This window comes from Lissotriton helveticus, chromosome 2_1 (assembly GCF_964261635.1).
Source record: "Lissotriton helveticus chromosome 2_1, aLisHel1.1, whole genome shotgun sequence".
NCBI lineage: Eukaryota > Metazoa > Chordata > Amphibia > Caudata > Salamandridae > Lissotriton > Lissotriton helveticus.
Window position 1 is genome coordinate 1,429,517,676 of NC_136059.1, and position 72,089 is coordinate 1,429,589,764.

Below are 72,089 nucleotides of genomic sequence, written 5' to 3' on the forward strand. Positions count from 1 at the left end.
GAGGTTCAAGCGGAGGTATCATCCGAGGAAGCCACTCCTACTGATGATGATGATCCATTGTCTTCCAGATCCCCAGCAAGAAAAAGGTCAAGGAGGGCTACTAAAAGTTCTTCTTCAAGCCCTCTTCCATCTGATGATCTTGATGTTGATTGGAACCCACCAATGCAGTCTGAGAGTGAGCCACGCCATGAGCCGACAAAGGTAGCTAAGCCTAAAAGGAAGGTTCCCGCAAGGCTTTCACTTATGGGTCATGACGACGAACAAGAAGTGGTGTATTCTGCTGCTGATGAACAGTCTGATGACGACCCAGTCATCACAGTCGGCACTCCAGCCCCAGCAGGCTTGCAGCAGACAGACATTTTGACCCTATCGCGAATTGCTGCTGAGCGGGATGTGGGCGGCGTGGCACTGGTACCACCACCATCACAGTTAACTACTACACCAACACGACCTACAGCTTCCATATTTTCTCTTCAGAAGGGCCGGCAGGGACCTCCATCCAGCTCGACCTCCATTACCTCAAGTAGTGGTGCTGTAAGTGCACAACTGAGTCAAATTCAGCCACGCCCATCCTCCACTTTATCTGCCATTGAAAGTAGCACCTCCACCACCAGCAGACATCTCCAGTCCCCAGTTTGGGACTTCTTTAGTGTTAGCAAAAAGGAGGAAAACATGGTCGTTTGTTCGATTTGTAAAACTGTAATTAGTCGGGGTAAGCTTGGTACCAACTATTGTACCACAGGCCAGAGAGGTCATCTCCAAAAACACCACACTATCACTTGTGAGGCGCACCTAAGGAAGATACAGGAAGCCAAAAGTAGAACAAAACCAAATGTATCCATTCAATTCAATTCAAAAAGTCTTTATTTCGATTACTCATCATAAAAGACAGAAAATTAGATACAATAGTGTACAAGAGTCAAAACTCATCCTAAAACTGTCAGTTAAAAAAAAAGAAAAAAGAAAAAGGAAGAAAAACCATGATTAAGAATATAAATAGCAAAGATACTTTAAAACCACAGTAAGAAAGGATTAAATCTGATATAATCACAAGACTTTTTATATAAGAACTAGAAAGGCAGCGCCAATAAAAATGCTCAGTCAGCCAATTAATACAATAATTCATTTAGCTCAAGGAACCCACTCTATTTTCCCGAATAGCCCAAGCCCAGCTCAAGAATTTAGACACCCCAATAACAGTAGTCTCATTACAATCTGTTTTTAATAGCCTTTTAGCGGCCATTGCGAGACAGGTACCCAAGGAACTACATATAGGTTTGAGCCACGTACTTCTGGGGAGCTGGTAGGCTGGGCAGACATAAAGAAGGTGGTTAATGTCTTCAGTATGCTCGGGAGAAAACGGGCACGCAGTACATGCCCCGAGGGACCATTTACTAGTAAATTTCCTTGTAGGAAGAGTCTTGACTCGGAACTGGTGGTAAAGCTTGCGATCTCTGGGTTTAGTTATTAGATCCCAATAGCTTTCCATCGAAGATTCATCTTTAAAATCTCAGTAAGCTTTGGTTAAAGATGAACCAGTCAGAGACGAGAACCGCTCAGTTTTAATGAGGTTCCAATATGCAGCTTTAAAGGCAGATTTGGTTGGAAATTACGCAGTTTCAGGGCGGTCCCATAAATCTCTCATCCCCATCCTGCTAAGCAGGGATTTGATACTGCTTAGCCATACAATTTTGTTTGCCTTGTCCAACCCCCTAACTTCGATCAAACCCCTGGCAAATAAGCAAAGTTCAGGAGTAATCCATAGCCTCCTCCAAAACGCCAACATCCTAAACCGGGCAATATCCTCAATTGGCTGGCAACCCAAGTCTAGCAAAAGGGGGATCCGAGGGGTTGATTTGGGGAGGCCTACAATCGATCTCAGGAATTTATTCTGGGCCTGTGCTAACTGGAACAAATTACACGTGCCCCATACAAAATGGCGGGAATAATTTTAGTGGTGTACATCTTGACAACAGGAACAATGAGTTTAGTAATTGATAAACTGTGTTCCTTTAGCAGGACCCCGGCTAGTTGGGAGTGCTTCAGCACCAATAATTTCAGCTGGGGAGACCAGCACAATCTCTCGGCAAAAGTGACTCCCAGGTAGGTGAAGACATTGGTTTGCTCCAGGAGTTTCCCGCTCATGAAAACTCTCGAAGATACTGGCCTAGCCCCATGAAGGACCATAAACTTTGTCTTCTCAATGTTTACTACCAATTCATGGTCGCGGCAGAACTCCTCAAAACTAGACAGTGCTAGTTGGAGTCCCTGTCTCGTCTTGGATAAAATCAGCATATCGTCCGCGAACATGAGGAGGAGGACTCTTTGGCCTGCTAGCATGGGTGCATCCGTTGGCTGGTTGTCGAAGTACCGCCCCACCCCGTTAATAAAAATGGAAAACAATGTAGGGGCCAGGACACAGCCTTGCCTGATACCCTAACGCCACTATAAATTTGTCGGTGACCTCCCCTGGCTTTCCCCAGCGGACTTTTGCATAGTTGGACCTATGGAGCCTGACCACCAGAGCAACCAGTTCTTTGGGCATTCCCAGTTTCAACAAAACATCCCAAAGTTTAGATCGTGGGACTAAATCAAACGCAGATTTTAAATCTACGAATGCAGCGAAGATCATGCCCTTACCTAACAGTACCTCCTTCCAGTAGAGCATAACAAATCTAAAGGCTTGATCCAATGTCCCCATATGGGGACGGAACCCAGCTTGTAACGGGGAGAGGATACACTCCTCGTCCTTCCAAAGCTGAATCCTACCCAAGATTACTCTTGCTACAACTTTCTGGAGGGCGTCAATAAGGCTTATGGGCCTCCAATTGGCCGGAGCAGAGCGATCACCCTTCTTATAAATAGGGATAATTTCTGCCCCGCACCAGGAAGGTGGGATCGGCGCTCCCCTAGCTATCCCATTGATAAGGTTCGTAATATAGGGGATCCATAAATCAGAGTCCTGCTTGAATAGATCCGCCGGTATACAATCGGGCCCCGGGGCCTTGCCACAAGGAATGGCCTTCAGAACTACCTCAACCTCTTTAGTATTAAAAAGCAGAGGTGAGTCTGGGAGTATGGGTGCGGGGCCGGGAGCCTTAATGTTGTTACTGTTCTTAAATTGGGCTTCAAAGAAAGCAACCCAACGATGGGGCTCTACATTGTTGATGGGAATTGTTGAGAGTTGCACATTTAACCAGTTCCCAGAACCGGGTAATGTTTCTACCTTTACATGCTGTCAGAAGATCCTGCCAGCGCCTCTCATCCCAGTCCCTTTTAGCCTTTTACAAGGAAGATTTATAAACTAGGCGGGATAGTTTAATATTGCTATGGTTCCTTGCCTTAATTGCTACCACCAACTCTTTATGGGCGGCTCTACACGTCGCATTGTACCATGAGTTGGGTTTCAGGGTGGAAATCTTTTTAATTGGCTTGATGTTTATAAAATAATTTTTTAAGGTTAAAAAAAGGTCATTATGGACCATTTTTATGTGAGCCTTACAGTCCTCCTGGTTTTTAAATCTATTAAGTTTCTTTAGTGACCCCGAAACAAGGGCCCTGATCTCATACACTTTCTTTTCGTCAAGAGCGACCTTGGCCCAACGTACAATCCTCATGTCATTGGCCACAATTACTTGATTAGGGCCAGACTCAGCTGCGGGTTCACATGGGGTACAAAAACTCATATCCTTCAATGTGAGGACCAAGGGGTTATGGTCACTCTGAGGGCGGCTTTGGATGACCATATCTTTGACTAAGTGCCACAACTCGACTTTCACTAGGATATAGTCAATTCTACTTTTTGATCGGCCATTATAAAAGGTCGCTTCCCCCCAGCGTCAGACCCTGTTCTACCGTTTGTTGCCCTAAAACCCCATTCCAAGCATAGTCCTTTTAATTGAAGGGCTGCTTCTGACCATTTTTTAATGTGAGGAAGATTCAGTTGGGGAATGCCCCAGGTTTCATCAACCTCAGCACTAAGACTGCTATCTTCACTATCCAGGGGCTCAAAGCAGGTGTTAAAATCTCCCTCAATAACAAAATTGGCGTTTGGGGGCCCTTTGGCCAAGAATGTCTCTAGAGTGGAAACAACCTGTGAAGATCTCCCTCCTGGAAGGCCTCTAGCGTATACGTTAACCAGGAGCAAGTCAAGACCTTTAACGGATTTGACTCTGATGGCTTGTATGTCCGGGCTGTCCAGTACTAGCTCCTCTACTGTAATACCCCCGTGCTGCCTAACCCAGCACGTAAGGCGCCCCAGTGGCCTCCCTCTGTGCCCTCTTAAGGCTGGTTTTGAGAAATTTAGGTAACCATCATGGAACACAGGATTAGTAGACCACGGTTCCTGGAAGGCCCAGATATCCACTCCCGTGACAAACAAACCCCATTCGTCAGAGGCCAGCCTTGTTTCTAAGCCTGCTATATTCCAGGAGGCAAGAACCAAGGTTGACCCCTGGTTATGGGGGTCAATCTGGCCACTGGTAGTTACTTCAGCCTCTAGATGTTCCTCGAGGGCCGGGACTACAAGACTTGAGGGGCGAAAAGGTACGTTCGCCAGTGATGAAATGGGACTAACGGATAACAATGTAGAAGCCTCACCTCCCAAGCCAACCCCCCGACCAAATATGCCTGCAGGTGTGAACCCAGTCAGTCATTAGCTTCAAGCGTGGAAAGGGCCTCATAACGATTACCAAGCTGGAACGTAAGATCAGGTCTTAGACAATCGTGCTGAGCGCCACCTGCTCCCCTTTGTCTAGAATAGTTGTTCTGTTTGGTGAAAGGAAATTCAGGCCAATTCCGTGGGAACAGATGTATCCCTGCGGTAGATCGAGGATAGAAATAACTCAGGTGGAGCGTTTTAATCATACCCTCCCTACAATGTTCCCTTCCATCACAGATAAACTGCACAGCTCTGGGGTCTCTAAAATTAACAATTATGCAGTCCCCTGCCTGATCCTTACGTCTACTACCCAGCCAGCGCACCCTCCTTACAAATAGTATTTCACCATTAACATGGGGAGGAAGTGGTCTAAAGTTACTAAGCCAGAAAAAAACGTTATTCTTCAGCTCTCTGTGGCTTTCCATCTTATCATGTGGAATCTCGGGTACCCCTGACAGAACCACAGTATAATAAGCTGATTCAGGGGGAGATCAATACTGGGGTGTTTCTTCATCCCCCTATCCTCTACACCTATAACCTCCCTCTCTTTAGCGGGGTCCTCTTCCACCACTGTGGATCTTTCCGCTACCTTCTTGTATTTTCCCCCCAGTACTTCACCTCTGTTGGCAGTTGGGAGGTTTAACTTGCTGGGCTCAGCATTACCCCGGCTAACAAATTGGGGGGTGGGCAGGGGGGGAATGGGTGGCTTAGGATTTGAACTAAATGCAGGGGTTTCACCTGGAAGTATCACTGGCCCTCCCTGAGCTGAATGATTGGGGGCTATCCCACAGTCCAAACTTTTTTATATAGCAACGGAGTTAGCCTCCACAATATTTTCTAATTTCCCCAAATTTTCGAGGACTAGTTTGATTCTTTCAAACAGGGGGAGCATCAATGACTTCATCAAGTGCTCAATCTGGCCAAATAAGTTTTCAGGGAGCTGTGCTGTTGGCGACAGATGCTGGGCCAGTTCGGGGGGCTGGGTCTCGCTAGAGTGAAGCATGCCAACTGAAGCGGGCTGGACGGATGTAGCAGCCGCCCTACTAGTGTTGGAGGTTTTAATGACTTTCGGACACCTGCCCCTTTGTACTCCCCGCTTCCTTTTTTCCCCGCTTGCTGGGGGCGGTGTTGATTTTTCTAGTACTAGCCTCATGTACTGGACTCATAGTTGGAGTAGCCACTGTGGAACAATGATCAGATAGGTCTATGGCCTCCACTGATCTACTGGAATCCATCCTATTTTCTATCAGGAGGGTATTGGAACGTGGCATTTGGGTGTAACTACATCCCTGATGGTGCAGAGAGAGGAACGCTTAAAAAAAGAGGGATCGGTCGACAATCTCTTCTCAGTATAAGCTATCTCGCGTTCCAACACATTTGCAGCTCTGATTATAAATTCGTCCATGGTCCTAGTTATAGACCCACCTGTGCAGCTCGTCGCACTTTTTTTCCCTTTCCCTACAGGCAACATTTTGGCAGTTATAACACAGTTATACCAGTCACAACGGACATGGGATGTAGGCAGAACAATATGTTACTCTTAGCGCTGGAAACTATGAACTATAGTCCATAACATACAATATACATCACCGGCCCCACCTAACAGTGTTCCAAGCCTTGGGGGGGGTGGGCCAGCCCGGCCTCCTCCGGCCTGTGACGGCCTTGGACGGTCCCGCCCTTGTCCCGGGCTTCGCCCGGCTCGTCCCTCGAGGCGGGACTTGCAGACCAATTAAGTACACCTGGGCAGGGCGTGTTGCGGGAGGGCGTCTCTCTGCCCCACTGGATTATGGGTGGTGAAGTCCTCCACCCGGTCGTGGCCCCCACAGCTGCTGGAGACAGGCTTTTGCTGCGAGTGTTTCCCGCGAAGCGGGAAACGCGAGAAGTAATAGCGCAATCCAAGGATGAGGAGCGTGGTTCTCCTTGCTCGTGGCCCCCACTGCTGCTGCTGCTGCTATTCACCAGAAATGAAAGTGCTCCGCGGTACAAGGAACGCAGGTAGTTTTAAAACCAGAACACCTGGGCAGGGCATGTTACGGGAGGGCGTCTCTCTGCTCCACTGGATTATGGATGGTGTAGTCCTCCACCCGGTCGTGGCCCCCACAGCTGCTGGAGACAGGCTTCTGCTGCGAGCGTTTCCCACAAAGCGGGAAACGCAAAAAGTAATAGCGCAATCCAAGGATGAGGAGCGTGGTTCTCCTCGCTCGTGGCCCCCACTGCTGGTGCTGCTGCTATTCACCAGAAATGAAAGTGCTCCATTCATATTGCATCTGATGATGATGACAAGGGGTTGATCGTGCAGGGGGCAAGTGAAGAAGCGACAGACATTTTTTCTGGTACACCCAGTACCCCTGGCAGCAGCACTTCAGTGGTAGCGCCCACACCCTCTACCCCAGCAACATGTATGAGACACACTAAGAGTCTGGGAGAGACACCAATGTGAAAAAGTACATCAATGAGCCTAACTGGGTTGAAGAAGTCTGCATCAGCATCAACATCACGTATGAAAACGGTCCAGACCACCATTAAAAGCATGTTTTGGTCGGATGTGCTTTTGAACGCAACCACCCAACGGCACGTCTTTATAATGCAACGCTCGCTAAAATGTTAGCGCTGGACCTTCTCCCTTTTTCTTTCGTGGAAGGGGTGGGGTTTCTAGAATTTGTGGCAACAGTCTGCCCTAAATGGAAGGTTCCTAGCCGGTCCTATTTTGCCAGAGTTGCGGTTCCAGCACTACATCAAGATGTGCTGGAGGTGATTGGGGCATCTTTTCAGAAGAGTGCTGTTCACACTATCCACCTGACAATAGACATGTGAAACCAGTTGCCAAGCCCTTGATTACATATGCATCACTGCACACTGGGTCTCCTTTGCAGGGGTTAGAGACAGGTTATTTGCAGGTGTTGACATGGACACAGTTTTTCAAGCTACTCGGAAACATGCAACAGTAGCCATGTTTGCCATGGAGAAATCTCGTACTGCACTAAACCTTTTGGTAGAGTTTCAAAGTAAGGTCTATTAATGGCTGCATCCAAGAAAGCGCATGATTGGTTATGTTTCCACGGATATGGCAGTAATATAGTTAGGGCCATGTCTGATGGTGGCTATTTCAGAGTGCCGTGTTTGGCGCACAGTATTAACATTGTTATTCATTATTTCTTGAAAAAAGAAAACACAGTCAGCAAGTTACTGACCACCTGCCGAAGAATCTGCACACATTTCAGCCATTCTTTTAAGGCCCAGAAGGAGCTGAGGAACATGCAACGTGACCGTAGACTGCCAGTCAGAGGACTCATCCAGGAGGTGGTAACACGTTGGAACTCAACCTTCTACCTGCTTGAGCGTCTGTCTGAGCAATGCTTGGTAATCAATGAGTATGTCTATGCCCTGGGTTCTACTATGAAAGACATGAGGCTAGAGTTGGAGGAATGGAAGCAGGTTAAAAGCCTGTCAGACATGCTTCGTCCTTTTGAGGTCTTCACACGTGAAGTCAGCAGGGAGGACTGTACTTTGGGCAAAGCTATCCCATTGTTGCGCATGGTAGGGAACCAACTGAAGGCGGTGTCTTCAATGTTCAAAGGTGAGACTGACAACTAAGACACATATCGGTTGGCTGTGAGCATATTAACCCGCCTAGTTGACAATGAAATGCTTACAAAAATACATACAGAACAACATTACATTTGTGCCACTATTCTGGATCCACGGTACAAAAAGGCAGCGGCCAGCAAAGCATTCATTCCTTTTAATGAAGCAGATGTTTCAAAGTACAAACATTGGCTAGCTCTGTCAGCCACTCGGTTCGAAAAAGAGCGGCAGGAAATTGAAGGAACCAGCAGAAGTACTACTGAATCAGCAGGTCCACTTCTGAATCTGTGGCCGAAGGCAGTCACTTTCCCTCACAGCCGTTACCGACACCAGCAACCGTATCATCATCCTCACCTGCACCAGGCCCAGCCATGATATTGTCGGAAGCGGATTGGCTAACTCATTAAGGGTTTGCTCTTTCAAGTGATGCAAAGGCCACAGATGGTACGCAAAGTAGAGAACCCCTGGAGAACATTGAGTGGATGGTGCAGGCCTATCTGGATGACCCAACAGAGGTCTTCGTTAATCAGAACCCATTGCTGTATTGCTGTATTGGTATGGGAAAAGGGGTCAATGGCCACTGATCACCAACCTGGCTCTAAATTATTTGTCTTGCCCACTCGCAAGCGTGTCTTCTGAACGTGTTTTCAGTGCTGCTGGTGCCATTGTAACTTCAAAAACGACCCGCCTCTTGCCCAAAAATGTGGAGAGGTTAACAATGATCAAGCTGAATCAGCACTTCATACCACCAGATTACAAAATACGTGAATGCACGCAGGAAGAAGAGGGCACCAACTTAGGTGACGGAAGCTCTTCTCTGTTAGCTGACCTACTCCCGTCTCAATTCACAAAGATTGAGGATGAGCTCTACTTCCCTGACACCAAGGCCTGAAAATGACTTCTTTTTTTTTCGTCCTTATTCACTTTTATTCCTGTGTGTCTTTCTTTGTTTTGCAACTTTTACCACAACAAAACTCTAATCACCTAATCACAAGAAATCCATCAGCAGCACTGTCTTCAGCTTATTTCCTTATTGATTTGAATGTGACGCTGTCTGCATTCCCGAGGTTCACAAGTTCACAACTCAGTCATGCTCCTCTATCCTCCTCCTTCAGACTCCCCCTATCTATTTCCCGCAAGGCAGATGGCTGAATTATGCAGAATCAAGAAACTTTGGCTTGGTAGACGAATATCCTCAATTGGGATTGAAATTACTGACTACATGCTGATTGCTGATAGTTACTTCTGAAATTGACAGGAGAGGCTTCCCTGTGGACCTTTAAGAACAAGATGCAGACAAAAAGTGGAACAGGTAATAAAAATGAGAAGATGGCAAGGCATGCAGTGGACAGCAATGGCTGTCTGGCTCTGATGAAAGCAATTACTGTTTGTTTGTTGTGCATGAAATGAATCATATGTCTTCTGTTTTATTTAATCTTTTACACACTAAATGTAACTCAAGTCTACTCTGCCTTTTTTACCTTGTTTAATTCAAATTGTACGTCAACTGCAGGGGCCAAAACGTTGTATTTTGCAATATGCAAAATGTCCTTGGACTCACTGTTTGCCAATATACCATGATGAGGATGAGTGTTGATGATCAAAATTAAATAATATATTTTTTTTTCTTTACTGTCACTCACTGGGATGGATGGGTCATCATCATCAGTTTCCGGAAGAACTATGGCCAATTCATAAGTGGCAAACAGGTAAACAAGTCAACAACAACTACTACAGCAGATCGACATGTCTGTCTAGTCGTGGTATGTAGTGGTCAAGCCAGTGTAGTGTTCTTATGCCGGAGTCCAGACAGCAGTTCATGTAAAATTGCGGCTATGTGGCTTGCTGCATACAATTAGATATGCTTTGTCTGTCTGTGTCAAAGAGGTATGCTGCATCAGGTTGCTTCACTTAGTGGTGCCTGCCTTGACCGTCTGCATGGCCCTGGCCTGCTGTGTGCTAATTACTATCCTTGAAAAAGAGACTCAGAGTACGCACTTTAGAAATGATGCTTGTATGTCATACTGTCTCCTCTGAAATTGAAAGTGTTATTTTTGCACTACACAGCATACCTTATATTTTTTTCTCCGTGGTGTTTTAATATCACTTCCTGTTTTTCCATCAACAATTACAGGGCGGCTTTTACCCTGTGCGATTGAAAAACGATTAACTCAGGCTTACCATTAGCGATCTGCAATTCCGCATCCTCCAGGCAGGCAGTGGACAGTGTGTCTGGTCACCAAGATTGATCGACCGAGCGTCAGATGGAATGGAGGAGTACCACGAATAAGAGGAACACTGGATGCATGCAACTTCCCAAATTCAACAGGACAACTACAACATTCAGTTACAGCATCCTCTTCACTTCTCCTTATCTTTTAAATAATGTTATAGTTGTGAACTTCTATGTGTGACTCTGTGCATTTGTTTGATCTCTGCTTCAAATTTATCCCTCAAGCCATTGTATACATTTTTCTTTGCTATTTTTAAAACTAATTTAATTACTAAGTGTTTATTCTCTCTGAGGGCAGATAGGCAAGTGAAATTGTGTAATTACTGCAGCCCTGTATTGTCACATTGTTTCTTCATAGTTAGTAAGTTGTAGAAAGTACTACTTAGTTTTCATTAACCTAACCATCCATTTAGCAAACAACTTCATGCATGCAGTAGTGCATGCACTTCCTTTATGTCCCTTAAAAGATTTATGGATATGTTCGTATCCAAAGAATTATTTAGCTTCATTTGTGTTTTGTCCATGCTGTGTTTTTTTTCCTCTCTCCATGAAAATTTCCCAAAAACCCCCATTCCCATCCAATTTTCAAACCCTAACCCTCTTCCCCCGGGCTTTGTGGTTTTCATTGAGGTGTGACTAAATGACAACAATAATGCCACACACTTGCTGGAGAGGATAAGTTCAAAGCAACAGAAAAATCAGAATTTCATGTGCGCCATCGTGGATTGATCATCAACAACATCCTCCTCCTACACGTGATGAATCGAATGCTTAATGGTTACGCTGCTGTGTCCTTAGCCTTCAATACTATTTCTTATAGTAGCCATACTCCACACAACTAGTACTTATATTTAGAATACTTTAGCACTGCTTAGGCTACAATTTATGGCACTGTTCTCTACCGTACTATCTATCATACTGTTCTAATGCTATGCTCAGGCCACTCAATGTTTCATTTCCTTTTTTTTCATATGCTGCTACTGCCAGTGTGTACCACTACTACCAGCACAACGATTACATTTCATCCGTCCAGGATTTCATACCCAACTTTAATCGCCATTTGCCATGCAGCCAGCCCTGTGCCTAGCCCTATTCTCAAACACGAATCACAGGTAAGATAAGCATTTTGGGGAGGTACAATAATGGGCTAGGACTCGGATGAGAGGAGAGACTGATAGTAGTACTTGTAAAGTACTAGTAGGGCAATTGAATTCACTAACTCTGTTAGTGGCACTTTTGTACATTTTTGGACGTTTAGATAATTCATGCTGGTAAGTTTGAGGAAACCCAACGTACAGTAACCCCCACCCACCACCACACAAAATAATATGAACGCGTATACTATGTTTAAGTATGTAAAATAAATAAATATATTTTCCTTAACAAAAATAAAGTATTCAAAAGACCCAACTCACCCTCCTTCCTAACCCCAACCAATGTCGAAATGTCCTTTAAAACTCCCTTTGAATCCCCAACGCCCAATTCCCACCCCCCCAACAGTCTTTAAAAAAGGGGCAAGGGACAGTCACTTCTTCCGGCGGTGTCCTGTGGACAGGTGGTCCCGCATGTCTTTGCGGAGATCCGGAGCTGGCGCTGGAGCTTCTCTAACATGCGCTCCAGGGAGTCCACACTCCTGCGGAGGCAGCGCTGACGTGCCATAAAGGCTCGGGGGGGGGCAGCTGGTGTTTTACTTGCTGCTGCGCGGTACCGGTGGGAGACTGTCGGGCCTCGGCTCCGTACAACTGGAGGCTGCTGGCTGGTGGTGCCGGGGGCACTGGAAGAGGATGCAGTTGTTGCCACCTCCTCCTCCTTCTCCCGAGCCCACAGCCGCCGATATTCAGCACAAATGGCCTCCAGCTTCCGGGCCCTGGCCCGGACAGCCTTCTCCTTTCTGGTGAGCTTTTGTGGAGCATCTATATGAAGAAAGAATGAAAAATACTGTAACCAATATTCTTTAACATTAACACAAAATAATTCAACAGAAAGTTGTCTCACAGTAACACTAGCAACTTGCAAGCACAGTATAACATTTTGGCATGTATCTTTCCGCCGTCTTTGTAGGCCTTTAACATTAGTGGGAGTTTCAGGAATTCTACGAGCAGCACTATGGACTCACTACATAGTCAGAGAGTCAGAGAGTACAGCAGTCTTCTTCTTTTTTTCTCTTGTTTCGAGAAAGAAATTACTTGTACGTGAACTTGTGGTAGCCAGCATAATGCCAGCTCGGTCAGCTTGCACCCAAGAAAAACAGACACAAGCCATGATGACGCAGACTCGCATTACTTTAAGTAGTACATGCAGGTGGGGATAGGGAAGCTCTTACTTTTCTATAGGGGTGGCACTGGCCATACTCAGTTACATCAAGGGATACTGCTCAATGTAATTTATATTTCGCACTGCCCCCCGGGCCTTGACTACTACAAAAGGAAAATAAAGATTATTCATTTCTGATCATATATCCTGCTGATCACATGATCTTTGCTTATATGATGGATGACTTTAGGTGCTTTGCTTTGATAGATTGAGTGAACAACAGCGATAGTCCACCCATGACACAGCTGAAAGAAAATTATTATTATAGGGAGTGAGTTTGGTACCCATAATTGCCGGAGGAAGGGACTTGACTTGATATAATGTCAACTATACAATACATACACAATATATGCTGTGCTTGCAAAGTAAACTACTGTGCTGTTAGTCAAGGGAGTATTTCTGAACAATCACAACTTCTAGTATTTGGATTTCCTCTGCTTTGCTACTATGGCATTGACATGCTGTTCAAAGTAACACTCTTCATCCACTGAGCGTCTGCTCTACATACACCTCTGCTATCTATGAGGAAGAAGATACCATCCAGGCTTCCAAAGTAAACGTCTATCATTCTTCTTACTGTCTCAACTGTCCCAACTTTACTTTTTCTCAACAACAAACTAACACCCTTTTCATTTTATTTGGTAAACCACCATCTTGACTTGTATTTGAGTTTCACCCAAATGATATATTGCAATGCACACCACTGTGATCCTGTCCCGCTTCCAACCCCGCCAGGACTACAAGCCCCTCACGACTCACCGGTATCCAGGGGGCCCCACAGCAGTCCTCGCTGCCGAAACCCCGTAACACACCACCATGACAGAGCGGTAACAGTGACTCGAAGTATCCCGCCCCTCTCTTCCATGCAGGAACCAATCCCCGGACGCCGCCAACAGGAAGCACTTGATTGCGACCCCGGAAGTCCCGCCCCTACAACAGTGAAAAGCAACCCCAGCGCCCAGGACCCGGTCGGAGTATCGTGGCAGGATTCTCAGGCAGACGGAGAGGACGACGGAGCAGAGAGAGCAGAAGAAGACGTATGGTCGGAAGATTGGTGGAGTCCCTGAGGAGGTGGCTGAAGAGCGGCCGTAGTCCATCGGAGGGCTACGGCGGACCGCGTGAGTACCTAGTACCCCTTTCTGAACACCCTAGGTGCTCAGTGTACATAGTGTAAAGTCTCTCCTATTTAGGCACGGAACACTGTAAAGATCCTCTCACTGTATATTTTGTAAAGCACGCTCACGACATTGTCCCTCTCCCCTCACTCACCCTTCGGACACCCTTCCTACTCCCTTCCTCCTCCTTCGCCCTCCTTCCTCCCCTTTTCCGCACCTATCTTCGTTTCTTGGTCCCACACGTATCCGGTGTTGGTGTCGGGAGATCTGCTGTCCCGCAGTGCTGGTCTAACGGTCCCTTCTTTCTCTTATTTCCCTCCGAGGTACCTCCCCGACATCTGATCCGACCCGAAGGCCAACAAGACGGGATCCGGGAAAAAGAAAGAAGGACCGGACGAAGACCCTCCACACGGAAGGACAAGACTCGACGCCCCGGGAGTCACACCACCTGTTGTTCTCGGACTTTCTTGTGTACTTTAATAAATCAGCATAGCCCACTATATACGGCCTCCTTGCCTGCTATTTCAGCCCGCGACAACCGCCCCTTCACAACCACACATGCATTTTCTGATTCACCCACACAGGCAGTCATCTTTTCTTTCTTCTCCGACCATCCTTGCTTCAAGCAGCCATGCATCTGATTCCTTCCTGTCAGCCACCTCTGCCTGCATTCAAAAACACGTATCATTCTTTACAGTCGTAAATGTTACGACTCGCTCGTCCTTCCTTTCACCCTTCTTTCCCTTTTCGTTCATCACATCCCTCAAGTTCATCTGATATGACTTGGCTTCACGATAAAAGTTTCCCAGCTGAGTTGAAGTCAAATAGAGGGGGGCCATTGCTTACTCGAGAACTACCGTCGCTAAAGCTATTGCTAAGTCAAGGGTGACTGTCTTCTCGGTGATTGGCAAAAATGTAGTTGTAAATTAGTATCTGTTCTTAACAGTACCGTGTACTTGTACTAATGTACTGTCTACTGTAAAGTACATCATACACTCATTTGCGAGCCTACTCTAAAATGTCAATAAGTAAAGAGTATAATAACTTAACACCGTCCGCCGCTGCTGAGCCATCCCCCACAGCTCCTCCTGGTGGCACTTGTGGCGCCGCCGCATCACCCCCTGGAGTGGATGCCTCCGCGCTGCTGGCCCTGGCACCGGTGGTGTTTGGTGCCGCATCCGATGTTGTGATGCCTAGAAAAAACATGTCATATTTTTAGATGCCATACACCACCCCCTATTTCATCTCGTAATGGAAGAAAATGTTAATACATAACCTATTTTTAATTATTGAGAATGAAAAAAAGTGACGGTTTTGGGGAGGGTGTTAACCTTTTATATGCTTAGCCGTTACATGCTACAATTTTTGGCACAACTGATGAATGCTTGCTTCCTAAGGTGCAACCATTTTTCTAATTACAGAGAGAAGATTCCATTGCCCTTCTGCCAACAAGAGCTTTTCAATTCACCACCTACTTCTCGCCATCACCACCTGTACTTGAAGTTCAAACAAGGTGAGGGCGCCCGCACAGTTATTCTAATAACTAGATGTGTTAAGTTGAAGTATATTGATTCTAGGGAAGGGTGTTTAACCTTTAACGTCATGTTTGCTCACTCGGAATACTGCGCTGTTAAAAATAAAGAAATAGATTTGTTATTTCTTATTTGAAAATAAAACTTTAAAACTAAAAAACACTGTGTGGTTTTTGTTCACGAGTGAGTGAGCGGAAGGGTTTGCATTACTGCACTTTGCAGGCATACTTCCGTGACTCTGATAGGTCGGGACTCGGCGGTAGTCTTCTTCTGTTTTTCCTGGTCGGATAATCATTGGTCAGACACACTAGATAGTCGGTCAGGGGATTGGGGTTTCAACTTCTGTTCGGACTGAGGTATGTGGAAAGTCGAACTGCACCTATCATCAACAATGTCCTATTTCTCTTGTTGATACTTCTGTATGTGCAGAATAGTCCCTGAAACACTAGCGGAATGGTATGTGTTCCTCTCAAATCAAAAAAGCCAACTACTAGCTTATTCTTGGTGGACACATTGAAATTTTGTTGTTGGAAATTGTCAAAGCACTTACATTGAGAAGACCGGAATAGACAGCAAGGGCAACCCAGAGGACTGCACTCAGTGCCTAGAGCTATTGCTGGATCAGAGTTTTGTTTAACACCGTTTGCCGACTGGGCAAGCTTAGCTACCTACACAGACCAAATCATAATAATAGTAAATAGTAATACACAAAGTGTGATAGTAGAGGCAGGATAAGAATGTAGAAACAGTCTACAAGAAGATCAAAGACTATTTTGTAAAAAATTAGAATTAGGAAACAGTTTGGAATGAATAGTGGCTGTAAAAGTTAAGGAAGTATAATTATTAATATTAACATTACAACAGAACAACTTACTGGGGCCAGCAGAAGAGAGCTCGGAGGACCATTCCTGCCCACCTTGTTCCGCCGGCGTGGCTGTTGTCCTCTTGCCCCTGGGAGTTGCTGATGATCATGAAATAAACACAAACATGGATGATTGTCTTTTTGAACTGTTCTTAACAGTACCGTGTACTTGTACTAGTGTACTGTCTACTGTAAAGTACATCATACACTCATTTGCGAGCATACTCTAAAATGTCAATAAGTAAGGAGTATAATAACTTACCACAGTCCGCCGCTGCTGAGCCATCCCCCACAGCTCCTCCTGGTAGCACTTGTGGCGCCGCCGCATCACCCCCTGGAGTGAATGCCTCCGCGCTGCTGGCCCTGGCACCGGTGGTGTTTGGTGCCGCATCCGATGTTGTGATGCCTAGAAAAAACATGTCATATTTTTAGATGCCATACACCTCCCCCAATTTTATCTCGTAATGGAAGAAAATGTTAATACATAACCTATTTTTAATTATTGAGAATGAAAAAAAGTGACGTTTTGGGGAGGGTGTTAACCTTTTATATGCTTAGCCGTTACATGCTACAATTTTTGGCACAACTGATGAATGCTTGCTTCCTAACGTGCACCATTTTTCTAATTACAGACAGAAGATTCCATTGCCCTTCTGCCAACAAGAGCTTTTCAATGCACCACCTACTTCTCGCCATCACCACCTGTACTTGAAGTTCAAACAAGGTGAGGGCGCCCGCACAGTTATTCTAATAACTAGGGACCAGATGTAGGTAAAAAATATTTACCGATCCTTAATTACCGAATTTTACCGATTCGGTAAATAAGAATCGGTAAATAAGAAGGGGGGGTATGTAGGAACATCCAGATGTTCCAATTACCGATTCGGTAAGAATCGGTAAATAAGAATCGGTAAATATTGAATCGGTAATTACCGATCGGTATTTACCGATCGGTATGGCCAATGCATTCCTATGGGGCAAAAGTCCCATAGGAAAGCATTGGAAATACCGATCGGTAAATACCGATCGGTAAATACCGATCGGTATTTCCCGCGTCGGCCAGCAACCAAAAGTGAAACTCAACACAACAGCCAATCAGGTGCAACCACCCTCCCCCTTCCTGGCAGGAAGTGTGCACACAGGCAGCTGCAACTAATTAGAAGGTTCTGGAAAGGCAGTTGGAGCAGAGAGACTGGGAGCAGCAGCAGCAGCAGGCAGAGCTTGTGAATTGAGAACACTTTAAAATGGAAAGCAGCAGGGAAAGTGAGCAGGCAGAAAGGAAAAGGAAACTTAAGTTCAGTAGTACTGAATTACAGGTGCTTGTTGAGGAGGTGGTCAAGGTACACCACAGACTTTTTGGAAAACTGTCCCTCACTGTGGCAGAATCCACAAAAAGGAAAATATGGCTGGACATCCTAGATAAAGTGAATGCTGTGGGAGTGACCACCAGAGTGACAGAAGACTTAAAGAAGAGGTTCTATGACCTAAGGAGCCTCACAAAGAAAAAATTGGCTGATCGCCACAAACAGTCACAGAAAACAGGTGGAGGAAAGAACACAGCACCCCCACTCACCGAGCTTGAGGAGCTGGTAGCCACAACCCTGGAGTCTGAAAGTGTCCATGGACTGGGAGAAGTGGACAGCTCGGCTAAATCTGCAAAAACAAAAGGTAAGATGCATGCACAGCAATCCCCCTCCCACCCCCATCCATCCCTCACCCCTCGCAGCTCAGTTACCCCAGTCCCATGGTGTGTGTGCAAAACTGTAGCAATGCATCATGGTACATGTAGTCAGTCTATGACAGAACATGTGACATAGCACTGTAACCAACAAGTAATTTAAATGTTTCCAGACAAAATGAAGGGCAGGCAGCATGTTCAAAGTGCAAATTGATATGTTTAATTGTAGTGGCTGTGACACATTAGCACCTAGCTGATATGTGCCCATATGTCCACAGGTCACACATCCAGAAGGCAGTCCGAGGAGGCAGAAGGCACGGCACCCCAGAGGGATGACAGTCAGGATCCAGGGCCCAGTGCATCCCAGGACACAGGGGTTCCGAGTGGGCAGCCACCCTCCCAAGCAACAGACATCAGTGAGGAAATGCATGGATCCCCAATTCCCTCACAGTCACCACTATTGGTGTCATCACCAGAAATGCCTGCATCCCTTGAATTGGTAACACCTGTTGCACACCCTAGCAGGAGGCATGTTGTTTCCCCACTGCTGCAAATGGAGATAGGTGCTGAGGAAATGGTGGGTGTAGAGTCACATGACTTGTCTGAGGCTGACATCACTGCCACACTGCAGCCCGGCACAGAGCCTGTACCACCTACCACTAGAAGGCGCACAGTCCAAGGAAGGGGTGCAGGTGCACGTGGGGAGGGGTCCAGTGTCTTCCAAGGCCTGGAGGGATCGATGGTCAGGATACAGAGGATGCAGGGCAAGGGCATCATGGCCTGTCAGAGACAAATGAGAAACATGAACATTAACATTCAGGACGTTGGCAAGGGCATACAAGAGCTTGTGGAGGTGAACAAGTGCATGGCAACAGGCATACAGCAACTGTGCACTAAACTTGACTCTGAAATTGCTGCAAGGCGCAGGGACAAGCAGCGAGCTCAGAGAGCAGAGAAATCCTTACACCGCCTGGCAACAGCCACATCCCTGCTATGCAGGCGTAGCATCAATAGCCAGGAAGTCCTGACTAATAATACCAACCAGTTAACAAGGGGCATAGCTGGAATGACTGGTGCGCTGGAGGCCCTACTCAATGCACAAAGTGCACGAAGTTCTGCTCTTGACGTGCCGGACAGTGAACCTAGCACCAGTAGGAGCAGCACAGCTAGCCCACATGGTGTTGAGCCAAGGAGGAGCAGCAGGCGACAGGGTGAGGCTACAGGCCAAACGCCCAGTGTACAGGCTGAGCCACAAACACCTGGCAGTGCAAAGCGTGGCCGAAAATGAACATTTTTTACTATGGCCTACTGCCTGTGGACATTTGTTTCTTTAGTTGTTAAAGTTACATTTGCACATTTGTGCCATTTAAACAAGCCTAGTGACAATATGCAACTATGGTGGGTGGGTTCAAGACCTGTCTGAGTGTGTTTGCTCACTGTGAGCATTGATGTCAAATGCTTACTGTTGCTCTTTTTTTCTTTACCATCTGTTTATGAAACCTAAATAAACAGAAGCTTGTGCTTTGACTATAGCTCAGTGTCTTCACTTACTCAGAAATAGTTGCGTATAATCTCCTCACGTCTATATCTGCCATCACTTGGTGTTGACACTCCTGCAGGATGTCTTTCAGGCACAGCATTGTCGTCGTCGTGATCCTCATAGTCACTTAACTCCACCTCAGTACCCTTCTTAACAGCCAGATTGTGCAACATGGCACAGGCAGCAATGATCTTACAGCATGTGATGGGGGTATACTGCCTTGCACCTCCACTCTTGTGCAGGCATCTAAACCTGCTCTTCCAAATTCCAAATGTTCTCTCAACAACATTGCGTGTGCGCTTGTGTGCCCGGTTGTACCTCCTTTGGCTGGGTGTTGAGGGGTTGAGGTAGGGGGTTAGTTTGAATGAGCGAAGGGCATATGCACTGTCTCCTGGAAAGAAAAGGGAATAATTTACTCACATGCATACATGTACTGCTAATTGCAATAGGTCTAATAGGTGTTGCACACTGTGTTTACCTAGGAGGTAGCCTTCACCAAATTCCCCTGCAGTCAGCCGTTCATAGATGCCACTGTTCTGAAATATGTATGAATCATGGGTACTTCCCGGGAATTTTGCTACAAGGTCTGTGATGTAGTGCTTAGCATTGCAAATCACCTGCACGTTGATGGTGTGGGTTGATTTCCTATTGCGGTAAATGTATTCGGTGGCAGCAGGGGGACAAATGGGGATGTGTGTGCCATCAATGCATCCAATGATATGGGGAAATCCTGCCATCTGGTAGAAGTCCGATTTGGTTTGAACCAGTTCTGCATGGGTGGATGGAAAAGAAATGTAATGGTCCATCCTGTGCAACATGGCGTCAAGGAATCTGTGAAAAAACCTTGAGAGGCTGCTCTGGGTCACCCCTCCCACCGCAGCAACCACGCTCTGGTAGCTCCCTGACGCCAGCAGGTGGATGCTGCAGAGCACCTGTACATGTGCTGGTATTGCATGTGACCTTGGGGTGGGGTGCTCCAACAGAGGTTTGAGGTCCCTGATGAGCTCCATGATGGTGTCTGGAGCCAACCTGTACCTTTGCACAATCTCTTCCTCTGTGAGCATGAACAGGGTCACCCTCTGCCTGTAGACCTGCTCCTGTCTCAGCCATTCCCTCTCTCCTTCCTCCTGTAGCCGTAGCCATCTTGCAATTACATAGAATGCCGCCATTTTGCAAACAGAATTGCATTTTGGGTCCTTTTTTATAGGCTGTACCTGGTTAACACCTGATTTGAATCCATGGTAAATACCGACTCTTAAATACCGATTTTGGCCCAAAATCGGTATTTCAGACCCTCCCTACATCTCAAACTTCAATTTTACCTATTCTTAATTACCGAATCGGTATTTTACCGATCGGTAATGTTACCGATCGGTAACTTTGCCGATCGGTAACTTTACCGATCGGTAAAGTTACCGATCGGTAACTTTACCGATCGGTAACTTTACCGAATCGGGAAATTTACCGATTCGGCCTATTTTCTGTCACCTACATGCCGATCTCCAAATACCGGTCGGTAACGGCCGAATTCGGCCGTTTCCGACCGGTATTTGGCTACCTACATCTGGCCCTAGATGTGTTAAGTTGAAGTATATTGATTCTAGGGAAGGGTGTTTAAACTTTAACGTTATCTTTGCTCACTCGGAATACTGCGCTATTAAAAATAAAGAAATAGATTTTTTATTTTTTATTTGAAAATAAAACTTTAAAACTAAAAAACACTGTGTGGTTTTTGTTCACGAGTGAGTGAGCGGAAGGGTTTGCACTACTGCACTTTGCAGGCATACTTCCGTGACTCTGATAGGTCGGGACTCGGCGGTAGTCTTCTTCTGTTTTTCCTGGTCGGATAATCATTGGTCAGACACACTAGATAGTCGGTCAGGGGATTGGGGTTTCAACTTCTGTTCGGACTGAGGTATGTGGAAAGTCGAACTGCACCTATCATCAACAATGTCCTATTTCTCTTGTTGATACTTCTGTATGTGCATAATAGTCCCTGAAACACTAGCGGTATGGCATGTGTTCCTCTCAAATCAAAAAAGCCAACTACTGGCTTATTCTTGGTGGACACATTGAAATTTTGTTGTTGGAAATTGTCAAAGAACTTACATTGAGAAGACCGGAATAGACAGCAAGGGCAACCCAGAGGACTGCACTCAGTGCCTAGAGCTATTGCTGGATCAGAGTTTTGTTTAACACCGTTTGCCGACTGGGCAAGCTTAGCTACCTACACAGACCAAATCATAATAATAGTAAATAGTAATACAAAGAGTGTGATAGTAGAGGCAGGATAAGAATGTAGAAACAGTCTACAAGAAGATCAAAGACTATTGTGTAAAAAAATTAGAATTAGGAAACAGTTTGGAATGAATAGTGGCTGTAAAAGTTAGGGAAGTATAATTATTAATATTAACATTACAACAGAACAACTTACTGGGGCCAGCAGAAGAGAGCTCGGAGGACCGATCCTGCCCACCTTGTTCCGCCGGCGTCGCTGTCGTCCTCTTGCCCCTGGGAGTTGCTGATGATCATGAAATAAACACAAATATGGATGATTGTTTTTTTTAACTATTTGATTTCTTTGACCACAATCTAAAATTTTCTCGGCGAAACAAATTACCAACAATTGCACTACATGTATTGACCTATCTCATCTGGTCAACTAGGAGGATAGTATTGTGTTGCTGCATTCACAGAACGTCTACTTGGAAAGTTATGTAAATCACTACCTAAACCAACAACAAAAAGGTTCTACTATGACTGCCAGCACTCAGCAGCACATGACGTGACAGACACAGTCCGTCATCATGATTGCAGACCACTAAAAAACATCCTACTACTAATAAAAAGTCATAATATACTCAACCAATCAATCACCACTATCTCTTCTTCTTAGTGGCAGCAGGAGTACAAAGGAAGGACTAGACTTGAGACTCTAGTCTCTCTAGCATTACGCAGTTCTGTAAAGTACTACACTCATACATAATCAGGCCAAATGAGCACAAAGTTGCAAACAAGTAAGCAGAGTAGCAACGCCACTGAGCAGGCGAGCACCTGCAATCACAGAAGCTATAAACATTAATTTACCTGCAATGTAATCGACTCGGCAGCATTCTTGCTCTTCGGGAAAAACATATATTAGCAATATAATAACACAGAGCAGTAGAAAACAAAGTAGTTATTAAATAGCTACTCACCAAGCCCAGGGATCTCCACGCCTAGCAGGTTGAGCAGGTCCTGTTCCCGGTCAAGGAGGTCCGCCCACCGGTGCATCGCCTGATGGTAGGTGCGCCGGACCCCCGACTCCCTAAACATGGCCTGGCACACCTTATCCCAGAGCTGGCGACGCTCCCGGAGGCCATACCCTGTACAGGGCCTGCCACCTGCTGCAACGGTATTCGGGAGGCGGTGCTGAACATAAAAGAGAAGTGCGGCCACCTCCACCGCGCTGAAAATATCCCGGGCCAATACATCCTACCCCCTTAACCGCCCGCAAGGGAGCCGGGTACGGGGTGCGGGACCCTTCCACTTGTTCTTCCCGGCTCCCTTTGCCATGGTCCTGGACAGGAATGGATATAAATAGGAAAGAGAATAGGGAAAAAGTAAAGAAAAGAAAAGAGTTAAAAAAAGTAGTTTTAAAGTAACCAAAAGTAGAAAAAACACAAAATATAGATGTAGAAAAAGAGAGGGATAGATAATGAGTTAAAAAGATTTAAAAAAGTTCAAACAAACAAAGGATTGCAAAGATTAAAGCAGGATAGAAAAAGCATGCCCAGAACCATAGCAATGAATGAAAAACAAGATGGCCGTGCCCATTGGGACCACCTGGGTAAGTTTGCGTGATATTTCCCCCGTGAGCACGCAAAAACGGACGCGATGATGTAATTGCGATCTGTACGGAGGAAATGGCCAACGCGAGCATGCAACTAGCGCCCGGAAACGGAAATACGCAATGCGAACACTGAAAACAAGATGGCTGCGCCCATGGGTAACTTCGCGGTCGGCGCGCTGAAAAAAGCCCAGCGAACATGCAAAGTGCCCAGCGAACATGCAAAAATAAACAAAAACGCAATTCGCACAAATTCGTGGATTTTGCGGACCGCAAATTCGCTTTCGCACAAATTCGCATACCGCGAATTCGCATAACAAATTGGCTGATGTTGCACAATTATAATAAAAAAAGATGCATGTGAGGTTGGACAAATGAGAATCACAGTCATCTCTGGATTTACATATAAAACATTTTATTTAAACAAAATAACAAAATAAAAGTAGGTACAGCCATTGCGTGTCATCCCTCGACAATCTGTGAATCCCAGCCTGCAAGACAAAAAAGCAATATAAGATTGTGCATCATTCGCCCATCAAAGGAGAGAGAGAGAGAGAGAGAGAGAGAGAGAGAGAGAAAGAGTAAGAGAGAGAGAGGAAGACAGAGAGAAAGAAATAAAGAGTGATAGAGAGAGGACAACAGAGAAAGAAAGAGTGAGAGAGGAAGAGGAAGAGAGAGAGAGAAAGAGAGAAAGAGTGAGAGGGAGAAAGAGTGAGAGAGAGAAAGAGTGAGCGAGGGAAGAGAGGGAGTAACAGTGTGAGAGAGAGAAAAGAAGAGATGGAGAGGGGAGAGTGAGTGCTGACACTGTGGAAAAAACCCTCACAGCTCACCTTTCTGCCACCGGTGTGTCTCCAACCACGTGCCGGATCATGGTGCAGCCCTCAAGCTCACACATCTGAAACATAGTATAGAATCAATATTGGCAGAGTACATACAACTGCACATTCCATAAATCACTGTCCCGCTTCTGCACACCCAGGCTGCTGCACCCCATCCACTACTGCCAACCAGAGGTGTCTGCCCACCCCAGCGCCCCCAGGCTGCTGCACCCCATCCACTTCCGCCACCCAGAGATGCCTGCCTGCCCCTGCTCACCCAGGGTGCTGCACACCATGCACTCCCACCGCCCAGAGGTGACTGCTTCCCACTGCGCAAACAAGCCTCTCTGCTCACCTTCTGCCACTGGCGTGTGTACAAGAGGGCCCACCATGTGCCAAAGCAACCTCCTCAGACAAGGCGTACACGCGATCCAGCAGAGCTCACAATTTAAATCGTGTCTTGATTGCCAGGATGGTGTATGGTGCCACGCCTCATCGCAGACTGCACACCCCCTCAGCTCTGGTGGCACTAACTCAGTGGAACTCAAGTCATCGCCACGTGGCGGAAGGCCCATGTCGGAGGGGTCGACAATATGTGAATCACAGACTGCAGGACAAAAGGCAAGATAAGATTTTGTGTCATGCACCCATCAAAGGAGAAAGAGAAAAAATATTGAGAGCAAGCAAGAGAAAGAGAAAGAACGAAAGAGTGAGAGAGGAAGACAGAGAGAAAAAGTGAGAGACAGAGAAAGAGAAAGAGAGGGAGACAGAGTGAGACAGGAGGAGGGAGAAACATGTGAGAGAGAAGAGAGAAAGAAAGAAAGAGTGAGAGAGAGAGGAAAAAGAGAGAGAAAGAGTGTGAGAGAGAGAAAGGAAGAGATGGAGAGGGAGAGTGAGAGTTGGTGCGGACACTGCAGACAAAACCCTCACAGTTCACCGTCCCACCCCCAGTGTGTATCCAACCACGTGCTGGGACATACTGCGGCCCTCAAGCTCACTCATCTGAAACATAGTATAGAATCATTGATGGCACAGTACAATTACAACTGCACATGCCTAAATTACTGTCCCACCCCTGCGCATCCAGCTGTTGCACCCCATCCACTCCCGCCGCCCAGAGGAGTCTGTCCACCCCAGAGGTAACTGCCCGCTGCTGCGCAAACATGCCTCTCTGCTCACCTTCTGCCACCGGCATGTGTCCAAGAGGGCCCACCATGTACCGAAGCAACCTCCTCAGCAGTTGCGTACACGTGGTCCAGATGAGCTCACAATTCAAATCGGGTCTTGATTGACAGGATGGTGTGTTGAGGCAACGCATCATTGCAGGCTGCACACCCACTCAGCTTTTGGTGGCACTAACTCAGTGGAACTCAAGTCATGGCCATGTGGCGGGAAGCCCGTGTCAGGCATAGTGCCTCAGCTGCCACCAACTCTGTAGTTCAAATCATGGGAGAGAATGGAAATGGCCTCCAGCACGTGTGACCGGCCCTTTTTATTAGCAGGGTCACATGTTCTGTGACGCCTGTGGTGCATGGGTGTGGTGTGGGTGTAAACTAGCCGGTCAACTAGACCTGTGATCAGTAGATCACTACAGGGAAGACTTGGGTCATGTAGCGCTGTCATTAATCCCTGTAAGCATAAGCGGAGTGGGCTGGCCTGGTGTATGCCAGTCCTGCGTGAGGCTGTGAACAATGACTCTGGAGCTCTGGGCGTGGTTCCGTCCTGGGCTGAATGAGGAATCAACTGATGGGGGTGTCTCTGTTGTAGTGTTGCCATCACGAGGGCCGTAAGCACCAATGTGTCACCCTGGGACCCAAGTCCCACAACATGGCCAAAATGGAATGTAGGGGTAATCACTGACCCTACATTCATCCATACTTCCCCACATGAAAGATCGTGGACATGATATATCTGTGTGGATATGAATGTTTATTGCAGATTCAGTGAGGTGTTGCAGCTGTAGCAATACAAGGCAGAGCAAAACCAAAATTTTTGTTTTTGGCACATGGAAGGCAGCCAATTAGAGCCAAGCTCGTGCTTGGGGGTTAGGCTCCGTCAACATATGTACTTATCCAATTACTCCACCAATCTCCAAGCACTTATAAATTCACTATACACACTCCTTGCAGTACTCTTATGATCCAGCCTCTACCTATGTACTCATACAATTACCGAGACAAAGTTACATAACCAAAGTTTTCCCCACTGCCAGAGGTTACATGGTTGTGTGCACTGTCCTCAGCACTATGAAAAATGGTAGGGTCCAGGGGCAGCATCATACGTACATAATGAACACATAGACACAGTTAGATAGCTAACGGAACTGGGTACGAGAACGTGAGCTCGGCCCCTTTTTATTACCAGGGTCACATGTCCAGTGACGTCTGTGCTGAATGCGTGTGGGGTGAGTGTAAGCCAGCCCTTAGGGAATGGTTAGTGCTGGCAACAAGTACAACGGTAATTATCAGATCACACACAAAGATTCAATCATAAATGGTCTATGACTTGTGCTGCACTAAGGTAGGGGCACCAGATGTGAAATAATACACAAAAGATTCTATCGTAAAGCGTCCATGACTTGTGGTGCATTGAGGCAGGGCGGCAGATCTGAAATCATACACAAAAGAATCTATCATAAAGGGTCCATGAGTGCTCAAGTATGTTATCTTGTTTTTGTCAGGCACTGTTTGATCTAGTCAGAAGATGCTCGTGCTCTCTGCTTTCTACGCACAATTTCCACATACAATATTTGCAATGAAAAAACATTTTACCCAAGCAGAAACAGAGCAGATTGACATGTTCCAGTTCAGAGAGCCATTTCTATGAATTAACACACTGAACCGGCTTCTGTAAATAGGTGAAGGCTAGTGAGCCACTACACATATTTGAAAAAGAACATAAGGGGCACATATACTTATATTTGCAATACAAATGGGTTTTGCTGAATTTCAGGCAGTTTAGTTTAACCATTTGTGTATCATGTCTCTTATTATGATGAGTGGGCACATATTATTTGCAAGCAGGTGAAACATAGAAATTCATGTAAAACTATTGTTCACTTTAATAAATCCTTTCACCAAAGGGGCTTATTCATTTTCATCTTTCACAGACAACCCTTTGAACCTTAGTTTAAAATAATTTCATCATGAAGCATATCAATATTCAACAATTATATTGTCCATTCCTTGTATTGTCAGAAATGTCTATCTGCATCAGTTCAGTACTTACTATTTGAATCAGTATTCAATCTTTTTCTTTTGATACCATCACTGGGCATTTTGTCAGATGTCCCAATAGTTGACAGCATATTGGCATGCAATTAATTAATAGACAACAGCCTACTAATATTAGAAATATTGTTATGAACACCATTCGTATTTTCAAACCCCATGCACTCAACCAACCCCATAGTGAACCTCCTATATCCCATGTGCCGAAACCCTTTGTGCTTATATACCTATATTATGCAGTCTTCTTCTTACTTCCCTTACAGTAACAGAGGAATCAGGGATATAGGTGCAACACAATGCCCCAAATATTGTGCAGACTCCTCCCTTCGCTGCCAACATCATGTCAAGAACCATTCTATTTTGCAGGGAAACTAATCTCACAGCCTGAAGTTCTACCGTAATATTTTCTAATATACTTGATGTTTCATTTATGTTGCTTCTAGTAATCTAGACAACCTACGTATATCCCTGGAGTTAATAGGTGGACCAATCTATGTTATCATCCCTTTTAGTATATCACCTACTATCTCTGATGCTGTATCTCTTTGGTCCACACTACTTCTGCCTCTTCTTGGTGCATGTCTTTGTATGTCCCTTCGTACATCCTTTATGTCTTTTATTGCTATAGCAGGTAGTACAAAACCAAGGTGACAACAACCACTCCAATTTGTTGGAAGCCATGTATTAGCTTTTTCTCCACAAATAAAATAAATGGAGTCACCTATATAAAGTGGAATGGTATTATTTTCAGCCGTCATTTTGAATAACCCTGGGAGAAGTACTATGCCACTCTCGCGTAGTTTGCGAAGTTTGTGCTACTTTGCACTACGTGAATTGCACGTAGCACAGTGCAAACACGTGCTTGCTCGTGGTCCTCAACTTCAAGTTGGTGACCACGACTGTGCAAAATGACATCCCGGCAAGACTTTTTCCTTGTTCGCGATCAGTAACATCAAGTTGCCGATCGCGAGCGTGGAAAATAAACCTCCCAGTGAGATCCTCAATGCGGGGAGGTCATGTTTCTCATTGCGAGTGGTCGCGTATGCTTGCGACCATTCACGATAAGAAACTACCAGTCTGCATTGAAAAAGCTGCAGCTCGAGTACAAATCTACTCAAGCGGAAGAAAACAACAGTTTTCCCTGTGCAAGATGCTGTTTGTACCGATTGCACAGTGCGAACAAGCATCCAGCACTGTGCAAGCAGTACTGTTGTATAGGCCTCAGCCAGACCCGCTAGTGCAAGGGGTTCGCCCTTCTGTGCACAAAGTCCTCAGACTCCAAAGGAAAAAGTTGGCACGGAAACTGGAAATACAAAACATAACGTTTATTACACCTCATGAGGTGGTGCTATAGTTCAACCAGTACCCTTTGGTACTGCGAGAAGTAGCACAAAGGGTTACTGACACATGGTTTATTTATACCCAAACAGGGGCTCAAAAGAAGGCGGTACAAAGCATAAGAGCACATTTTATGTCTATACAAGGTAATATCGAGAAGCACAATCGATCAGTGGGAGGAGCTAACAGTCTTGGGGTCTCGGCTAACACATTCCAATCTAAGGCTAACCATTAACAGATGTGGACCCTAACGGTTAGCAGCAAAACACAGAGATGCTATTAATAGCCTGTTGCCGGGCAGATTCAAAGGCCATGAGTAGAAAGGTAGGACAACGCACATGGTCGACACGAGGTAGCGTGTGGCAGACAAAATGGCTGCCGGGAATCCAAAATGGATGCCGCCAGATGTCAAGATAACAGCCAAAACTAAGATGTCTTTTGCTAACGCTCAACTTAATCGCTGTCAAATTACAACAGACGACCCTTTTAGCGTTAGCTAAAGACATACGCTCTTTTGGGGTAATCTGTGCATTCATCTTGTATATCTGTACACATTATATTCATCACTTCTTTATCGAATGTTTGTTGTGCTTTCATGGCATTTCTCTTAGAAGGTATACTGGCAGGTATGCACATAGAAGATATCATTGGGCCACAATGGATACACATACAACAGGTGAAAATCACTGCAATTGCAATACATAGAATAGTCAGTAATTTCCAACCTCAGGCAGAAACCAGAGCCCAAAACCATCCAGCAAAAGTCCAGGTGCCATTTTTTATATGAATATCGGCAGCGATCTTATGCAGTTTAAGAATTGATTCATATACAGAAGGCGAGTTGTCAGGGATGAAAACACAACAACTACTTCCGATGACTTTACATGCTCCTCCTCTATCTGCTAACATGACATCTAGAACCATCCGGTTCTGAAGAGTTACAATTCTAGCAACTTGCAACTCCTCCGTAATGTTTCCTAGGGCTACAGCAGTTTCATTAGTGACAGCCTCCACAACTCTAGTCAATCGTCATATTTTCCTACTATTTAATGCAGCACCCACAAAAGGAAACAAACCCAAATTAAAATCAACATATTGCTGCAAACTAGTGTCTGTCTGATCTATATCATCAATTCGTATTGTTTGTTTATAACGATTCATAGAAATGTTTCTGAACAGTTTAAAATCTCGGTGATATGAAGCAGGTGCTAGAAAAACAGGGGGCAATAAGAAAGAAACATAACATGTGCCAGACCACCCTACAGATAGTCTGTGATATCCATGACTTCCACATGCTAGATATGTGTTATGTGAAGCCAGGAAGGTACTCTCATTTATTCCATCCATATTTAATACAACAACACAATCACTAGTTCCAACTGGAATTCGTCCAGTACTTTGTACACAAAGGTCCGCTTTTGTCCGTGTTACAGTAATTACAGATTCATTGCTTGTGATAGAGTCTCTCGTGTGGGTGAAAACATAAGGCGTAGAAGCATTGTCCGGTCGATATTCTTCCCATTCCCATATAGTTCCATTTGCTTGGGGATACCCATGTTCATCTTGGTAACACTCTTTATTCAAAGGAAGAGAAGTCCACCTACTGCAGGTTTTCTGTTCGAAAAGAGAAGAGTGTACCAGGCTCGAACCATTATGCGAAAAAGGAAGTGGAATAAATGGTGTTCCACCTTTCTTCTGATGAGCTGGAAGCATACCACATATCCAGCAATTTGTAGTGTTTGTAGCATTGTGAATGTGGTGGAGCACCTGAACAAACGTATTATTCAAATAGGACTCTCAATGCTTATACTCATGATACGCAAGAGTGAAATGCTGATGCTCTTCCGGAATCGGAGTAGTAGGAACAACAACAAACGTACGAGCAGGAATCATCATTTTAACAGACCAAGTGATCACTGCTATAATTGTCAAAACAACAAAAACACCTAACACTCCTAAAATATTTTCCTTAGTAGTTATCATAGTCAAAAAGTCAAATCTTCAAACTAAAAGATAGAAAAACAAAAATAGTCAATGAGCACTTTACCCTGGGTAGACGTTGATTTCTTCACCACAGATCAAGACAGGTGTCACTACACTACGCAGGGCTGATCCCCCTCCCTTGTCATATTGGCTTTCCATTTCCACTACCCAGAGGGGTTGCTCAACCAGTCTCGCCAAGAAAAACTATAAAAAATCACTTTCTTGATCTCAAATTGTATCGCGCTGCTCCAGGGGTAGTCTGGTCCGGGAAGAACTCAGAAGATCCATCAGTTGATACAGCAGGGCTTTTCTCCGTAGTCAGGATGTCTCGATGATCGGTTAGCACAGCAGGTTCCACTAAGGTCGACAATACCTTCCGACAGTGGGTGCTATGCACCCAATTCTTCTTGTTGGTAACTCAAACTGCCGTTCTTGTGGCGAGGAGTACTTGTTCTGGTCCATGCCACCTCGGCTCCAGGCTGCTTGACCTCTCGAAACCTTTCACCATGACAAAATCACCAGGACGGAGCTCATGGCCCTCACCTTGGGATTTATCGGGGAGCGCTTCTCGAACCTGTTGATGAATGGAAACCAAGCTGTCAGTTAATTGTGCCAAATAGTCATTCATTAAAACACGAGGTACATCATACACAGAACTCGGTTTCGGAACTCTCCAAATATTCATTGGCCGTCCAAATACCAGACCCGTCCTAGAATGTGGTATTGATCTGATGGACAATAATGCCAATGTCAACGCATCTGGCCAAGTCAAATTCGTGGAAGCTTGGATTTTCGCGATTTCCAGCTTCACAGTAGCGTTGTACCTTTCCACCAATCCTGCTGATTGTGGATGGAACACAGCATGTAATTTCTGCTTGATTCCTAATCCCTTCAAGACATACTCGATAACTTCCCCGACAAAATGAGGTCCGTTATCATTCCATAAAAGTCTGCAAAGACCAAATCTCGGGAAGAACTCCTTCAGTAGCACCTTAGCAGTAGTAATAGCAGTATTATCTTTTGTGGGGTACGCCTCAATCCATTTACTGAAGGCACAAACCACCACTAGAACATACTTTAAATTATTACACCGTTCAAGCTGAATGTAGTCCATCTGCAGGACTTCAAAAGGTGCAGTTGGTGTTACAAAACCTCCAGACGGAACTCGCGTCCCTTTTCCAGGATTGTATTGCAAACAAATCAAACAGGACTGTACTACTCTCTTAGCTGTGCTAGCAATCTCTGGATGCTCCCAAACTTGCGTAAGCATTCTTGTTATCGCGGAATCTCCAACATGTGCTAGCCCATGTGCCATCTGAACCATAGGCTGTACAAAAGCTATAGGCAGCTTCCATCAATCCATCTGCTTGTTTCTCCAACAACCTTCGTCATCTAACCCTCCATCTTTAGACCACTGCTCACGTTCCTTGTCAGAAGCTGTCTTCTGTATCTCTCGCACTTCCTGCCTAGCATCGTGCCATCTTTCAGCTTGCGACTTCACTACATACATGGAAGTAGTGTTTCTCTGCATCCCAGTTTCACGTGCTACGTGGTCTACAAAGGCATTTCCCTGTCCAATCTTGTCTGTTACCTTCTTTTGTGCACTGCACTACACTATGGCTATTTTCTTCGAATATGTCAATGCAGTCAAGAGATTATGCACTAATTCTCCATGCATTATCTGTATTCCGTGAGATGTAAGAAAGCCTCTTTCCTTCCAGAGTAGGCCGAAATCATGCGCTACTCCAAAAGCATAGCGGTTATCTGTGTAAATGTTCACACACAAACCAGCACTGAGATCACATGCTCGCGTCAAAGCTATCAATTCAGCTGCTTGAGCCGATTATTGTGGTATGCGAGCTGTCTCCACTACTGTCTCAAGCGTGGTAATTGCATATGCGGCTGAAGTCGTACCATCTGGTAGCTTCAGGCAAGACCCATCCACCCACAATTCACCATCCACATCTGGAAGGGGCGTATCCTGTAAGTCAATGTGACCCTTTGTCTGTTCCTCAGTCAGAAAAATACAAATGTGCGTTTCTTTTGACTGAGGCTGAGTCACCGGATTTGGCAACAAAGTGGCTGGATTCAAAGTTGCACATCTCTTCAATGTAATGTGGGGGGCTAGCAATGTCAGTTCATAACCTGTGAGACGAGCGCTAGTTAAGTGCTGCGTCTTTGTCTGATTCAAAAGGGCATCAACAGCATGTGGTACTAGCACTAACAATTTGTGTGAAAAAAATATTCCCTCACTCTGTCGAATTGACACAGCTGTTGCTGCAACTGAGCGAAAGCACCCAGGTAATACTCTAGCAACGGGATCAAGAACTGCTGAGAAATATGCACATGGACGTTGCTTATCGCCGTGTAACTGAACCAACACTGACAATGCACATCCATCTTTCTCGTGTACGTAAAGTGTGAAGAGCTTCGTATAATCTTGTGTAACTAACACTGGTGTTGAACAAAGAGCTTGTCGTAACTGTCGAAAAGCACTTTCACATTCCTCTGCCCATGGAAGGGGTACTGGAGTATCTTTCATCAAAAGTGCTAACAAAGGCTTAACAATGTATGAAAATCCCAGAATCCACTGTCTACAAAAGGAAATAAGACCCAGGAATGCACGTACTCCTTTCTGTGTGGTGGGAACTGGCGTATCTAAAAGTGCTTGTATGCGATCTGATATCAATGAACGTCCCTCCTTAGACAAAAGGTGACCTAAGTAGGTTACCTTTGGTCTACAATATTGCAACTTTTTCCGAGACACTTTATGATGATGTGATTCAAGAAAAGAAATACATATTGAGTGAGAGCCACACCTTCGGGCAATACAAAAGAATCAAGTTCCCTCTTTAATGCTTGTCTGTAGATACTCGAACTCTCAGTATAGCCTTGAGGAACTCTACAAAATTGGTACAATCGATTATTCAAAGTGAAACCGAACAAATATCGGCTGTCAGGATGAATAGGGATCGAAAAGAAAGCGTTCTTCAAGTCTATCACAGAAAATGTAGTGGCAGTCTGAGGAACCAAAGTAAGGAGTGTCGTGATGTCGGAAACCACGGGATTTTGTGGTACGACAATCTTGTTCACCTCCCTCAAATCAATAATGAACCTGTAAACTCGTGTGTCAGTATCTCTTTTCAGAATCGGGAGAATCGGACTATTACAAACATTGTATGGAACTTCCTCAACAACCCCAACTCGGATCAAATCATGCACAATTCGTATGAGTGCTTCTTCTCCCTCCTGTGAAATCCTGTATTGTGGCAAACGAGGTAACACAGCTCCCTCCTTGACACTAATCTGAACCGGAGGAATGACCATCTGACCCACATCAGTGTCTGATGTAGCCCAGAGATATTCAGGAAGTGTGGCTAATGCGACATCTTCCTTAACAAGACAAATTCTGTCAAATTCGGAATAATTATCGATTAAAAAGTACTTCAGCATATCAAGACCCACAATGTTGTCTGGTGTATTAGGGGAAAGCAAGAACGGACATGGAGCACTGAATTTATCAACATAAAATGGAAGTGGTTGTGACAATGGGTTAAGGGAAGGTGTTCCATCGAAACCTATCGAAGTAATAGTTGTGCCAGACAGGGAAGCCCTCGGAACCAATTGTTTAGACAGAGCGCTACGTGTAGCTCCTGTATCAACCAGAAACCAATCAGTAGAACCCAAAACATGTGCTGTAACATAGGGACCCGTGTGTTTTGACAAAACAAGGGAACCCTTAAGGTATATTTATAGGGACCTTGGGCATTACATACTATAAAGAACAATGATCCCTATATGAAATTAGTACACACAGAAAAACAATAATCATATACTTGATAAGTAATATGTCTTCTGCCCGTTTGGACAGGGTTTATTTATCAATGAGTGCATAGATAAAAAATTCTTTTTGAAAGAATGTCAAGCGGGCACAGCCGTGACCCTTAACATACAAGACAAAAACAAACCGGAGAAAATGTGAACAAGGCAAGGAAATAAGTCTGCATACTTGTACATCAGTAAGGCAGGCACAAAATATAATGAAACCGCTCCATTGCAAATATGTACATAAATAAATCGCATATGGTTTTTTTTTAAGGTCGACGACGTTTCGATGCCTATAAAAATGAGGGCATCATCATCAGGACAAGGGGTAACATTATTGTTGTCTTGGGCAAAAGCAATATATAATGCCTTTAATTTACATTTATTCGTCTTACAATGACGCTGGCCGTTTGAGAATGAAACGCCGAGATCGGAAGATCGTTTAATCTAATCTGTCCGATGGTTTTCTGCACCAATAGTGGTATTCAGCAGAGAGGTAGCGAGCCGGGACTCAGTAGCATCAATGGCGAAGGAGCGCAATGGCTTCTAGAGGTGTGCGGCGGCACTGCTGCGGGTGTGGCATCCAGTAACATAGGGACCCGTCTGATCTACTGGAACTTCAACTGATTCCTTACCCCATCCTAGGCAATCCTATGCATGAGCAGAATCGTAAAGATCAGGCTGAACATAATCGGACATTTGATATTGATTTCGTCTATCGAAAGTGTTCTGTCTATACTGTGGTCGTACATTTGTATCGGATCGGGCACGATCATTCACATTTCCCCAAGGCTCCGAGGATCCTGAACCATTCATTAATTCAAATAGTCTTTATTTCGACTGTTAGTCATAAAAGACACACATTAACATATTAAAAATCACATTTCATTAACATTACATTATATTTGATATTAACAGGGAAATACCGTTTGAGACATCCAAATTAAGATTGCCACATATATGGTATTCCAATTCGACCAGTTAAAAAAAAAATAAGTACTATATTTTAATAAAAACATTTAAAATTAATAAGATTGATGTTCCACAAAAATACCACAGTAAATTTATAGGGGCTGCAATGCTATCAGTTTACCACTACGGATTGTCCACATCCATTTTAGAAATTTAGCAATCGCAATCACCATAGTGTCCGAGCAGTCAGTTTGAAATATCCTCAATGCTAGTGTCCCAGTGTGTATCCCCTTTTGGATACAGATCAACCTAATCCATTTGTGGCAAGGAGCTTTGTACTCTGGACATACGAACAGGACATGAGCTATGCTTTCCGAGAGTGTTATACAGAAGGGCCACATATGATAATTTTTACTAGTTTTCCATTTACATGTAACCGTGTTAAGTGGGAGGGTTCCTACCCTAAACTGATGGAACAGTTTCCTGTCATATGGCATAGTAATAAGATCCCAATACCTCTCATACGAGGGAGTATGTTTCAGTTCCAAGAAAGCCTTAGTAAACGATGGAGCAGTGTGTGACTGATACTCCTCTTGGGATACCAGTGCCCAGTAAGCTTCTTTTAGCTTTTGTTTTGAAGGGAAGATGCTCTCCTGGGGATTTTCCCAATGATCCTCCATACCTAAGGCCTTAAGTAGGGATCTGACCTTCCTAAACCATAACATTTTTCCTCCAGAGTCCAAGTTTCGCGCCTCCAAGAGTGCTAGTGCGTAATGATGGAGTTCAGGCGTTACCCACAATCTCCTCCAGTAGGCGATTGGTCTAAACCTGCAGATGTCCTGTATACTATGGCTTCCCAAATCCATACGTAATGGTACAAGTGGTGTTGAATGTGGGAGCCCTGTTATACTGCGGAGAAATTTATTATGTGCGTTTTTTAAGCCTGTTATATCGGATACCCCCCATAGTTCTGCTCCATACAACATAGAAGATCTCACCTTTGTATCATAAATTTTAAGTACTGGGGCCATTGGTTTGGTAGCTGAGGACTTAAACTCTCTTAACAGAACACCAGCCAGCTGTGCGTGCTTAGAAGTTAAGTATGACATATGTGGCTTCCACTGAAGCCTGGAACCTAGTGTTATGCCCAGGTAACTAAAGCTGTCCGTCTGTTCTAGGAGTTCCCCATTCATATAAACTCGGCCCCTGATGTTCCTATGCTTATGCATAACCATGAATATTGTCTTTGATACGTTTACAAATAAGCCATAGTCATTACAGAATTTTTCGAAGCAGCCGATTGCTTTTTGGAGCCCTTCCTGGGTTTTAGATATTAAAAGGGTATCATCGGCAAACATTAACAAGGGGACCGAGATACCATTCTGTTTAGGTGCGTCTGTGTAAGAATCCCTATAGTAGTCTATGACCCGGTTGATATATAGAGTAAATAATGTGGGTGCCAACACACATCCTTGTCGGACACCTCTTGCTGTTGGAAAACTATCGGTCACCTGACTCTGATTACCCCATCTCACCTGCGCGTAGTTATTATCATGGAATTTAATCAGGACTGCGAGCAGTTCAGGAGGCATACCTTGTTCGTGAAGCGCTCGCCACAACCTATCTCGAGGGACAAGGTCAAACGCCGCCTTCAGATCGACGAAGGCTGCATAGAGTGTACCGCCCCCTGGGATCACCCATTTCCAGTATATTGTGGAAAACCTAAAAACTTGATCAACAGTACTGGTAGAGGGTCGGAAGCCAGCCTGTAGAGTAGACATGACTCCAGATTCCTTTATCCAGTTCTGGATCCTGAGAAGTATCATCCTGGCCACAACCTTTTGGATACAGGCAATTAGGCTAATCGGCCTATAGTTAGCTGGATCTGCGCGGTCCCCCTTTTTAAAAATAGGTATGATTTCAGCTCCCCGCCATATATCCGGCAAAGCAGTACCTCTCGCAATGGCATTAGCCAACAATTCTATGTACGGGACCCAGACATCTTTATTATGTAAGAACAGATCTGCTGGAATTTTGTCTAGGCCCGGGGCTCTGCCTTTTGGTATTAAATTGAGGGCATATTCCACTTCTTTCTTTGTAAACCTTAATGGGCTTATGGGGTTGGAACAGCTGGCAAAGTCCAAAGCTGTTATAGGTACGGTGTTTACATTAGCAAACTGGGACTTAAAATATATTATCCACCTTTCTGGGGGGACATGATTTTCGGGCTGAGGTTTTTGGTTCCCCTTGCCCCACCTCACAAGGTGCCAAAAGCCCGTCATATCTCTGAGCTTACTTGCTTCATACAGCTCATCCCAATATTTATTGTCCCAGGCTTTTTTAGCAACGTATTGCGTCCTTTTATAATGTTTCCTAGCGCCCTGTATGGCCTCCCTATCAGTAGATCGCACTGCAAGCGCTAGGGATTTATATGCTAACCTGCAATTTTTATCATACCATGAGTCAGGTTTCTGTCTTCCTTTGCCAGAAGGGTTCTTCTTTGAAATACTAAAAAATTTACAGAGTTTAAGAAAAAGGGTCGAGTGAATATGGACTACCCTGATGTCGCAATCTTCATGGGATAACTGGCCCTGTATATCAACAATTGCTTCTTTAACCAAGGCTTCCATTTCATTAATAGACTGAGGATTGCCCAAACACTCAGCCCATCTTAACCGCCTTGTGTCATTTGTCATGACAATATCATCTACTCTGTTGACTTTCGGTGCTACTTGTCCCTTTAGGAGCAATATCTCAAGACTAAGCGGATTGTGATCACTCTCTATTCGTTGAATTATAGTCATGTCACAGACAGAGGACCACAATTCAAGATTCACTAATATATAGTCGATTCTGCTTGTACTCAAGCCATTATTAAAAGTTGGATTACCCTGCTTGTCCCCTCGCGTTCTCCCGTTTACTGCTCTTAGCCCACATTCGAGACTAAAGGTCTTAAGTTGAAGGGCTGCTTGGGTCCACCTTTTTATTGGGGGTATGTTTAATTGGGGAATTTGCCAGCACATGTCTTCAACCTCTGTGAGTTCTAGGTCACTATGATCCAGAGGCTCAAAGGAGCAGTAAAAATCTCCGCATATTGAAGGTACCCTGGTCGATATTGTGGTTCCACTGCCCAGGTTTCCTGCATAGTGACTATCAGGTAATTATCAATAAAGGTGGCCTAATCCCTAGAAGCCATCTTATTCTTGAGGCCTGCCACATTCCAGGATGCCAGGAACTGACCCCCCGTGTGTGTCTGTGATACATTGTGGACCTTAATGCCCCGTGAGCGAGCTTCCCCGTGAAGATCGTTGTTCCCTAACTGATTCTGACCAATGTCCTGCATTCCCTCTGTCGCTATCTCTCTTTCCTCCACCAGGGTACTAGTTAAGTTGACTTTGCCTGTGCAGAAGTTGAGTGGAATAGTCTCTATTTCCCTGACACTGTCAGTATTATTTGTTGAATCATACATTATTTTCTTGACTGAACTGCTAAGTTGAATGTCATCTTCAATATATTCATTGGATATGACTTTCACTAACTCTCCCACTCCATTGGGGTCATTGAGCGAGTCAGGGATTCCAGATTCGTACCGGGGGTGATAGGATAGATTTGATACTTCCTCTGCTGAGCTGGGTGCGGTAATTAGGATATCTTCCCTAGGGACTCCTTTCCCTTCACCCACCACAGCTCCATCTATCCTAGGAATAGTTGCACCTCCACTATCTTCCCCTCTGTTCATTAATCTTCAATCGCATTCATCCAGTCCACTGTCTCCAGTGGCGTGAATGGCATGAGATAGTCCATTCTTCTTTGTGCAGTTGTATTAAATCTGGGGGGTATTGTGTTCCACCCAGGTGTATCTGGAGCTGGTGCTGAATGGTACATATATGCAGGATTCCTGGCGTTCTCCATATTTGGAAAGTAATTGGTGGAGAAAGCATGACTGTATGTAGTTTGGGATGGGAATACTACAGATCTTGGATAGAAGTATGTTAAAGGGCGAGGCATGATACAGTTATTAGCATTGACCTGTGGCCAGTTTAGTATGTATTGAACTGCAATTGGATCCTTAAAATTAACTACAACCACATCTCCCCCAATATCCTTTGGTCTTCCACCTAACCACTGGAGGCGGCGGACGTGAACTATTTTGCCATTAATATTACTAGCTATTGGCCTATATGAGGTCAACCAATGCATTATCTTGTTCTTCAATTGAAAAAAACCTTCCCGCTTATTTTCAGTCAACTCTGGTACCCCGGTGAGAACCACCACATATGGTGCAGCTTCCGGCGGAAGTTCTGTGAGTGGTCTCCTGCCTAAAACCCCCCTAGAATACCTTGAACCTTCCTCCTCCGTTCTTGGTAACCCAATTGATGAAATACCCATATCCCTTACAGGCTTATTAACAGGGATAGCGGGAATACGGTTGGGTTTTATTATCGGCTTTGTTATAGGTTTTGTTGGCTGATTTATATCTGAGATATGGGGGTGTTTGGGTACAGATGTTGACTTTGTAAGTAAATGGTTGGTGGCAGTTGATGCAGCTGGTATCGTGTTGATATGTGAGTTATTGGTAGAAGATACTGCTATAGTGACTGCTGGTTGGGGGTTATGGGTAGATGTAATAGCTTGAGAAGGGACTAGTACTGTTGTTATCTCTTTGTTTTCTAAAATCCCGATAGAATTTCCCTGTCTTCCCAAGTCTGCCTCTATTTTCCCTAGTCTATCCTCCATATTTTTTAGTCTTTCTACTATTGCTAGTGTATAGCTTCTCACAATAAGTTCGATGCTATCCAATAGGTTACTAGTATGAACTGGTTGTAACCCATCGACCGTTCGGTCAAGATCGATATTAACCTCATTGTCTGGATATAAAGATAGTGGCAAAGGTGAGGGGGCTGACGCTATTCCTACATCTTCCGCAACAGCTGTGATACCCGTGACAGTGGTACTTGTGAGCTTAAGTTTCTTCCCAAAATCAGAATGGCTCATCTTTAGTTTAGTTAATTCCACCCTCTTACGTCTCTTTTTAGTTGGCGGTGGGCCATAGATTTTATGTTGCGTGGTCCTCTTGATCTTACCTCGTACTATCTTACCAGGCCTGGGTGTTGGTGAAATCATCACCTTAGATGCACTGGTTGTACAAGTAGAATTATGAGGTGAGGTACCAACACCAGTTTGATTGAGACCGGTAGGGGGTGCTAAACATTCTCTGAGCAAGAGGGGCACACTGTCTGTTGTTGAAATGTCATTAATAGAATCAAGACAGGACTCTTTATCGAAATTAACAACCGGGGTTGGCTCTGACAGAGTCCTGTTCTTAATATGTTCTATCGAGAGGCGGCGCTGAGCCCGCCGTTCTGCTAGAGATTGTTCCTTGGAACTTTCAGGAAAAGTTTTAATAAAATAATTGTCCAGGGTTCCATTCGACAAGCCCCCGGCCTTTTCAGACGCAGCAATGACCGGACTTAAGACGATGGTAGACATTGGAGTAACATAAAAGGAAAATTCCCAGACAGAAGAATATATAGATCAACTTACTCCGTAACGAATAAGGTGCTTAGTCACTCAGCCAGGGGAACCGGCCCAGTCCAGTCTCCTCAGGCCTCTGAGGGCCTAAGAGGGCCCGCCCTTTGCCCGGGCTTAGCCCGGCGTCCCGCTCGCGTCCCGCGAGGGAAGGTGTGCGCCTACTTTATGCGCCTCCTGGCGCTTGTGGATGGTGCGCGGTGGGCGCGGTGCCTGCTGGGGGTTGTAGTACCCCTGGCCCGCCCTCCACACTGTGGCAGCTCTCCAGGTGTGCAAGGAGGCGTGCGGCGGGAGGCGGGATGCGGGAGGCGGGATGGCTCCAGCGGCAACAGCGAGGCGGCAGGTAAGCAGTACAAACAGCTTTTCACCAAAAGGAAAAGGGGCACGGCAGGTCCCAACAATAGGAAGTTCCCCCGCTCTGCAGGGTGTGCGCCTATTTTATGCGCCTCCTGGCGCTTGTGGATGGTGCGCGGTGGGCGCGGTGCCTGCTGGGGGTTGTTGTACCCCTGGCCGGCCCTCCACACTGCGACAGGTCTCCAGGTGTCCGAGGAGGCGTACGGCGAGAGGCGGGATGCAGGATGCGGGATGGCTCCAGCGGCAACAGCGAGGCGGCAGGTAAGCAGTACAAACAGCTTTTCACCAAAAGGAAAAGGGGCACGGCAGGTCCCAACAATAGGAAGTTCCCCCGCTCTGCAGGGTGTGCGCCTATTTTATGCGCCTCCTGGCGCTTGTGGATGGTGCGCGGTGGGCGCGGTGCCTGCTGGGGGTTGTAGTACCCCTGGCCCGCCCTCCACACTGCGGCAGCTCTCCAGGTGTCCAAGGAGGCGTGCGGCGGGAGGCGGGATGCGGGATGGCTCCAGCGGCAACAGTGAGGCGGCAGGTAAGCAGTACAAACAGCTTTTCACCAAAAGGAAAAGGGGCACGGCAGGTCCCAACAATAGGAAGTTCCCCCGCTCTGCAGGGTGTGCGCCTATTTTATGCGCCTCCTGGCGCTTGTGGATGGTGCGCGGTGGGCGGGGTGCCTGCTGGGGGTTGTAGTACCCCTGGCCCGCCCTCCACACTGCGGCAGCTCTCCAGGTGTCCAAGGAGGCGAGCGGCGGGAGGCGGGATGCGGGATGCGGGATGGCTCCAGCGGCAACAGCGAGGCGGCAGGTAAGCAGTACAAACAGCTTTTCACCAAAAGGAAAAGGGGCACGGCAGGTCCCAACAATAGGAAGTTCCTGAACCATTTCTCCTTTGTCCCAGCCCACGGGCGTCCTGTTGTGGACGCAATAATGGGCAATTACGCATCCAATGGCCAAGCTGCTTACAATATGCACATTGAGTGACAGATACATTCGTACAAGTGTAAGGAGTATTGATAGATGGTCGTCCACCTCTATCATAATTTCTATCAGAGCCCCTATCATAACCTCTAGAAGGTGGACCATAAACCTGAGCCAACATAACTTTAGTTTTTAACTCTTTAGATTTCTGGTCCTCATTCCCCTTCGCCTCCGCTTCTTGGCGCTCATAATATTGAGCCATCGTTAAAATAGAGGCCGGAGAGGAGGTAGTCCAAGAAATTTCGCTAGCTTTTAAATGGCTGGCTATCCCTGGTAACAGATTCGTAACATATTTATCGACAAACAGATGCCTGCCAGTATCATCTGTTAAAGACTGGCCGCTAAAATCATGAAAAGCTTCTTCAAAACGTGTGAAAAAATCAGAAAACGATTCATCTACCTTTTGTTTACACGATGCTAGAACAGTCCAATCAATCTTTTTAGGGGGAATAATCATTTTAAGTTTAGTCAAAATGGCTGCAGGAAGATCTAATATTAACCGATGCGGTTTTTGGGCAGGCTCTCTGTCCGCATCAAGTCATTCCAAATCTTTCCATTCGGTACCGAAAGTAACACGGTCATCAATTTTCCGGACAGTCCTCCACATGTCTGGGGGCAAAATTAAACCGAAAAACAAATCTATATCACATAAGGTCATAGTACAAGAATTTAAAGCGCCTTCGACTTCCTCATAGAAGGCGGCTGTATTTTTACGCGGATCAGGCAATGCTGTTTTAAGCGCCATTACATCTGCTCTATTCCAAGGAGTGTACACCCAATTATAAATAAAATATCCTTTAGAATCAACAGAAGTTTTATCATCACTATAACCCGTTCCTTTAGGAGGAACATACAAGGGCGCGGCTTCCCGCATAGGTCGCATGGCAACTGATTTTATCTTCTGTCTCGAAGATAGGAGACTGCGACTCTCCGGGCGGATTGGACTGTGGAACGGTGCCCGCAATCTTTTTCTGCTCCTTCAGATGGGACGCCTCATTTCGTATTTTAACAAGTCGTCTAATCGCGTCTTCTACCTGGGAAAAAACAAAAGAACCATCACGTAGCTGTTTTCGATTATGCGCTATGTCATCAGGTTCTACTACAGAGGAATGTTTACGAAACACTTCTACAACTTCAGCAGCAAATGTCGCAGTGAAATATATCTGCTCCTTTTCTGACCAATCCTTCATAATAGCAAAGAGATCGGAAGCAGGATCAGTGCTACGTACTGCTTTACGAGCAGCTTGTCTGATTTGGGATGCACGGTCAGCAGACAACATGGATCGAGTGTCCCACGCTTTTCGTTGATCCGAACCAGAGTCCTCGTCGTCTCCTGACGGAGCGGACGGAACGGCATATGGAGGTGGAGGTCGATCTAATAACAAAAAATCATCCTGTGGTTTATTAAGGACAGGATAGAGAGGCTGACGGACAGAATATTGGCCAGATATCTGCAACCTACGTTCTTTTTCCTCTCGCTCCTGTAATTCTTTCGCTTCTTTCTTTCTCAACTCAAGCACTTTCTCATACACACTCTTTCGCTGCTCTTTTTCAATCAACGCTTGCTCACGCTTCTCTTGCTGTCGTACTTCTTTCTCCCACATTCGCAAACTTTCAAACATATCACGTCTAGACCGTCGCTCAATCAAACATCGTTCCACATACTCAACCTTTTGCACATCAAATGACCCATGCAGTGGCCACCGTAACTCAGGATCCTTCTTAGTTTATTTGTGCCACAATGTGCTGTACATTATGGCAGAAAGACCAAACTTTACATACATGTCTCTATTAGGCGTCCCCTCGGGGGGAGCCGGCTGCGATTCCTCAAGTCATAAACTGGTACCCTTACAAAAGCAGCACAACCTTCGAAGGGCGCTAAAAACAGGCATGTCAAAAGAAATAGTGCAAAATATACAATATTTATAGGGAAAGAGCGCTTAAGGTACCTTCTTAGTACGTTGAGCTAAACAAATCAAAGTTGAGGAAAAGTCCTCGCATTACCTGCCTATATGAGTTGCAACACATATATTTCCCACATACACATACAAATCCAAAGTAGACAAGTCTATTCCCAAATACAAATATGCCACAGTAAGCGTTCCTAAAACTACCTTACCACACAAGGGCATCCGAATTCCAAAACCTACAACAGGCGCCGCAAAACGGCTCTTACCAATCATAGACTGTCCAGGTTCCAACTGCCAAGTTCTAAATTCGACCAAATGGTCACTGCACGGCAGACCAACAGAAGAGATCTCAGGCAAGGACCGGAGCCGCCTGGATGGTCGGATCGGAAAGAAGGGAAAAACCGCTGCGGGTGCCAAGACTCGGGTCTCCTCTAGCAGCGATCGCGTCCTCAGCGAGGTTCCGAACCTTCGTCACGACCAATCCTTCGGGCATCCGAGTAGTCGATGAGCCCCACGTGCCGGGCGCCAATTTGTTGTACAGGCCTCAGCCAGACCCGCTAGTGCAAGGGGTTCGCCCATCTGTGCACAAAGTCCTCAGACTCTAAAGGAAAAAGTTGGCACGGAAACTGGAAATACAAAACATAACGTTTATTACACCTCATGAGGTGATGCTATAGTTCAACCAGTACCCTTTGGTACTGCGAGAAGTAGCACAAAGGGCTACTGAACACATGGTTTATTTATACCCATACAGGGGCTCAAAAGAAGGCGGTACAAAGCATAAGAGCACATTTTATGTCTATACAAGGCAATATCGAGAAGCACAATCGATCAGTGGGAGGAGCTAACAGTCTTGGGGTCTCGGCTAACACATTCCAATCTAAGGCTAACCATTTACAGATGTGGACCCTAACGGTCAGCAGCAAAACACAGAGATGCTATTAATAGCCTGTTGCCGGGCAGATTCAAAGGCCATGAGCAGAAAGGTAGGACAACGCACATGGTCGACACGAGGTAGCGTGTGGCAGACAAAATGGCCGCCGGGAATCCAAAATGGATGCCGCCAGATGTCAAGATAACAGCCAAAACTAAGATGTCTTTTGCTAATGCTCAACTTAATTGCTGTCAAATTACAACAGTACGAACAGCATTTTGCACAGTGCACTAAGCAGTTCGCGTAGCTACTCGTAGCTCGCGAAGTGCAAAGTGAGCTTCACGTAGCTACACATAGTGCTACTAAGCGAACTACACCCAGGGTTAATTTCGAATGTCATGTTACAATTTGTTCTCTGGCCTACCTGATAGGTAACATTACGTTTAATCCAAATACTCCCTATTGTATTGTATTTTTTTATTTTTAACTTAAGAAATGGTATATCCTTGTTTGCATCTTTTGATGGACCTGCTATCCTGGTGCTTGTATTCTGTGATGGAAAAAGTTGAGTGAAGATGTCAGTCAGGGGAAATGTTGCATTCTGTTCTACTACTTCTGTGCAATTCCCCAGTGTCAGAATATCTGCCATATATTTGTTATATAATGTTCCTGCAGGCTGAGTCGTAAGCGTCCCTGCACCAGCAGTATTTTTCTTTACTTTCTGCAAAACAGCTATTATTTCTATCTTTACTATCGTTATGTATAGAGCATAACAGGATGCTACAAAAGGCAATGGAACTTGAACCAGGGGCAAACTTTGGTCCACAGAAGCTGGAAATCGCAAACATATCCAGCAATCTCCCCTTGTTTTTTTTATTCAAATTAAGCTTTATTCGACCATGAAAGTTACAGTCATAAAAGCACATATCACAATTGTTATAGTTAAAAACACAAGTTCATAGTTAAAATATACAAGTTAAAATATAGGATAAAATAACGGAAACATCTTACGTAAAAAATTTGGTTTACATAAAATCCAAACATTATTCAAGTCCTAATAATTCACCTAAGAGGTAGCCTCCCAGAATTCAAATTACATGCAGGGCATTCTTCAAAAAAGTGGATACCCTCCAGGCAACGTGTTCGTACTCCAAAAATTCTAACCGATCTAATGCTGGACAGCATTGCCTGAGACCCTGATATCTTAAAAGGGGAAGTAACCAGACTTTCCCTAATTCTTTAAAAAAATTACAAAAAAAGACTAAATGGATGGTGGACTGCTCTGAGTGGGTGTCACACGGACACAGAGGTAGCACTCTTGACCAATCATTCATTTTTGGCATGGTCACTAGTCTTTGTACCATACCCAGCCTGAACCTTATCTACAACATTCTATCATGTCCACTTGGGACAAAATGTAAATAAGGTTCCATGCCCAAAGAAGTAAGCCTTGACTGGTGTTGGATGCCTGTGGGTTTAGAAACCTCATCTGCTAATCTAACAGAACCTAACAGTTCAAGGCACTTCTTCGTTGGGGTTTTCCTCGACATGAGAGCCATAGAGCTGGGATTTGAGTAAAACTCTGGGTGTCCGAGATCATTCATAAACCTATAAATAAATCTGAGCCAAGGTATCTTCATCGCCCCATCCAATTTATTACAATCACGCAGGATATCTCTATTTAAGTGGGTCTGCTCACTAATCCAAATCCTATGCCATAGGAGAATTGGCTCAAGTTTGGTAAGATCCTCTAAATACGAAAGGTCCAACTCCTTCTGGCACACAAAGGAGGACGTACCAGGAGGAACAGAGAGAATGTGCCTGAGGAAAGCATTTTCCATGGTTTGTAAGAAAAGAGAATTGGCAATGCCGCAAACCCCTGCCCAATATAGCGCAGCTGCGGTACACTGGGCCTTGTATATTTGCAGGAGTTCACCGGGCGGCTTCCTACACAGTCTCTTAGCAAATGAGGCCAAGGCGCTGGTTGATCTGCTGAAACCCAATTTTTTCTGTTCAATTGATCGGGTCCATGTGTCATTATGACTAAAGAGGACTCCGAGATACGAAAAAGTAGTTGTAGTTGCGAGCTTCCTACTATCCAAATAGATGGGAGTACCGCAGGCCTCGATTCTGGGTCCGACTCTCTTTAATTATGTGACCCCTTTGGCCAAAGTGATTAGATCCTTTGGTTTTGAAGTTGTGTCTTACGCAAACGACACCCAGATCTTGGTCACTCTCGGTCCAGACCCATTGGAAACTAAGTCTCGCTTTAAAGACTGTATGTCTCAAATCGAGATATGGATGTGTACTAACCTCCTTCAGTTGAACGGAGGGAAAACCGAGATAATGCTGTTTGGTAAGGCAGATGAGTATTGGACACCTGATTGGTGGCCCTCTAGCCTTGGCCTTTGTCCTACTCCAACTTAGTCAGTGAGAAATCTGGGCTTCCAACTAGACAACAAAGTGTCAATAAAACACCATGTAAATAAGACTATTGTTGCCTGCTTCGGAGTTATGCGTAGCCTGCGTACAATTTTTAAGTGGATCCCACTGGAGGCAAGAAAACCCCTAGTCCAAGGACCTATCATCAATCATATGGACTATGGGAATGCCCTACTGTCTTCCACCAATGAAAATCTTTTATCAAGGATGCAGGTTCTGCAGAATACTGCAGCTAGACTGGTACTTGATCTTCCACCATGATCTTCATCAGCTCCCAGTCTGAAGCTTTTTCACTGGTTGCCCATACGAAAACTTATACGCTTTAAGTTACTCTGCCTTACGCACAAGAACATGTACGTAAAGGGCCCAGATTTTTGGGGCAACAAACTAATCTGGTATTTACCTGGTCGAATCCTTAGATCCAGCTATCAAGCACTTCTTGTGCCTTCTAGAATATGCACTACTACAGGCAGAGGGAGATCTTTCTCTTACCTTGCGCCGTCTTTTTGGAATAAACTACCATTACATCTATGCACCTTAAGTGTTCACAACTGTTTCCGCAGACATTTAAAGACATGGTTGTTTGACATCTAGCTGCATTTAAAGTCTTATCCTCTCAGACACATCCACCAGTGCCATGAGACTTTTGAGTGATATGTGCACTCAATAAATTTTCTATGATTTGATTTAATTTGATGTCCCGGCCTATAGTTCTCCCAGTTCCAGTAGAGCAATTCATTATAAAAGTTTTAGAAAGATTAATCTTTAGGCCAAGGTCAAGCTTAAAGGTGTTAAAACGGGCCAGGACCCTTTGAAGCCCATTGCCTGTGTGCGCCATTAAAACGGCATCGTCTGCATAGAGGAGTGCCGGTATGGGTGTCCCGCCTACTTGGAGAAAGTCATGCCTGCTCTTAAGGAGTGCGTCAGCCAGACCATTGATGTATAAATTAAAAAGCAAAGGGACCAGGATGCAGCCCTGCCTGACCCCTCTTCTAACAGGAAATTCCGCTGGACACTGGCCATCCACTCCGTATCTTACACTGGCTGTAGCTCCCTCGTAAAAACGATACAGGAAGACAATAATATTAGGGTCCACACCAAGGTCGGCAAGGATACCCCATAACCTCGCATGGATTACAGCGTCAAATGCTACGGTCAAGTCGACGAAGACTGAGTATAGTCTCCCTTTTTTGGCTCTTGTATATTTCCCGACAATCATTGCCAGGTTTAGACTCTGTTCCAGGGCTCCCAGACCCTCCCGAAACCCATACTGGAGATCGGAGAGAACATTATTTTTTATTGCCCAGTCCTGTAGTCGCTGCAGGACTACTCGACCTGCTACCTTCACCATAAAGTCAAGAAGGGTAGTTGGTCGATAACAACCAGAATCTTGACGATTTCCCTTCTTGAACATTGGGACTATGATGGACTCCGACCAATGCTTCTGGAAGGTGGTGCAATTCATGACCCTGACCATCTGGGTTAGTAGGGTTAGTTGTGGGGCTCCAAACGGAACATTAGACTTGAACAAATCAAGTGGTACACCATCAGGGTCGGGAGCCTTGCACCCCTTGCTGCAGGCGAGAGCCAGCACAATTTCATCCAGATTTACATTTAGGTTGCCATTATGTACGCAGAAAGGACCCTGAGATGGCTACTAATTGGTGGCTGACCATTGTATAAAGCATCAAAACAACAAAATTGGGGAGTATAGAGGTAGAGGATAGAATCCGCCTCAAGTACAATGTTCATAAACACAAAGATGCTATCCTTAGGTTTTTTTATTTGTTTTTGTAATTACTCTCGTTATGTGCACAAAGGTGGTGCTGTTACTCCAGGAGAGATGTCCAGGAGGAACACTATGTGTTTTTAAAACACCCCTCACACACTATGAGTCCCATAGTGGAGAAGCGTGGCTCAGTGGTTAGAGGCGGCAGACCCGGAAGCTGAGATCGGCCGTGGACCAGGGTTCGATTCCCCGCCTCGGCGGGTCTCGGGCTCAAAAATTCCACGCACTCGACAATTCTCGCTCCGGTGCCTACTCGACTCACGGGGTCACACTCTGCGACTCTGGGCAATAGCTTGCTTAATCTCCACTACCGCCCCTCGCGGCGGGATGCCTGGCTTTCACCTTGTGGATACTCTGCCGGGGTATCTCACAGGGGAATACCAGGACGGGTTCCCTAAGCAAGCGCCTTGATACCTTCGGGTGATACGTGCGCTATATAAATCGCAATACATTTACATAGTGTCATGCTTCATCATGGGGGTCTTCCCGTCCCTCTACGGGGCACGGCGTGCTGCGACGGATAGGTGGGAGCAATGTTTTTCTGTGATAGGCTATGTGTGGTGCGGACAGTGGGAGGGGTAGGGAGTGTGATGACTAGTGAAGAAACTTAAAAAATGTCCTGGCTAGTAGAAAAAATATATTTTATTCACTTCTCTAGCTGGAAATATTAAAAAGGGGTTATGTAGGGTGTAATTAGTTTACCCTCCCTGGTCGACATGTTTCGTAAGCAGTCCCCCCTGCTTTACTCATCAGGACCATATGCGATCCCTACTACACTCAAAAAAGTCTAATTATATGTAATAAGCCTATTGTCCTAGAAACAGATTGCAAAAATAGGCTAATCTGTTTACAAAGGGGTTGATAATTCGCCCCTACAAAAATTGGCCGCTGCGCCATCTGAAAGAAAAAAGCAAAAAGAACAGTATTCGTATGCTTTACTTCATGACACATTTATTAATTATTATTAAAGGCAATTTCTATGGCGCAACTAAGCCCAATGGGCGTCAACGTGGAAATTGCGTTTACTCTAAAAGAGTAAACTGTGATATCTTATGTGATATATTGTTACGTGATATATTTTTCAGAGATATATATTTTTTAAAAGATATATTTCTTTAGTCTAGAGAGAAGTTCTCTCCTTAGTGAGGTAGCGTTTCCAATGAAGTTACCTTACTATAACTCTTATTTAAAAATTCACATCACGTGCGAGGAAACAAGAAACAGCACTCACACAAATGCTTGGTAGTATTGAAAATGGAGCGTGAAGACATACATTCGCACACACTCACTCACACGTATTAGACACACGTCAGATTTTTTTAGAAAAACCCTATATATGTATACAGCAAAAAGTTTTTATATCCTTTGCAATGTTTGGCAGATACTGTGAAGAGACAGCAAAATATATATAATACTTGCATTGTTTTCTTTATAAGCTGGCCATATGAGGAGGGGAGGGTGTCTTCAAAGGTAGACACTGCAAGGGAATCATAGATAGTGCTTTCCTATATAAATCCAGACTTTCTGCTATGCTTATGGGTGCTACGGTGGGAGAATTCAGCACAGCACCCCATGCATAGAGTTATCAATGAAATCGCATCTCAAAGGTTTGTGCCGTTTATTAGAGACCCTGGCCCGGGTCTACTACTCACATGACCTAAAATCAGCCCTAGCCTGCACAATGGCCTCCGTGCTGCTCCGTCGGTGAAGGGGAGTGCAGTGGCCGGGCTATTTAACTACCCGCTCATTGGATAGTTGATCGGTTGATTTGAGGCAGCTCCTGTTTAGTGCTATGCCCGGTGTGATCCCGTTCTGTTTTCTTCCTGTGTCGCGCGGTAAAAAATAAAAAACTGGTGCGCTGACAGAGATGGCCATCACTGTTGGCACAATGAAAACAATTTTTGACTACTCATTTCCGACTTTGTTTTAAGACGAACACAGGTGAGAGAGAAGTTTCAATATTGAAAAAAAGGTTTTCTATATAGAAAACAGAGGTTAGTCTAAATACAGGTAGACGGCCTTCGCATTCTGTACAAGAGTGTGTCAGTGAGAGGAAAAAGACTGGTGCGCTGACAAAGATGTCCGCCACTGTTGGCCCGATGGTAAAAAAGGTTCTACCCACTTCCAAATCTGTTTTAGACCGGTGCATACGAGGGGGAAAGAGGTTATGAAATTGAATATAAGTATAAATGTGTATCAGCGAGAGGTTAATTACTAGAAAATGTCAGTTGCACAAAGGCGAAGCCATAAAGTCCTGTGCATTTCGTGCCTTGTTGGCTATGAGTTAAAAGTTCATAAAGGCTGGGGTGGCCTTAGATTCGAAAAGGCCATGCTTGGAGCATATAGATGGCAGCATTTGTGTAGATAATATAAGAGAAACTGGTACCAAAAAGGTTTATCAAAAAAGGTTTATCCAAGGGGGCCATAATTTGCACTTATTTGTTGGCACCTTATGTGCGCAAGTAAATGAAACATCCGAGTTTGTCAGCATTTGAATGCGCCTTGGATAGTAACGGCTGGGGATATCGAAAATGTACCATATGGTGTGCATGGTCGGTCAAATTAAAGTTGACCCCACAGAATATCATCATTCAGCCCGTTCCTGTTAGTTTTAAGGCAAAACACCTATCTCTGTTCTTTCTCAAATAAATTCCTCTAATTTTGCACCTGTTCAATCACAGTCCTAGAGATAACATTCATATTGTGTCCTTTTTCCAGATAATGGGATGCCATTTTTGTAGTTGATTATCTACATTTGATGTTGCTGTTATGTTCTCCTATTCTCGTTTTTACAGGTCTAGTTGTCACGCCGATATATTCCAGGTGGCATGGGCAGGTGATTAGATATACCACGTTGGCACTGTTGCATGTAGTGAATTTCCTCTGTTCCCATGTTGTGCCATTCTGGAATTTGATGTCTTTGCTCTTCTTTGTGAGGTGATACACTTTGCATCTCCCACATGGATGATGTCCTTATATGTTAGACAGAGTGGATGTTGGGTCTTGTGGTACCATTTTCTTCGGTCTAGTGTGGACAATTGTGTCTCGTATGCTTCTACCTCTTCTATGTGAGAAAATGGGTTTGGGGATGTTCAGACCGCCGCTGTTGAGAATCCTCCAATGTTTATTGACAATTTTCATTACTTGGTTTGAATTGGAATTGTATGTTGTGATGTAGTAAGGTCTTTGCTCTTCATTTTTTGCAATTGGTGGTTCCAGAAGACTTTCTCTGCAATTCTTGCGGGCCCTTTTGTATGCCTGATTATTATTTTTTGGGGGTATTTTCGTATTTCCAGTTTCTTTTTGAGCTCTTCAGATTGAATTTTGAAATTAGTGATTTCAGTACAGGTACGTCTTAGGCGTAAGAATTGCCCATAGGGAAGGTTATCTCTCAGATGTCTAGGATGGAAACGTTGATACATCAATAAGCAGTTCTTGGATGTTGTCTTGAAGTGGGTGGTCGTCGCTAGTTTTCCATCTTTAGGAAAAATGTTCAGATCTAAAAAGACCAACAGCCTGATTCATGTACGGGCCGTTTTGCGTGTCCCTAATAGCGATTCATAGCGACTCGCTATGGAGGAAACGCAAAACGGCATTCATGTACTTTTCGGGGAAAAAATAGCGACTCGCACGCGGGCGCTCAAGCCGTTAGCGACCAACTAAAAACGCAGAAAAATCGCTATTCCCGGCTACCTGCGATCGGGATTGCGACTCGCAATCCCGTGCGATCGGGATTGCGACTCGCAATCCCGTGCGATCGGGATTGCGACTCGCATTCTCGCGCGATCGGGAAAACGGGAAGACGCATTCCGAGCACCGTGATGACATCACATCCAGGAAGCAGGCAGTTCCCACCCCCAAACACCACAGTGACGCTATCCTACGAGTGAGCACGTCGGAAAGCAGACGCCTAACCAGCGATAGCGACTCCAGAAACGCCTGAAATAGCGACCGCCATGTCTGAGGAACCTGTCCCTGGCCCCAGCAACAGCGCAGGATGAAAGCGCAAGCTCAAGTTCTCAGAGCAGGAGCTCGAGAACCTAATTGAAGGGGTGGTGGCCAACCATGACAGGCTGTTCGGCCTCAACTCCAGGAAGGTCCCAGAGCAGGACAAGCGGAGGATCTGGCTGGGAATAGCCTCCAGCGTAAACTCGGTGGGTGTGGCCGATAGGTCATTGGAGGAGCTAAAGAAGCGCTGGTATGACCTCCGAGGTCGTGCCAAGGAGAGGGTGGCGGAGCGCCTTGGTGAGGCATCGGGCACTGGAGGTGGCGGACCGACAGTCCCACCCAACACACCCCTGGAGGACCAGGTTGAGAACACCTTGGAGAGGGAGGTGTGCGTTGGCGTGACCCCTCTGGACTCCTCCCGCCCCACCCAAGACACCCAAGGTAAGTGGCATGCGACTGCGACCCTGTCCCCTATGACCGTCCCTGACCAAATAGGCTCACTCATTGGCCCTTAGTCATGCCTATGTTGTGCATCAGGAAATGCCCTGAAGCATTGTGGGAGATGTAGTATGTCCACAATGTAGTAGTACCACAATGCAGCCAGAAAGGTTCCAAAGTACGCAAATCCACAGCCATCCAGGGAATGTCACCCAGCATGCATGTAACATCTGCACGTCTGACAGTCACATGCAACTAATGAGTATCCACTTACCCTCACAGGTGGCGCAGATAGCAGTGACAGCGAGAGGCTGCAGATTGATGAGGAGGCCCAGGAGGAGGACTCACAACCCGAAACCCAGGCACCAGCCCCTGCCGCTGCACCAACACCAGCAGCCAGGCCCCCCACCATACCTGCTCCTGCATCTGCCGCTGCACCAACACCAGCAGCCAGGCCCCCCACCGTTGTGGCCCCTGCAACTAGCATCCCACCGGCAGCCAAGGCCAGGCCCCCCACCGTAGCTGCATCTGGATCTGCCGCACCACCCGCAGCCAAGGCCAGGCCCCCCACCGTAGCTGCATCAGGATCTGCCGCACCACCCGCAGCCAAGGCCAGGCCCCCCACCGTACCTGCTCCTGCATCTGCCGGCCCACCGGCAGCCAGAGCCAGGCACCCCACCAATGTGCCTCCAGTTCCTGCCGCACCAGCAACACCTGCTGCGACACCACCTGCAGCTCGTGCAACGAGATCTGGGCCTGCGACAGCGGCAACACAGCGGCCGATCAGCAGGAGGGGCAATGGGCATCTCCATGCCTGTATGAGCGTCGAGCGGCGCATGCTCAGAATCCACCAGCGCCAGTCGCAGCAGCAAGGAGCCATCCAGCTCCAGCTGCACAAAATTGGCCGCAATGTGGCGGGAGTTGGAGACAGGATGGACCGCACGACGGCGGCCATGTGCCGCATGACTGCAGCCATGGAGGAGAACACTGCTGCGCTCATCAAGCACCGCAGTGTAGCAAGCAGGCGCCACCACCAGCTAATGAGCCGGCTGTCGTCCTATAGTAGGTCGAATTATGTGGCAGCAAATGCCACCACCCAGTTGTCGCGGCGCTCTCTCACCCAGCAGCACCAACTGGTCCAGTGCTGCGAGGACATAACCAGGGTCCTGGAGCACCTAACCACCGCCGTGACGGCACTTCACACACCTGTGCTACCGGCCACTGTAGGGGGAGACGATGCCAGTGAGGGTACCTCCAGCGTGAGCAGCCAATCTGCCACGCAGGTCCCGCCACCTAGGCGCAGCACCAGGGCAACGCCTGGTACAGCTGCCCAGGATGAGGATGAGCCTCACAGGCGCCTGGGCATTACACGCCGGAGGCGCCTTTGACACTGTCTGAGGGACACTGCCACAGGCTGACGCTAAGCCTGCCAAGAACCTTCTTCACACTGCAGTATGCAGGAATACTGTAATTTGTAAATAGTTGAAACCATAACCTTTTTCTTGTGAATGAAACAAATACATTTATTTTGCTGCACACATTAGCCTTGTGTAATCATTACATTTTGCATGCAATTGTGATATGTGGGTTGGGGGAAGAGGGTGGGCTAGAAATTAATCGCTGTGATGTGGTTGCGACGTCTGTGGCCTTCAGCTGGGTTCTCCCCGCGTGCATGGTGCGCATGTGCTGGTGGCCGGTCGTCCCCCTCAGATTCACTGCCTGAGATGTCAACAGGTATCCGGCGCTTGGTTGCAATGTTATGAAGCATTGCACAGACAGCCACAATGCGGCAGCACGCTGCAGGACTGTAATACATCGCCCCACCTGTCTTGTGCAGAATAGGGAACCTGCTCTTGAGCAGGCCAAATGTCCTTTCTATACAGTTCCTTGTCCGGATGTGCGCAACATTGTAGCGCCGTTGCTGAGGTGTGGCAGGGTTGAGGTAAGGGGTCAGGAGGTATTCCCGTAGGGCGTAGCCACTGTCACCTGAATGAGAGGAGCAGATGTTGATTGCCTGTGCAGCGCAGTTACTTCATTGCAATGTGACATTGTCGACAAAGTGTACTTACCAAGTAGGTGTCCTTCCCCAAACTCTCCCCTGAGCAGTCGTGTGTGGAGTCCGCTGTGCCTGAAGATAAAGGAGTCATGGGTACTCCCTGGGTACTGGGCCACAATGTCAGTGATGATGGTCTTGGCATTGCAGACCATCTGTATGTTGAGGGAGTGGTAGGACTTCCTGTTGCGGTACATATACTCCGTGGCAGCTGGTGGGCAGATGGCGACGTGGGTACAGTCTATGCAGCCGAGGACATGGGGAAAATGGGCGACATTGTAAAATTGTAGTTTTGTCAGGTCCAATTCCTGTTGGCTCGTGGGAAATGTGATGTGGCGGTGGAGCTGGCTGAGCATGGCATCAACAAAAGTGTGGAGGCAGCGTGACATGGTGGGCTGGGATATCCCCCCAGCAGCGGCTACTATGCCCTGGAAACTGCCGGAGGCCAGGAGGTGCAGGCTGCACAATACCTGCACATGTGTGGGCACAGAATTGTTTCGCCTTGTTGGGTGCTGCATGATGGGGTCGAGTTCTTGTATCAGCCAGGTGATCATTTCCCCATTCAGCCTGTATTTAGCATAAATCTGTTCTCTGGTTTGGCCCAGCAAGGTGACCCGCTGCCGGTAAATCCTTTCCTGCCTCATGCGTCTCCTCCGTGCTGCTCGCTGTAGCCTTCGCCGCCTCACCACCATGTACATCCCTGGCATTGTGGAACGCCTAATGCTGCTGCTGAATGTCCTTATGTGTGATTGGTCAGGCCTGGACCTGTTGGTGATTGGCCAACAGTTTTTCAAATTTTACTTAATCATGGCTTTTATGGTTACCACCTGCTTTGAGTTGTCCTTAAATTGCGCCGCGCAAACGTGTGAATTTGCGCTTTTTCGCTATTGTATTTTTTTCATGAATGCCGATTGAGACAATATTGCGTTTCGCTATTCATTTCGCAGATTCCGTGGTTGGTCGCTATTTCCGTATCGCTAATGCTCGACTACCCGGAGTCTGCGACTATTATAGCGTAATCGCTATTTAAATCGCTATTCTGTGTTTGCGAATTCGCTATTTTGTACTTGAATGCCGATTCCGTGTTTTGCACCCGCAATTGCATTTTCGCAGCCATTGCGGGCGCAATTTCGCTTCATGAATCAGGCTGCAATTGTTTATTGGAAATAGTGCTGGTAAAGTTCAAGAAATCATCTTGGTAGTTCAACCAGGTAATGAAACGGTTAGCAGTTGCCTCATCACCGTCCCAGATGATCAGAATATCATCTATATACCTTTTCCAGGTATTGATGTGTTTGCGGTAGGGGTTGTTTGGATGTATTATTTTCGTGGTCTCAAGATGGTACACATAGAGTCCAGCTATGCTGGGAGCAAATGTGCTCCCCATGCTGGTACCATGCTTTTGGAGGTACAAGGTATTGTCGTATTAAAAAAAAAATCTTTAAGTGCCAGATGGCAATATTCCATCACAATGTTTCTTGGTGTTTGATATTCCCAGTCAGTTTCGAACAAAACTTCTTCAATGATATTCAATGTTGCATTGTGAGGGAGACTCGTGTAGAGGCTCTCTACGTCACAGCTTATTATGAGTTGGTTCGAGGGGTCAAAGGCAAGGTTCTCCAGGAGGATCAAGACATCTTTAGTATCTTTAAGATATGTTGATGTACGTTGCACCATTGGTCAAAGAAATGCATCTGCAAATTTAGAGACCGGCTCAAGGATAGATCCTATCCCTGACACGATTGGACGGCCTGGGGGGTTGTCCAGGCTTTTGTGGATCTTAGGGATGGTGTATAGGTAGGGTGTCACTGGGGTCTCTTGGATGAGGAATTCTCCTTCTTTCTTGGTAATCCACCCGTGTGTGATTGCTTCTTCCACCATGGTCAATATTTTGATTTTGATTTTGTCTGTGGGATCTTCGGAGAGGATTTCGTAATTTCTCTGGTCTTGGAGTACTCGTCTGCATTCTTGGTCGTATTTGGATGCTGTCTGTATAACAATGGCTCCCCCTTTGTCTGCTGGTCTTATTACTAGTTCGGTGTTGTTGCCTAGTTCTTGTAGAGCTCTCTTTTCTTCATTTGTAATGTTCTGAAAAACAGTTTTGTTGTCAAGGTCTTCTAGGTCTTTCATTACTGCTTTTTCGAAGGTTAGCAGTTTGATGGGAAGAGAGCAGTCTAAAAGTGTAAATTTCGACTTTGGTTTGAGACCAGTGTATCCTTTCTGTGATCCACCACTCTCTATGTTTTCAAAAAAGACCTGTAATTTCAGTCTTCTTATAAACTCCTGCACCTCTTTGCATAGCAGGAATTTGTCCATGTGGTTGGTTGGCACATACCCTAATCCTTTTTTCTAGAACAGCAATCTGGGTGTTAGTGAGGTTCTCCTCTGTAAGGTTCACTACCAGACTCATTTCCTGTTTGTTGTTGCTTTGGTCATGATCCTGGTTGATACCCTGGCTTGTTCCTCTTCTCTTGCTGTCCAGTGGACATTGTTCCCTCTCCGATTCCTGCCTTTGTTTCTTCCTTGGCGTGACCCTAAAAAATAGGTCTGTTCATATTGAGGGAAATCTTGTGGTGGGTAGGCCCAGGGCGGGTAGTGGCCTTCTGGATGTGGAAAAGGTGGTGGGCCATAATGTTGTGGTGGGTACATTGGTGGTCCCTGGAAATTACCCCATCCTCTAGGCCCGTGTTGATATGGGTGTCTGTAGTTGCTGCGTGTGTCCTGATATCTAGTGTTTCTACTGCAACTAGAACCAGAGCTGTTGGACCCCGTGTCTGAGGAACCATCGTCAGTTGTTTTGTCACGGTTTGGTCTATAGTCATCCTTGATATATGGGTATACTCTCTCGTGACTAAAGCGGCTAGTGTCCTTTTTCAGTTTATTATATTTGCTTTGTTTTAATGTGGTTTCAAAGTCATTTAGTGTTTTATTGAGTTCTTCAAGGTGTTTTTTCATGCTGCTTGGTGTTTCATAGCTGCGAAGGCGTACCTTAATTACCTGAATTAAAATTTTTAATTCCTGTGCTAGTCTACTTGCAGTTTTTATAATCAGTACGATCCAGTCCCTCGTACAGTGCCACAAAATCTGTAACCAATCTTTTTTTAAACTTTTATCATGTTGGAAAATATAGGGTTCATTACGGTCTATTAGCCCTTGTGGTGCTGTGTTCACTTTGAGGTATTCAGACATTAGTAACCCATGCGATGGCGGTCTTTATCTGGGTTCATCTCAGTTCTTCCATTTCGTCCCAGTCATTGCTACTGACTGAAGGTTCAGCCGTGTTTAGTCCCTCAAAGATTCCCAGGGATGCCATAATTGTCTCAATTTCTTCTTCTTTGAAGGTTAAAGCTGTGTTGGCTGTCATGGTGTGTGTGTGTGTTGTCGTTTTCTTGTCTCAAAAAATGTGTGCTTTTTTATCAGAGGAGTTTCAATAAGAAGGGAAAAGGAGTCCCACAGCTGTGCGCTGTCAATAATATCAAAACAACACAATTGAAGAGTATAGAGGTAGTGGATAGAATCCGCCTCCAGTACAATGTTCATAAACACAAAGATTCTATCCTTAGATTTTTCATTTGTTTTTGTAATTACTCACGTTATGTGCACAAAGGTGGGTGCTGGTACTCCGGGAGATGTCCAGGAGGAACACTATGTGTTTTTAAAATACCCCTCACACACTATGAGTCCCATAGTGTCATGCTTCATCATGGGGGTAATTTCATTGGAAACGCTACCTCACTAAGGAGAGAACTTCTCTCTAGACTAAAGAAATATATCTTTAAAAAATATATCTCTCTGAAAAATATATCACGTAACAATATAGCACATTAGATATCACAGATTACTCCTTTTGCGTAACGCAATTTCCACGTTGGCGTTGGACACGGGGTATCTGCGGTGGACTCTACTTGCTGTTAAGAACGAGTGGACTTGGCAGCTTATCAGGGTTGCTCAGCTCTCTCAAGCAACATTTTCTGTATATTTAGAATCGGAATGCTTTGAAAACCGCATATCTTTGTGGTTTCATTATACGAAAACCGCCTTGGATCCTGATCTCATATACTCGATTGACAACTTACTTACATCCTGCACATACTTTTGTGCGTTCCTTGTTGTCCACTATATGCCTATTTGAATTTCTAGACTGATTCCTATGTTGCTTGCTTGATGTGGATCAGAATATTCCCGTTTGCATCTTATCTTCCTTGACTTTGCCGTGACGAAGCTCCCAAGGTGGGAAGCGAAACGCGTTGGCTGTCCTGTGCACCCCCATAAAAACATAAACAACAATAAAAGAAGAATTTATTTTCAGAACACTTTGCCTTTGTGATTTACTCCTTATTTGGAGCTGCCTCTACAAGTCTTTTCTCAATTTCCACATTATGATAATGTGACGTGGAGCAAAGCATCCGAATACTGTTCTTTTTGCTTTTTTCTTTCAGATGACGTAGCGGGCAATTTTTGTAGGAGCGAATTACCAACCCCTTTGTAAACAGATTAGCCTATTTTTTCACTCTGTTTCTAGGACAATAGGCTTATTACATATAATTAGATTTTTTTGAGTGTAGTAGGGATCGCCTATGGTCCTGATGAGTAAAGCAGGGGGGACTGCTCACAAAACATGTAGGGTAAACTAATTACACCCTACCTAACCCCTTTTTTAAAATTTCCAGCTAGAGAAGTGAATAAAATATATTTATTCTACTAGCCAGGAAATGTTTAAAGTTTCTTCACTAGTCATCGCACTCCCTACCACTCCCACTGTCCGCACCACACATACCCTATCACAGAAAAACAGTGCTCCCACCTATCCGTCGGTCGCAGCCCGCCCCGCCCCTTAGAGGGACGGGAAGACCCCCATGATGAAGCATGACACTATGGGACTCATAGTGTGTGAGGGGTATTTTAAAAACACATAGTGTTCCTCCTGGACATCTCCCGGAGTAACAACTCCCATCTTTGTGCACATAACATGAGTAATTACAAAAACAAATAAAAAACCTAAGGATGGAATCTTTGCGTTGTATAAAGCAGAAAGGTGTGTTATCCAATCCATATCTGAGATTGCAATCTCAATGGAAGGTCCTCCACCTCCACACAAAGGTGGGCTCCTTAAGATCTTCCAAAAGGCTGCGGTGTCCTTATTTTGGGCTGCAGCGTGTAACAACTCCCGGGCTTCCTCCCTTAATGACTTCATTCTAGCAGAAACTATCCTCTTGTAAGAGGCTCTAGCCCTTCTTATTCCCTCCTTGGATCTAGGTTGCCTATGGAGCTCTACCTTCAGGGTGGAATATGCCTTGGTGCATTAGCTATTGAACCAGCCAGTGGATTTCGGCCAGGTAGGGCATTGGGCAGTCAGCAACTTCCTCACCTCTTTAGTTATCTCAAGGAAAGAACGAGTTAAGTCGTCTGCAGAGGAAAGCTCATTTAAGCAAATATCGAAAGCAGTTTTACAAGATATAATAAGCTGCTTAGTCAATGCCTCAGGATCTACTTTGGACCGGCAAAGAGCATACACATTCTTCTTATTCAGCTCTAAAGATCCCATCACCTGGTTTGCATGGTTCTTCCTCCCAATGTTAGGAGATTGTAGTTGTAACTTAAGGCAAAGTGGATAATGGTCACTCAACACGATAGTCCCTTTCATGAAGGACAGCAAACTCAGGGCAAGGGTGTGTGAAACCAACATAAAATCAATGGTGGAGACAAAGCCTCTACCATTGAAGGTCGGAGATATACAGACAGGAGTTGGAACAGATTACTTTGCGAATCCCAAATCATATCGAGACATTAAGTCATTGAGATGATCCCCAGCCTTGGTATATGAAAAATGGCAATTGAATGCCCCCTCTTCTGTATAAGTGCCAACAATTTTTGAGTTGGCCAATTTACAGAGTACACAATTAAAATCTCCCAGCAGAATAATCACGGTGTCCAAGGAGGTCGAATTACGAATAACATCCAAAGCCTCGCCAATCCTAAAAAGCTCCAACCCCAGTTCTCCTGCAGGTACATTGTTATAAAAAATAACCACAATCACTCTCTTAGATGGTTTTACGAACAGTTGGATAATCTGGTAAAAACAATTCCCCGCAGAAAAAATAATATTATCCACCTCTAACATGTTAGATATATACATACATAAGCCACCCTTGGGCCTTCCTCCCAGACCCTTCACCGCCGGGGTATTAAAAGTCATATAACTAGAAATGTGGAGTGGCTCCAGCTCCCATGTTTCTTGTAGGCATAAAATGTCAATACTATCTATAAACTCAACCCATACAGGATTTGAAATCTTTGCACGCAACCCAGCAATATTCCAGGAGATGATACTGGTTACAAACAATATTTTCTTAGAAGTGTATTTTATGGGGAAATGGATGGATATTGACTTGCACTAGAGGGCAGCCCTTCTGTGATAGGTGGAGCGCTAACGTCATTACACAAAGTAGATGTGTGAAAATTACAGCGAATAGACCCCATAGAATTGCAAACAGTGGAAGTGGGAAATATATTGCTACCAATGCTGGGGCTCGATAATCTACTATGCCAAATCTCAGGAGATGCCACCAGGATCGCTTATAGGCAATGCAGGGGGGCAAGATGGCCACTGAAGGTTTGCAGTAAGCAGTCGCATCTCACTCCTCCTCCCCTCCTCAATCGTTAGATCAGCGGAGTGTGACCCCCCCGGAGATGAGAGTGGATCCCTGGTCCCTGGGTCAGGAGATACAAGGCAGTAAGCCCAGACGCTGGATAGGCATACTGTGGTGGAGATATACTGGGAATATTATTCAGAAAATAATACTCCGGGCCCAAAGGAAGCTTACAGTTGGACTCACGCTAGTGAACAAGGTAACCTGCAGTATGCCGCCGCGCGGGGTAAAAAACAGCGAAGCCAAAGAAGTGTGCAAGGAGGCAGCAGGCCTGAAGGAGCCAGGGAAGGAGAAAGAGAAGGAGAAAAATAGAAATGACCCGAAAGCGCTGGCTGGGGCCGGGACATAGAAGGACACAGCCGGGGAAAACCCTTGGGCAGAAAAGCAGGTAGCGAGGCACTGCCCACCTCGAGCGCACAACGCGATAATGCATTTAGTCGATCCATGCTGTGTAAACTAAAAGCTAAAGAAAACAACTTGCACCAGCCCACAATGGTGGAAAGCTTTGCTAGCGTACCTGCGGGTGTTGCTGCTGCCGGGAAAACGAAGCGCGGAGAGGGCCCGGACGGACAGAACGTCCTCGTGGACACTGGCTCTGCCGTTGCTAAGCAACCGGTGAAGGCGGCAGTGGAGCAGAGGCAGGAATCCGAGAGCAGCTCAGAGGCTCGAGTGGAGGTCTCGGCAGAGGTTACAGAGATCAGCATTCCCGTGAGTACTCAAGGTCCCTATGGAAGGATCCATGGGCCAAACAGTGGGGGTTAAGACGGGCAAGGCTCAGGAGGAGCCGCAGTACAGTCACCGCAGTCAGTAGGACACAACGGGGTCGAGGGGGCTGAAGGGGGAGAACAAGAGACTGGAGCACTGGGAGAGTGGGGAAACAGTTCGACTATGGCAAATGAATTAGCAACTAGTGCCCCACAATTAAGCGCATATCAGGGCAACCTCAGGGAGAGGGGTGCCAGCGGTGTTGCATCATCGGACCGGTCCTTTTCAGTCAATGAAGACTCTCAATCTGTTGACAGTGAGGAGGAGTGTTCAGGGGAATTCACGGACACAGAGAGTAGCACCTCAGAGAAGCACTAAAAAAAAAGCGCTTGTCCAAGAGGAGACCCACCCCCGCAGATAGCCCCTCAGACCCCTCGAAGAAATTAGATTGGGACTATTCAGCCACATCACAGACTTACCTGGAGCAGGATGGCGTCACACCCTTACCTGGTGCTCAAGCCTCTCCTCACTCATCGCCCCAGCCAGTCTCTCTGGAGTTATTATTCAGTACTTTGAAAGCCATGCAGAGCGAGGCAAGAGTTGAGAGTCGGAGGGCAAGGCAAGAGTCAAGGAAAATTCAGAACACTCTGAGAAAGATGAATAAGCGGTTCAGCGAGGTGGATGAGAGGGTTACCCAAGTTGAGGAAAGGACCGGGAAGCTGGAGGACGACCTCAATAGTCTCAGGACTCTCAAACAGGACCAGCAGAAAGTGGCGGATGATGTTCTATGGAAGCTGGAGGACTATGAAAATCGCCAGAGGCGGAACAACATTAGGCTGCTGGGAGTGGCAGAGGGTTTGGAAGGGGATGACGTCAGACTCTTTGTAGTGAACCTACTAAAGGGGGCCTTTTCGGAGCTATCGCCATGGCAATGGGAGGTAGAGATCCGGAGGGCACACCGTTTCCCATTTACGATAAGGAAAGGCCAGGCAGGGACTCAAGAGGGCAGACCAAGAGCCATTTTGCTATACGTCGGCAACTTTTTGCTGAGGCAGTTAATTCTGGAAAAAGTCAAGCCAGAGTCCAAGCGCTCCTTTAGTAATATAACCTTTTTTGCCAGGCCCGACTTCTGCCACGTCACTGTTGAGCGCAGATGGAGGCTTAGACAGCTTTTTGCTCCCATACAGGCTCTGGGTTCGGAAGCTTATTTATTGTACCCAGCAAAGTTGAAGGTGATCACTAAGGGATGGTGAAAATGTTTTTCTCGGAGATAAAGGCCAAGGAATACATGGTGTAAGTACTGGGTTTTAAGGGAGGATGAAGCTCAGGGATCAGTCAGGGGTACACATTCCTTCTATAAGTTCTTGGAAATAGTATGAGAGGGGCGAGGGGGAGGTGACAGCTGCATTCCAAGCGTCCACACATAGGCCATGGGTGGCCTATTTGCCAGTAGGGGGGAGGGAGGGCTAGGGAGGGCAGGCTAGAAGGTGGGGGGGAATGGGGGTGGTGTAAAGGGGCGCACACAGCACACACAGGAGCACCTTCAATTTAGCATTGTGTATTTTGTAAGATTGGTTAGGAATCTGGGTCAACCTTTTGTAGTCTTCTAATGTATTGCAGAATTGCTTCTCTTAACGTCTGCGGGTTGAATGATGCACAAAAAAGGATCAGAGTTTCAGCATTTTTGAAGATAATGAAACCTGATCTGGTGTGTCTGCAGGAAACACATGTTGAGGGAGGGAAGGGTTATCTACTTGAGCAGCTAGGGTTTGCCGTTTTAGCCCACACCTAACAAGGGGTTAAGACAAGAGGGGTGGCTATTCTGGGCAGAGATAGGGAATGCATATTGGGGAGAAAGTGGGGGAGGTGGGTGATCGTTGAATTAGTTTTTTAGGGGGAAAAGTTTACGGTGATTTCTGTCTATGGACCCACAGGGGATGACCCAGATGTATTTGAATTTCTTGATCCGAGCCAATTATATGTTGTGGAGATTTTAATCCTAATAGTCCCTCGGGCATTGAGATTCAGAAGAGACAAGCCTACAGCGGGAGGAAAAAAAGATCACACAGAGCCTTAGTGGATATGGCACAGCATAATACTTTAATAGACCTCTGGGCAAATTTATGTCCACAGATAGATGGCACTACTTACTTTTCAGCCCCACACAGAATTACTGTAAGGTTGGATTACTTTTTGATATCCAACTCTTTACTCACTAGATCACAAATCAAGAAATGTCCCCGTATAGTCTCAGGCCTCAACTCTCTGGTGTTGACAATTGAATTAGGAGGGGTAGCCGCTAAACCATACTGTTGGACATATGAGAGGGCCCTTCTTAAAGATAAGGGATATGTAAGATATATGAGCAATTGGATTAAAGACTTTTGGAGGATCAATAGGGGGAGCACATCATCGGGCATTTCTTGGGATCCGTGGGGAAACACTTAGTTACTCACTGCATAGGCAAAGGGAAGAAAAGACGAGGGTGGAGGAAATGATTAGAACCTTAATGGAAGCGGAGGAGGAATTGGCTTTACTGATTCGAGTGGGCAGGCCTTTGGAACAGCAATTACTGAAAATTATGGTATTAAAGGCGGATGGAATAGAGGGTATAGCTAGTAAAACTGCAGCTAAATATCTGGCTAAAAAGGAGCAAGCCTTTGAGATGAGTGAGAGGGTGGGCCACATTTTGGCAGTTAGGACAAGATAGAAAATAGCTGCAGGGGATATTAAGTGCATTAAGGATAAACAAGGGGGGTTTGGTTACTGATCCTGTGGGCGTTGGGGAGGTCTTTGGGGAGTTTTACTGAGAATTGTATGATATAGAGCAGGGAGGAGGGAGTACAGACATTAAAGACTATCTTAACCACGTTGGTGTTGAAGGACTACCCGCGGAGGTGAGGGAACGATTAGATTTGACCATTAACCTCGAAGAAGCGTGTGAGGCTTTAGCGGAATTCCCCTCAGAAAAAGCCGCAGGCCCAGATCAGATCCCATTGGAGTTTTATAAAACATTTCAGGAAGTTTTGCTGGTAGATTTATTAGATACAGTTCTTCAGGCACAACAAGGGCTTTCAATTCCAGCATCCTGGGGAGGGGCAGAAGTAATTGTGTTACTTAAAAAGGGCAAGTCACCTAAAGCCCCGGGGTCATATAGGCCTATCACTCTAATAAATTCAGATGCTAAACTTTTCTCTAAAATTCTTGCGAAAAGATTAGCTAAGGTAATAGAGGGACTGGTTAGCCCAGAGCAGCATGGATTTATCCAAAGGAAGGGCACCACTGACCACATTAGGCAGGTCACCACCTTGTTCGATGCCACTGAGTTCCCGGGAGACCCTATAGCTGCTCTATTTTTGGATGCTGAGAAGGCGTTTGATAGAGTCTCCTGGGACTATTTATGGGAGGTGATTAGATGGTTTGGCTTGGGGGAAGGATATATTCGAGCGGTTCAAGCTCTGTATATAGCCCCCACAGCTAAGATCATGATTAATAGCGGGCTCCCCTCGGAAGTGCAGATAAGAAGAGGTACGAAGCAAGGGTGCCCTTCATCTCCCTCTTTGTTTGCCCTTTATTTGGACCCTTTCTTGCGCAAACTGTCCGGCAACCCTAATATTCCAGCTCTAACTACAATAGGTACGCAGGTTAAGGTGTTAGCGCACACGGACGATGTCGCGATAATAACTCCTAACCCTTCCTCGGCAATAATAGAAATAGAGGTTGAGGCACACAGGTTTGGAAAAATTTCGGGGTATAAGCTTAACAGTACAAGACACAAATTGTGATGAACCCACATGCCGTCTGTAATGACCCACGGGTGGTTAGCGCAGCAGTATATCTGGGTGTGGAGATTACGGCAGATTTAGACATGGTAGTGGAGCGCAATTTGACACCATTATTGACTAAAGTGAGTTTGGATCTGGTAAGGATGAATAATCTTCGGCTGTCCCTGGTTGGTTGTACAAACGTTATTAAAATGTTAATACTCCCTTAGTTTTTATATTTTTTCAGGGTAATCCCCTTTTTCTTGGAAGCTCAATGGTTTAACAAGTTAGAGTCAATTTTTGAACAAATTTATGTGGGCATACGGGAAGACTAGGCGGGCTTATAGGTTCATGTCATTACCCAAGGAAAGGGGAGGGTGGGGGCTCCGGATTTCAGGCTTTACTATTGGGCTTCTGTGCTGCAGTATTTGCAGGGTGTAATTGGAGGCGGTGGCACCAATCCTAAAATTACGGCATTATCTACCAGGGTTTATGAATTCATTTTGGGAGCTAGTACAGAGAATGCTTTCCTGAGCTGCACTGATTCCTCCTATTTTAAGAGGACGAGATTTAAAACTATTAGGGCGTTCTATAATGTCTGGAAAGAGTTTGTAAGGAAATTTAGTCTGGGGAGGTTCAATAGATACACTAGATTGTACATGAACCGTTCCCTACCGCTATTGATTTTTGCGAATACAACTATGGAAGATTAGGCTAGGAAGGGGATAATCAAGTTAGGAGATTTGTTGGGGCCGGATGGGGGGTTTATGCAGTTTTCATCTTTAGAGACAAAGTTCCACATAAATAGGAGGAGTTTTTTCAAGTACCCTCAGGTTAGGAGCTTCCTCAGTAATAAGATAGGTGGGGCTGCTGGGTTTGCCAAAAATGATATTTTGGAAGCGATAGAAAGAGGGGGGGGGGTGCTCTATTCGTAGCTTTTATGCCGCTCTGGTAGCTACTAAACCAGATGATTTGGGTAAGCATGCTGCTAAATGGGCTACTAAGTTGGAAACCGATGTAAGCTATTTTCGAACTTCTCTGTAGCTAGGGTATTCAGTGCTATGCTCCGCCCCTCACCAATCTCAACATTATAAAACGCTTTATGCACTTTATTTTACCCCGGCACGAATTGCACAGTGGGGAGGGACCTCTGGGATAAACTGCCCCCGATGCAATGAGTTGGAGGCAGATAGTATCCACATCTTCGCTACTTGCCCTCAACTTCAGCCTCTGCTTAAAGGGATTGAAGGTTTCTTGGCCGGGGCCCTAGAGATTAATATTATCCTTAATCCTCATTTGATTCTGTTGGGTGTCAGCGGGGACTCTGACATTGAGTATGATGAATTTGTGTTTATCGCTATGGCAGTTTTTAGATTGATAATAGCCAGGGTTTGGCTGGATAAAATGCCTCCAGCTATGCAACAATGGCTGGCCACCCTTCTGGCAGTCTATAATTTAGAGAAGGGTATATATGAGAGAAAGGGCAGGAGAGCGAGGAGGTTGGGGAGGAAAATTTGGGAGCCTATCCAGCGTTGGAAGCAGGGTATGCAGGAAAGCAGAAAAATGTTGCTTGCAAAATTGTTGTTCCCTTTTATCTTTTACTGGTTTCCTTCCTTAGGTTTTTGGACAGTACGTAGTTCAATGGTGTCAATATGTTGGTTAATTCAATCTACTGAACCGTAATGTGAAATGTGATTTGCTTATTTTCCTTTTTTTTTTGTGCAGTCTTTTGAACCGTATTGTAATACGTTGGATGTTAATCCTCCTTTGTTGTACTATGTGTACGCTCTAAAAAAGTTCTTAATAAAAAAAGGAGATACCACCGGGTTGCCGGTCCCCCGTCTGCTATTTTGTCACACTGTGTGGGGGTTGCCAGTCAGTCAACCTCGTCCAGATTATAAAGTGGTGCATAGAAATTACTAACAGGAATCTGGTAGCTGAGATGTGGCAAACTGCCACCAAAGCCCTCTGGACGACGTTGGGAGGGTTTAACAGGATGATAAAAGAAGCTCAGTGGCACAATGCTGACCCCCAGACTTCTAACTGGCCAAAAACCCACCCTGCTCAAAATTGTACCAACAAGTGTAGTGGATGCAAAGGTAAGGACCACACAGTCTCCCTCAAGGGACTTGTCAGAGTATCCCACCCACCCTATCCTACGGGCCATTCTAAAATCTCTAAATAGCTCATTTGACAAGCCTGTTTTCCCAGTTAAAAAATGTAAGGATCTGTTACGCAGAGTAGACCAGTGTTCGAGCTCCCCTTGCAGGAGCATGGGAACATTCACCAGTACTACTTTTAATGGTGTGGCTTCGGGCGGAAGATGCAGTACTTTTAAGCCCATGGCTCCCCCCCTTGCTACCCTCTGGAGTCCTGGGTCTGAGCGAGACCGCTGTTTCATGATCCCCTTGTGTGCCGGCTGCTGATAGAAGTTAGATGTGGAGTTTACAGGGCTCAACTGAGCCTTTTGCCGGTTACAATGAATAGAAACCAGGTGTTCTGCCAGGGATTGAGGGGGAACACCATCAGAAACGGTGCAAACTGTATTGCATTGAAAACTGGCGTCAATAGGACCCCCTAGGGGAGTAAGAAACTGATTGGGTGCTCTAGTCTGAGATGAGTTACAAACAGAGGCTTTTGACTCACAAAGTGGAACCCTGGGGGCCTGTTGACTAGGGGCTTAGGACGATACAATATTAAGATTAATTAGACTTTCCAGAGTCACTAATCTGTTCTCAATTTTAGTGTGTGCAGGTTTTAAGGGGGATACAACTGTCACTAGTGTTTTTTGCCAGAACTCTCTCATACCTACGCCTGCAGAACGGCACTGTCCGTGTCTGCGGGGGGGTGAAATCCGGGACCAACAATTGTGGGACAGAATTAGTCAAGGGTTCTATGGTGTTAAAATGGCTATTGTTGGATTGCCTAGTATTAGCCAATGTTTTGCTTTTCTTCCCGTAAGGTTTCAGTCAGGGTGGGTCGATATTTTTGGCTTTCTAGACCCTTGTTACAACTTTAGGTCTCGAACCCTCCTTATTTGTTGCCTAAGATTCATGCGCAGGAATAACCACCAGTGATGGCGATGCAGCTGCGGAAGATATCATAAGTGAAGTTGTGACAGACATGTTAACTTCCTGAGCATTTATGAGCAGATGTGGCCCTGCTCCCATGGGTTCAAGAGACAGCCTATGTTCTGTTAATGCTATCTCATGCATTAAAGCTGACTCTTCCTGGTTCAAAAAGGCATCCAAAGTGCCCACCACCCCCTTCCCTGTGAGTGACTTTCTTTTGGCCATAGTATGCAACACCGAAATATACACAAGCATGCTAATGTCAATCTACTGAAGCACACAGCTTTAGTGTCCCATCCACTAGTTAATGCGCTTGGCAAAATGAAGCATGACTATGCGCAACAATTTCTCACCGTAAGATATCTTGGAAGGCAAATGTCAGTGGGGTAGCCCTGCCCAGCCTCTGTTGGTCCCTTAGGGGCACAGATGGGCCCGTCTTTGGCCCGGGCTTCTCCCGAGCACTGCCCGAGCGCGTCCTGCGGGGCGGGATCCCATGAACACTTTTAAAGTGCCTCCTGGTGTGAAATGATAGTGCAGGCGGCAACGGCCGCAATGGAGACTGGGGGTGGTAGTCCTGGCTCCCCTCCTCTCCCCTCCGTCCGTCAGCAGGCAGTGGCAGTGGCGAAAAGCAAAGCTGGACTCGCAGAAACTGGCTTCTCCCCTTGTTAATATCTTATTGGTATGATGCAACAAAGTCATAAAGGAATTGTGATGGATTTCCTCCCTGTGGGCAATTTCTTCAGGTGACAAAGGGTATGCAGGTATGGTAGCAAGGGGTGTTGGAGTTGGGACTAACTGTTCCATGGAATAGAACACATCCAATAGATACACAGTAATTAATGATAGCAATAATAGACAGGATATTACCCCAGATATGCACATTTAAGACTTGTACCATTTTCTCTCTATTTTTAGAGCTGTATATTCCCTATGCATACCTATGTATTCCTATACTTTCTTCAATTAGATGTAGTACTATTAATGGCACAATGTTGTGAATGATCACTGTAAATCTTTACAATAATATAAACTAAACATACTAAAAGCATAAACACATATAAGGTGAGGCTATAGTACACTATATACTGAGAACAGTTATTCGTTAATATTTCAGAGGGCATTTGAGAACCCCTGGGTACTTCCCGCCTCCCAAAGATAGGCATGCAATTTTTGTAAGGCACGACTCTTTGGTCATGCATATTGACCATTTGGGCAGCCACACTTATTACACGGAAGTATCCACTGTACCACACCCCAAAGGTAGCCGTCTAAAGTTGGCTGTCCTGACAACCTGGAAAAAGTTATTTTTTGGATGCTGCAGCAGCATGGATGCTCGCAGTGACAGGAGGACTCGCAAATACCACCTCCTGGATCAGTTAATCTACGTATTGCTGCAGTGGCACGGGCACTTTGCAGTGATGAGAGGACTCGGAAATACCTCCTGGATCAGTTCATCTATTTAATGCTGCAATGGCACACTCACACACTTTTCTTGTTATGCAAACAATCTATAACCCCTGTTGGCAGTGTGCAATATACCTTAGTTGAAATTTCTTATAATGCTATACTGTTTAAATCTCGCATTAATTGGTATTCTATCTGTTCAAATACTTCCTGAAGATAAATAAGTGCGCCTTCGTTGTTTTCTTGACCACTATTCTTGAAGTTAAAGATGGTTGCCAAAATATCTGTTAGGATAATATCTAGCAGTAATACTCCGTCTATTTCATGTAGAAGATCAATTACCGGAATTACTGACATGTCATTTCCTTCTTCTTTGTGGACCTCAAATTGTACCTCTTTTCCTCCTTGATCAGTTCTGGTCTTGGCATGTGTTGCTGACCTGGGTCTTGGCTGGATGCAGTCTCAGTGGTGCCCTCTTGATATGGCTTGTGTGGATTCAGGATTTGTTGTTGGTACACTTTACTGCAGTCTTTGTTGCGAGCAGGACTTAATGCGGACCCTTCCAGCGAGCTTGGAGACAGTTAGACCTCTGGAATGATTTGATCAGCACCTCGTCTCCTGGCTTATACTTGTGTCCTTCAACTTGCAGTGGCTCTGGAAGGGTCCCCTTCACCTGCTGGTTGATAGAAGCAAGAGTATGTTTAAGTGGCATGCAGTAATCATTCAACAATGCC

The 72,089-nt window shown here is 45.6% G+C and overlaps 1 protein-coding gene across 1 annotated transcript; it reads left to right on the top strand.

Moving 5' to 3' along the window:
* The first annotated feature begins 17,527 nt into the window (after nt 1–17,527).
* On the top strand, nt 17,528–38,217 carry LOC144820267 (uncharacterized). The gene is made up of 3 exons (XM_078677854.1): nt 17,528–17,968; nt 18,257–18,805; nt 38,198–38,217. Exons 1-3 carry the CDS (start codon nt 17,545–17,547, stop codon nt 38,215–38,217), a joined length of 993 nt encoding a protein of 330 aa, XP_078533980.1. The 5' UTR covers nt 17,528–17,544.
* Nucleotides 38,218–72,089: the final 33,872 nt, after the last annotated feature.

Bases quoted from the DNA above. Each gene is read 5' to 3' on its own strand.
- LOC144820267 (XM_078677854.1), top strand. From the start codon at position 17,545: ATGGAAAGCAGCAGGGAAAGTGAGCAGGCAGAAAGGAAAAGGAAACTT. The intron at 17,969-18,256 runs GTAAGATGCATG...ATATGTCCACAG, and splicing joins TAAATCTGCAAAAACAAAAG to GTCACACATCCAGAAGGCAG. The intron at 18,806-38,197 runs GCAAGGGCATAC...TTGTCCCTTTAG, and splicing joins CATTAACATTCAGGACGTTG to GAGCAATATCTCAAGACTAA.